The 72089-nt window shown below is 38.5% G+C and overlaps 3 protein-coding genes and 1 pseudogene across 3 annotated transcripts in view; 2 read left to right on the plus strand and 2 right to left on the minus strand.

Moving 5' to 3' along the window:
• Nucleotides 1-1843: 1843 nt before the first annotated feature.
• Nucleotides 1844-5664, minus strand: LOC115806721 (patched domain-containing protein 3-like). Its single transcript, XM_030767587.1, has 4 exons — nucleotides 4969-5664; nucleotides 4419-4546; nucleotides 3896-4041; nucleotides 1844-3546 (listed from the first exon to the last, which is right to left on the minus strand). The coding sequence occupies exons 1-4, from the start codon at nucleotides 5662-5664 to the stop codon at nucleotides 1844-1846; spliced, it is 2673 nt and encodes an 890-aa protein (XP_030623447.1).
• A 4177-nt stretch (nucleotides 5665-9841) lies between these two features.
• Nucleotides 9842-19499, plus strand: LOC115806722 (probable polyketide synthase 16). Its single transcript, XM_030767588.1, has 6 exons — nucleotides 9842-9899; nucleotides 11830-11983; nucleotides 12260-12420; nucleotides 12908-13111; nucleotides 13243-13424; nucleotides 13905-19499. The coding sequence occupies exons 1-6, from the start codon at nucleotides 9842-9844 to the stop codon at nucleotides 19497-19499; spliced, it is 6354 nt and encodes a 2117-aa protein (XP_030623448.1).
• Nucleotides 19500-31920: 12421 nt separating this feature from the next.
• On the minus strand, nucleotides 31921-37562 carry LOC115806727 (patched domain-containing protein 3-like; annotated as a pseudogene).
• A 17155-nt stretch (nucleotides 37563-54717) lies between these two features.
• Nucleotides 54718-72089, plus strand: part of LOC115806728 (highly reducing polyketide synthase PKS6-like) — a 17806-nt gene continuing 434 nt past the window's right edge. Inside the window, exons 1-6 of the mRNA XM_030767592.1 lie at nucleotides 54718-54775; nucleotides 55020-55173; nucleotides 55286-55446; nucleotides 56423-56629; nucleotides 61094-61275; nucleotides 66956-72089. The exon at nucleotides 66956-72089 is cut by the window's right edge and continues 434 nt beyond it. Coding sequence (XP_030623452.1) covers nucleotides 54718-54775; nucleotides 55020-55173; nucleotides 55286-55446; nucleotides 56423-56629; nucleotides 61094-61275; nucleotides 66956-72089 — 5896 coding nt within the window. The remainder of the gene's footprint in view (nucleotides 54776-55019; nucleotides 55174-55285; nucleotides 55447-56422; nucleotides 56630-61093; nucleotides 61276-66955) is intronic.

Below are 72089 nucleotides of genomic sequence, written 5' to 3' on the forward strand. Positions count from 1 at the left end.
AAAACTCTGATGTATTAAAGTGATATTACAGGAATTTTTAATGAGTTTTACAGAACATATTAAACACACATAAGTTACAATATCATCTCTAACATATTTGGCAATTAAAATGCCACATTTCCCACATGGATCTAAAGTGGCAGTTGTTCGGTTTAATTGTTGTTGGGTCAGACTGGTAGTTAAAATGATTATTATCGTCTTCTGAATGTAGAATGTTCTGAATGTCTTTGTGACTGTAATTTGAACATTTCCTACTATCACATCTCAACCTGTGGTAATGTCATTTGTCTTTCATCTGGACACAACTGGAAACCAAAGTGCATGGCACCAAGTACCCTGGATTCTGTGTTACACTGGCAATATAACAGAAATATAAATTAGGTTTACGCAACTTTGTGACAATAATAATTTGTTGACTTAATACAAAGGTGATATTACACATCACTGATGCTGTTCATTCTTTATGCAATTGAAATTTATTCTGATTTACACATAAATGGCAAATGACCTGGTAAGAATAAACAACTGTGCCTAAATGATTAAAGAAAGCCATGTTAAGAGGCATGACAATTAAAATGACAATGCAAGTCAGGGTGTTTTATAATAACACACACATTTTTCATTAACTGGAACATGTGACATGTTGTAAATTCATTGTTACAAAATGTACTCAAAACTTGCATGATTTCTCATATAATACCACCAAAGTAGTTGAATCCAGATGCTTCTGAAGAAAATAAAATGGTTTTTGAGATATTTTCATCTGATTTTGGCTGGCTGTCCATCTCTGTTCATGTCTGATAGCTTGAAAAATAGCTCTGGAATACATGATTTTAATCAGCTGTATTTCACTTAAAACCATTGTCTCAAACATAAAAAATTGTACTGAATTGTTTGGTTGTTTTGAAAGTGATGGGAAAACATTATCTGCAGTTAATTTGACATTGTTAATGATGAGACTGTGGTTTGACATGGTCATAACATGGCATTGAACGTCATACGTTTGAGAATAGTTACCCTGTTTAAAACCAACCAAATAAATAAATCCAAATTAGGAATATTCATGTAAATAGGAAAACTCAGTGGATGCCTTTTTTCGCATTGTCCCTTCTTTTTCTCATAGCTAGCTCCCTCATATTTCTATTCCCTATTGCTTGCACAACTCCAAAACTAGTACATGTCTCTTCCACTACATGTGGAGTCATGGACTGCTTCTTTTCTCTTGAAGGTAGAGGGATTTTCAGGAAGACATTAGTCACATGGAAGGTCATGCTATGCTCCCCAGATCCATCCACCACTAATCTGGTGAACAAGAGGGAGTCGCTGACATTGTTATCACTTCCGATTTGCTGGCTCCCCACCAGCAAACACCACGAATAGTACTTGTCTGGATGCTTGACCAAGCTGGATGCAGCAATACTGGGATACACATCTAGGTCTCTGCAGTGGTGGGTTAGCATCTTTTCCACATGAATGAATCTGAAAGTTAGTCCAGTTATTTACATGTAAAATCTTTAAGATACATAGGACAGAGTTCATTGAGACATTAACATGTTATAAAAACTTCTTTGTATTCTACAAATAGATGGTTTCCTCTCTCTCCTTCAGTAAAGACTGCCCTTCTGATTACAATAAGTTGAAAGAGAGAAAAAGAAAGTGGACATCACTTGATGCTAAACAGTGCAACTTAATGAACATGGCAAGAATATCTCAAACTTGTAAATAAAAAAAGTCATATAAAAGCAAAGCTTAGATGTATGTTGTTGGCTGAAAGCGTTCAAAGTCACTCACAGGGATATTTCTGCAAGGATTTCTTCAATTTTTATTTAATGGGGGGATCATGTCATGGACAGTCAGGATCTGGGATGCTTGTCCCACAGCCAGGATGTAAAGTGTTTGTCCTTGACCAGTCCACTGTCAGTATTTGCCTTGGAATTTCGGACGGAGGTGGAAGAATTTGAGACCTTGGGATATTCTCTTTTTGGACAGTGTTGGTTTGGCCGCACATTCCAAAGAATGTCAGAAATACAGGGATGAACATGATGCCATGAACTGCTCCAAACAGGATGACCAAGAACATGATCTTAAAGAAGGTTCTGAAGATGTAGCTCTGAGCAGCAGATAGAACTACAACCCCTGCAATCGTGGATATGGCTCCTTGTATTATTGGATAGCCCAGGTGGTAGAGTGCATCTATTGCTTTCTTGTTAGCTGAAGGTTCCTCACTTGAAACAAATGCATAAGAGATGTGTGCAGAGAAGTCTACAGAGAAGCCAATACAGATGACCAGATTAATCATAGATATGGAGTCTAAATTCACATCCCACAATGCCATAAAACCAGCCACTCCAACAATGACAGAGGCGATAGCAAAGGTCACCCACAGAGAGCAGAGAGGATGTGGAATCAAGAGTAGGGAGATGATCAGCATAGCAAGAGTGGCAACTACAATATTTTGTATTGTGTTGCTGACAATTACAGCGTACTGGTCATAGTAAATGAATGCAGGGTGGTAAACTAACAAATCAATGGGATTCTGTGACTTTCCACAGTTTTGAGCCGTATCTCTAAATGCATTCAGCATGCTCTCTTCATCAACTGCTGTGCTGATATTCACCGTCTGAATGAATGTTCGGGATGCATAAATTTCATTATTAGTGAAGTTAACATCTTGACTAAAACCTGATGTTTTGAGAAATGAAGATAAATTTCTTTTGAAATCACTTTCATTATCCAAATTCAATTTATTTCTATTACCATACTCCAAGTAAAAATTAAGCCAAAAGACATGCTCGTCTTTTGAAGCCATGGATAGATTGTGAAACTCTTGAAGACAGGTATCAAGACTTGATTGAGCACTTTCATTCCAGTACTGAAATGTTTGGTCTTTGATAACCAACATGACATTAGGGCCATACTCTGAAAAGTATTTATCTTCGTTATCATAATAGCTAGCAACATATGAACCATCAGGAGCCAAGTTCTTTAGATCAATACCTTCCTGCATTTGGAAGCAACCATAAATACTGGCAGCTAAATATCCAAGGTAGAGCAAAATTACAAACACCTTGGTCCAACTATTTGTCAGAAAAGGCCCATAATACTTTTTGAAGAAGCGGTTAAAAGGCATCTCCTCCTCAGTTCCAGTGTTTCGGTCAAAAGCCCCACCAACACAACAAACATTGGTTTTAGAGTCATCTGTGCTCTGTGAATGTTTTTCTTTTGGTTCATCAACCTTCATACAGGTCAGCCAATGCCTGTTGCTCTCCTCTCGCCTGCCGTTTAATGCCAGGAAGGCACCAAAGAATGTGATGTTGTAGATGTAGCAGAAGAGAATAGCTGTACCAGTGTACAGACAAAATGACTGCACAGAACGGAAAGGAGTCATGAGACCAATGTAAAAAGCCAGTACATCAGTCAGAGTGGTGATGGTGATCGAAACACCAGCTTCTTTGTATGTGTCTGCCAGACGTTCCTCAACTTTATCACTAACTTGAGTCTTCTGCCAGCAGGAGATCATGATGAACATATCATCTACACCAATTCCTGAAAAAAGAAATTGAAAATGTTTACACAAGGTTGTATAACAGGCAACATAAATATAAATAAATAAATAGAACAGTAACAGCATTATTATTATTATTATTATTATTATTATTATTATTACTATTATTATTATTATTATTATTATCATTATTATTATTAAATTCTGAAGACATGATTTTAAAATTTTTTTAAGATTTTCCCTACAGTAAACCTAAAAAACTGGCCATAAAATTTAATCGCTGTCTTTCATGTTTACAGTCATCGCTGCTAAGGTTAGGGTGTAAATAACTTTGTAGGCTTCTGTACACATATCAATAATTATGATGGTATGTAAAGCCATTAAGCTTACCCAAAATCAGAAATGGAGCTGTTGCCACAGTCATTGCAAAGGGCATTCCACAGAACAATATCAACCCAAAACTTGAGAGCACTGCAAGGCCAGCTGAGAGGACCCCAAAAGTGGCTGCCCACACTTTATTTCTGACGCAGTCAAGTCTGGGAGAGTACAAACAAGAACAGTACAATGTTGTGACAACAGTCATGTATTACGTTTGGAAAAGTATGTTTATGTGTTAGAATACTGATAACACATATCCCGGTTTTGATTTGAAAAAGTCAGATAATGCTAAGAGTCTATATTTATGTCCATGAATACTGAACTGGAATTTTGATTCTAATAAGAAATGAGTTAGCTGATTGTTGAGAACACAAATTTAACCAAGAAAAAAGAGGCATGTCCTGTTTTCATAACAGAGTCAATCATACAACAAGGAAAACATTTTTTTCAAAACCATCATTGCATAATGATATTTGATTGATGAACTGATACTGATATAATTATATATTAATGTATTGATATGTCACCAACTTACCTTAAACAAGAAAGGATGGAGATGGTGATTGCAAGGAAATATGTGACAGAGAAAAGTGGGATCACAGTTTTTGAGTTGTCCTTTAATTCCTCCTCTCTTGATATTGAAGTGAAGTAAGATACAGACACCTGAAACAATCACATAAAAGACAAGGCTATTCTTAAAAATGTGCAAAGTTTAAAGATTTAAATATGTTTCATGTAATGTACTAAATCCATATTTTAAAACTGGTAAACACACAATCTGTGACCAAAAAAAAGTTATTTCCTAAAATACCACTTTTGAACCATCAGTTTTATAACTGAAAACACACCACTAAAAAAGTTAACAAATGCAGTATCACGGTTCTTTTTGTACTGTTTATTCAATAACAATCAACTGCCATTTCATATCAAGTATCGATTTTACAGTTTAAATGTAAGCTTCAAAACTTAAACATCTTTAAAATTAAAGCTATCAGTTGTTATTGACAAATTCTGTTAAGTTAGACATGACCTAGCCAGTTTGCATATTATTTAAAGAATTCTTTGCAGCATTAACTATCACCTACCATTTTATATGCAGTATCACTGGAGAAATTCTGTAGGAATGCATTTAGCCATGCATCATTTTCAGTCTGATTGTCCGGCCTTAAATAATAAACAAGTTTGACCGCCTTTGCACTTGCAATTTCTGAGCTACCAGCTTTCAACTCAACACCTCCAATCACAGACCCTAAAAAGCTTCCGTTGAAATCTGGGTATGTTAGTGTCTTTCCCTCAATTTTGCTGGCATTGCCATCTACAATATCTATTATAGTATTTGACATGCACTGTCCTTTTACTTGAGCGCAAAGGCTGTTAAAACCCTTGCCTCCTTCTACAATACTTTTCACTCTTTTATCCAGATCTATAACTTCCTTGAACGGCTCTATGGTCAATATGTTGTCCTCCTCTTGTAAGCTTATTGCTATCAAAGAAGCATAAGTGCCTTCTGTTGAGAGTCTAAATTGATAAAAATCATCCTCAGGAAAGTTTTGTTGGACAAACAATCTCTCTTGCTTAGCAGGTCCATTGACAGGAGTGAACTGGTCCTCAACGTTGCTTGCTTCTCTCTCATCCAGAAAATAGAAACCTGCACCAAGGCCAGCGGATACCAGCAAGGGCAAAAACAAAAACCACCAACAGTTTCGTGCTACAAAGCATCCAAGCTTTTTGAAACCTAAAGATAATGGCTTCTCTATACAGTTTGTCCTACAGGGAGGCATTCTGACTCCTGCACTTGTCTATACTGCTTGTGTTCTATGTTGTATCTGCCAATAACTGTCAAACATAATCAGGAAGCTCTTTCTAGATAATTATTAACCAGTTCTTTGGTAACATAATGTATTACACTCAATAATTAACCCAGTTACACAGGAACATGCAGGCATATGCACACACACAAGCACATGGATACATTCACACATTAATGTTTCATTAATCTTTGCATGTATTAACAAATGAGAGTGGCTTACTGGACAGTAAACTTAAAAGTCACCAGTAAAAGTCTACTTTTATTATTACAGTAAATGTGTTCAGTTTTTGAATTGTAATGAAGATTTGATCTTCTTGGTCAGAGTGACAACAGTTATATGGATATTATTTACTTTTATTTATTATTTCAGTGTTCAGCGTTTATATAATGTTATCATACACTGAACAGCGCAGTTAAAGGCTTGACCAAGATGCTCTGTGTATTTTTAAGGTACGTCATTGACTGAAGAGGACAGGTGGCTTAAACTGGTTAAACCTGCCTGTAAAAGAAATCTTCGAATTGCATCAGAATTATTAGCAAGCCAGTGTACCAGCTATATCAAATTTATCATAAAGTTTATGGATAATTGCATATGTATTAATGTGATTTTCTAAGATTAGATTTGTAAATACCAAATCATGAGAGGAACTTGTGAAGAAGTACCAGGGGTCATGAGTATGCCATTTAAGCCATGTGTGCATTTAAAATTGATCATGGCTAATGGTCTTCTCAACTTATATATTATCATACACAGAATTAACAAAAGCTCCAACTGAACAGTAGGTATTTCAGCCACAATGAAACAATTCGTATCAATTTCAATTGCTCTGGTGACATGATAACAGATGAATGGATAAAGCAATAATATTCAGAAACAACTCAAAATCTCAAGGTCATAATTAAGTTACATTTTCAGCTTGTACAGTCATAGCCGAATAACAATGGCCAGACTTCAGACTTTAGTACTTTAGCAGTTAAATACAGCCAGTGATCTCTAAGTCACCACAAATATTTATATATATGGTTGTGATTGTATTTATGGTTGTTACTATCACTTCCTGAGAATTAAAAGGCTATTCAGAATTCTCTGTGGGACATAGATAAAATTCATTGCAGTGACGCATATTTATCGTGTGCTCGTTGACTCATTTTTGATTCTCAAAAACAAAAGCAACTAGGTTTCAGTTCATGTTCCTTTGAAACAACTGAAGCAAATGATCAGCTGCTGTTTGGCTTGAAACATGCAAAAAGGGCACAACAAAGGGAGGGTTTGCAGAATAAACACTAAATGGTACTATTTTAGGGAAATACAGGAAACTGTGGCAAAAGAGAAACAGTCTACCATTTAACAGGACCATAAATTAACTATAAAATAACTTGCAACAATATTTCTGACATTCTTAGTGTCAGCCCTCACATTACCGTAGTTTTTGTATTTGTGAATATCTAGGTGGTTGCTTGAAACTTGCTGAAATTTTAAGTTGGATCCTTAAATTATTGTATTTGGATATATTTTATGCTGAAATGAAGAAATGTTTATCAGTCCATAATAAGCATACAATTTCCATGGAACAATTACTTGGCCAAAGCTTCTTATCAGGGCTTATCTGAGAAGTGGGAAACTGGATGTTTGATTATTGGATGTTTGACCTGGAAACAGAGGAGGAACAAAGCTCCCCTTCAAATCTATCATTAACTTCGACCTGGGAACAACTTGAAATTTATTATAGATTTAAAGGAAAGGTTTGTTCCTCCTCTGTTTCCAGCTCAACAGCCGAACGGTTACACAGTATACGGTTTGTCAATGATAGGCTTGTTAACATTTCAATAACCCTGCATTTCAGCACAAATACATTTATGTTCATATGAGGGGAAAAATGAAAAGGAATAAAACTGAAAGGAAAAAATAACTGTACCAAAGTGACCAAGTAAGGGTAATGGACATTTTCATCTGGGCAATAATTAAATGTTCAACGTCCAAGGCAAACATTTTTTGCAACGTGGCACATTAGATAACAGTGGATATTAGATATTAGATAATAGTGCAATAAGTCTGTAAAATACTGAGCACGACAGTGATAAGGATGGGTGGCAAGGATGCAACTGGAAATTAAAGCCCTTCTCAACTGCACAAAAAAAAGGTAATTTGATATGCTTGGAACAACATAATATTTATGTCCATATTATAGACATCGGTTCCATATGACTGAAATGTGGTATGTCAGGATGAATTATCCTCTTCAGTTGAACTCAGTTTGTATTTGTTAAATCAACACTATTTGTCTTGAGTAAATCAGGTCAAACTGTGTTGATCAAGTTAATGTAACACCAATGAATAATGTAGTATCAGTATTACACCAATTTTGTGTAATTCTTTTCCATTTCTCCAGTATGTTTTTTCGAGGTTTGATTTATGGAGCTGAACTGTGGAAGACATTTCCAGGACCCTGCAATGCACTGAAGTTCATGTTAAACTCCCCAGATACATCCACCAGCAATTATGTGTCCCTGACCATCCAGAGGGACCCTGGAGATCATGGTCTTGACTCTTTTCAGTGTTTTGAATGACTTGAATCTGTTCAGCAAAAGATTTGTTCACTAGTTTGTCACTGACACTTCCATTTTGTCAACTATTAGGCTTATTTGTTTCACCGATGTTACTCTGGTAAAACAATGACAACAACAAATGGATATCTGCTGTGGCAATAATAACCTATAGATAAATTGTGATTCTCAATAGCATTCTTTCCAAAAACATTATTTGCCTTGGTCATTCCCATACATTTTGGGAGGAAAAACCATAGAATAAAACTTCATTTTAAGCCTATCCATAGATGACAGGTTCATCCTTTTGGTAGTAGTGTTTAGAAATGTGAGAAATTTAGTGTTTTTCTGGATCCATCACCTTAAATGGTAAAGGAAAAAATTATCGGTTTGTCTTTGAATTTGCTCTTTTAACAGTAGCTAGTGTTTAAAACATGGAAAGTATAAGAAAATTAGATTTTCCTCCATCATTGTCATGGTATATTGAGCCTGTCTGTCCCCCGTTCCTGTACTACTTGTGCCCACCTTTGTTCAGTGAGTGAGCGGGCCATTGAATTAGACTCTTTCATACGCACCCAAGATGCTCTCGATTAATCCTGTGAACGAGTCCTTTGTTTCACTAACACTGTGATCCTCTAATATCACTGAGTGAGTGACTCCTTGTGTCCATGAACGAGATTCCCTCATTTCGTTCAAGTAAGTATCATTAGTGGGCGAGAACATTCAGTAACTTCCCCCAATAATGACATGCTACTTTGATAAGTACTGCCTTCCCCTTTAAGGTTTTTTGCCTACGCCAGAGTCAGTCCTCTATAACAAATAGCAATTACTCTCCTGTATCCTCATATCCTCTTATATATCTGCACAATATGATTATAAGAAAAATGTAAAATATGGGCTTTGGGGCAGGAAAAAATTTAAAGGTCAAGTCAAATTCTTGAAAAAGACAAGCCTAGCTTCTGCTGATCACTTTTTATATGCTTGTACTTTGTCTGTTTAATTGGGTTTTGTACTTTTTTGGGTAAGTACCGCTCTGAAATTCACCCATGCTGTGGCCAATTTTTCTGCTTTTGCATGCATGAGACAAATTTCCTTCTGGATATCATGAGTTGGACTCTTAGGGACATTCCGAAATTAAAACGAAAAACAGAATTGCACGTAACATTCCTGTCCATTCTCGTAAAAGCTCATAAAAGCCAATGGTTCATGGTTTCCCTGCTGTAAAAGACAAAGATGCATGGTTTTGTTTTTCAGTGAAATGATAACTAAGAACTAATAAGATTTTACCCAACAGTGGTACTCTGGCATTCCATTTCCTCATTGCAAAGACTGAAGAAACTTATCTTATCTCACCAAAGTTATAAAATTTGTTCTCTATTGAGATGCCTTAAGACAGTCTTGACCCAATGAATGTTCAGAGGGAAGTGGCTATATAGCTATATAACAGGCTATATAACAAGAATATGAATGCAGAGTAAAATCAGAGTAATGTGAAAAACAGACAGAGTTACTGGGGGAAAATAAGTTTCAACCGGTCTCAGAGAATCATTACAATGTTAGATTTGTACCTATCATTATAGCATACATCCACAGTACAGAACAACATGGACAAAGAGAGGGATGACATTGCTGTTGTTGGTATTGGGTGCAACTTTCCTGGAGGTAGACTTTATTTACAAACATTATTCTCATCCTAATGATTTTTCATCCTTTTTTTTGGTTTATTTTTAATGACTGATCAATCAATATAGTCTTTAGATGCAAAAATGACATGGAGAAATTTGAAGCATGTGGATAAGAAATGTAATGATGCTAAAAATCCTGTCAGAACCAATTTGAAGATTAAATGTAAGTACTTTCATTACGCAGAGATATATTTACTTTTGATTTGATATTCCCGCTTCAGATGAATTGCAATATGCAATATCGTTGAACTAAAACTATAAGAATCATGGTGATATGATGATCCATTGAATGTTGGCTTGAAACAAAACAAAACAAAACAAAACAAAACAAAACAAAACAAAACAAAACAAAACAAAACAAAACACCAAAAGCCAAATTAGTTTTCAAAGATATCATTTGCATAATTTAAGTTGGTGACCATAGTAAACTCAACAATTCTTCTGCAAGGATATAAGGATATATATCCACCTCCCTACATTTTTTTTTTTTGCTACGCACCACACGGTCATTAGTAATTTTGTGTGCCTGTGTGTTCCACTCTATATCTAATCTTAATTCATCCATTTTTCATCTATCTACCTGAAAACTGCAAAAGTGAGACAATAACACCTTTCTGTATTTTGGCTTCTTTGAATATGGCGTGTAACACTGACGTTTGGATGGAAAGCTCTTACACAACTTTTCTGTCTTTTTTTTTTTTTTTTTACAAACATCACTTGGTTACAGATGTCAAGGTTTATATGCTATGGAGCAAGGTTGTAATAGTTTTCCATTTTCAAATTCGTTTTTATTTTGATGATATGTTTGTATTCACTCTGAATTTCCGTTTAGTTTTAGTTAGTTTCACCAGTGCCTCAGTCTCCCACACAGCTGCACAAATTAGCAGGGAAATTCATTGTCTAACTTTTTGTTAAATGGGACACATCACATACATCAGGCCAGTGCTTTTTACACCCGTTCTTGGAACCGCCACCATGAATAAAGAATATGTATTCAACCTGAGTCAAAACTAAAACGAAACCAACCGGGGGAAGTAGACAGTTCACTAACGATTCAGCACTGGATGACTGTTCCCTAACTGCTGATGAAATGTTGACGAACAGAAAAAAAAAAACAATGCTTCGTCATATCCTTTTCAGAGCAACATTGGTAGTCTTACTTTAATGTAAAACTCTTGCCATAATCTGAAGAGTTTGAGGATTTAGGCTACGTTTCTGTTTTTACGGAAGAGCAAATGTCAGTTAGAATGTTGAATGTTACTGTCTTGACCACAATCCTAATTGTAAACACATAAATGTATTGCAGAGCTCAGATTTCCTAAGCAAAGAAAGTAATTCTGTTACCGACACTGTGGTCATTTGAATTGACGATTTGTTAGTTTTTCCTGATGCCCAAACAGCTCTTTACAGAACGAGTTTGGATGGTCAACAAGTATTGAGGCAAACAAAATAGTTCGTGAAACTCACTGTTGGCAATAAGGTTTTTCTGTGGTACTGTCTGTCACTCGAAATGGAAGTGCACACAAGTAGGTAGTGCATGTAAAGCTCATGAATGCATAGTTTAACGTTTTTTCCCGGAAAATTAAATTGCTTGACTGCAGTACAACAGCAGTGGTCCATCGGATTAATATTGTGTTAATAAGACAAAAAATTAAATCTTGAATAAATCGGAACTACTTCTGGTGACAACGAGGTATCAACAGTTACGTTACGTTTGTCACAGACATGGATTTCAAGGAGCGCTGTAACTTCAAACTGCTTTCAACATTGCTCCTTAGTCCGAGTCTGCAGAAGCTGAACCAAATTTACATCATCTTCCCCAAATGACAAGATGTACATTTTCGTCTTTCTCGAGATGGGCATTTTACTGAGATACAGTTAAGTGTGTCTTCAACTAATTTTCCCAGGTGAAGGACTTAGAAATTTCTGGAAAGTTCTATTTGAGAGGAGGAACTGTGCCATTGATATTCCAGAGGAGAGATTTGATCGCACATACTGGTATGATCCTGATGACAGCAAACCTGGAAAGACACGAACTACCAAGGCAGCTCTAATTGATGGGTAAGGGTTACTTTATGACATAAGAAGATGATCAAAGTCAGTCTGAAACTAAGATTAATCAATTTGCATGAATTAAAAACATTTATTTACACCTGTGAGTCACCTATCTATGAGGTGAATGAAAGCCAACTTTGAATGTAACAGGAAAGCATTAGCGATACAAGCACAAATCCATATAAATGTTCCAGTAGTGTATGGCACAGCAGTACATTTAAAATTATATTTAGCATATTGAGTATATTTATCATTTTCAGCATATGATGGATGTTCCTGCAGGTTTAATGAATTTGACCACAAATTCTTTGGCATAACTGATGCTGAGGCTAACGACATGGATCCCCAGCAAAAGCTTCTGTTACAGTGTACCTACAGAGCACTCGAGGATGCTGGGATACCAATGGAGAAAATCAGTGGAACCAGGACAGGTGTTTACATAGGTAATAGTTCCAATCCAGTGTCATACTATTGTGGTAATAACTGGTTTTGGCAATAAGGTAGGCAACCCTTTTACAGGCTGACCTGTCCACAGGCTCTCTGCCTTTACATATCTAGCAACCAAAAGATAGAAATCATCTCTCTCACTCTTTTTTTATTTTTTTTTTGCTACAAACAAAGAAACAAACAAATGATATATTTTAATCTTAAATAAATATCATTTTATGATAATTTTATGAAACTGTAAAGAATGTAAACAGCATTATTAATTACTTGTACATGCTGCAATCATGGAAAAATTGAAGATTTTCAATAGTTCATTTTCATTCTCCAAACAGTTTTTTAACCTTGCTGTTGTGATTCATATTTTGTCAGTCAGTTTCCGAGTGCTGCCTTAACATTGTTCAGCTATTACTGTCATTGATTTAAATGGACAACTTAAATGTAAGAGAACATAAGATGTGTGTGTGTGTGTGTGTGTGTTTGAAGGTCTCATGAACAGGGATTATGAGATACTTTTGAGCAACTACCCCAACTCAATTAACCACTACTATGGCACTGGGACAGCAATGAGCATAGCAGCCAATAGAATCTCTTTCACCTTCAACCTCACTGGACCCTCAGTTGCTATGGACAGTGCCTGCTCCTCCTCATTAGTGGCTCTCCACCTTGCTTGTCAGGCACTTAGACAAGGTTGGTATTCTCTATACAGCAAAAAGACACTCTGTTTGCTCTATTTCACTCTTTAATCCAATTGTTTTATCATATGATAACATGCTTTCTCTTTTGAACTTTTCAATATTTACACATTTTTTTCATTCCAGGGGATTGTGAAATGGCTCTGTGTGGAGGAGTCAGCTGCATTTTTGACCCCAAAATCTTTGTTACTCTCAGCAAAGCAAAGATGATCTCACCTGAAGGCACCAGTAAACCATTCTCTAACAGAGCTGATGGTTATGGTAGAGGAGAAGGTTGTGGAATTGTTCTTCTGAAACCTCTGAAAAAGGTGAGATGTTCCATATTAGTGGAGGTACAGGCTTTCATGAGATTTTTAGATGCTGAAGTTAAGGGCTAATACACCACACAGCCATCTATAACTTAACAAAACACACAAGTAATTAAGCTATTTAAAGCTGTAAGACTCTGTGTATATGTGTGTGTGTGTGTGTGTGTGTGTGTGTGTGTGTATTGCGTGTGCGTGTGTGTTTGTGCGCAGAGTGCAAATTATACAATGACAATCGGGGGTATCAACTTTTTCTCCAAGTCTATGTAGCATAGAGTATATAAATGTTTTGACCCCCTTGAACTGTTATTTTTACTTCTTTTGGGGGGGTCCAAGTCTTATTTATGGGGGTGAAACCCCCCAATTCCCCATGTAATTCGAACCCTGTTTATGTGCGGGTGTGTGTGTGTGTGTGTGGGTGATGTGCCCGCATGTGCTTATGTGCTAAACTTTCTGATTTTATTTGATTCTCATTTTATATAGGTTTCAAATTCTGACAATGTTTGGGGAATTATCAACAAAACCGCTGTAAACCAAGATGGCCGTACAGTCACTCCAATCACTAAACCATCCACGGTACAGCAAGAGGAGCTACTCAGGAGAATCTACTCTACTGACATTGACCTGTCTCATATCCAGTACATAGAGGCTCATGGAACTGGCACACCAGTAGGAGATCCCATAGAGGCAGGTAGCATCTCTAGAATCCTTGCCAAAGCCAGACCTCCAGGATCAGGACCTCTCTACATTGGTTCTGTTAAGAGTAATATTGGACACACAGAATCTGCAGCAGGTGTTGCAGGGCTGATTAAGGTTCTATTGATGATGAAACATGAAACTATTGCGCCTACAGTCTTCTACTCAGAGGACAGTTCCAGTATAGATGCGAAAGCTCTTAACTTGAAAATACCTACCAAAGCATTGAAATGGGAGAATAAAGGTGAGATTGGAAGAGTTGCAGGCATCAACAACTTTGGGTTTGGAGGCACAAATGCACATGCAATTGTAAGGCAGAGTAAATACACGAACAAACAGATTCCAAGACTTGACATAAAGAAATCAAAGCAAATCTTTGTGCTTTCTGCAGCCTCAGAAAAGTCCCTTGCGATGATGATTCAGGACACAGCAGAGCATATACATTCAGGCAGCATAGCAGATCTACAAACCCTGGCATATACATCAGCATGTAGGAGAAGCCACTTCAAACACAGACACAAGAAAGCGTTCCCAGCTTCATCTCTGACAGATTTAAAAGAGAAGCTCATTTCTGCCCAAGACAAAAAAATAGGTGCATCTAAGCCAGACCCCAAGTTAGTTTTTGTGTTTTGTGGAAATGGCGTTACCTACAGAGGCATGTGCAGACAGCTTCTGAAGGAGGAGCCTCTTTTCAGAGATAAAGTGAAAGAGATTGAGGCTCTTTTTCAGAGCTACAAAAGTACAAACCTTCTTGAAAAACTAGAAAGTGATACTGATGAGAGCGGTGACTTTTCAAAACCAGAGGTTGTGCAACCCCTCCTCTTCACCATTCAGGTTGCCATTACCAGCCTTCTGAATCACTGGGGTGTCAGGCCAGATGCCATACTCGGGCATTCTGTGGGTGAGGTTGCAGCTGCTCATTGTTCTGGTCTGTTGTCTCTTGAGGATGCAGTAAAAGTGATCTATTACAGGAGTCTTCTACAGAGCAAGGTCACAGGGGGAAAGATGTTAGTTGTTAGTAACATGGCTGTGTCTGAGATCTTGAAACTCCTCCCCTCTTACTCAGGAAAGGTCTGCCTAGCTGCCTACAACAGTCCTCAGTCCTGTACCCTTTCAGGAGATGCAGATGCTATTTCTAGTCTGCACAAAAATCTGAGCAACTCGGTCAACAGCCAAAAGCTGTTCCTCCATGTCTTGGATGTTCCTGCAGCCTATCACAGCCATATGATGGATCCCATCCTGCTGAATGTAGAGGAGAGCATAGGCAGCCTACAAGAGCACAATCTGGTCACCGAATTGTTTTCAACCGTCACAGGAAAGAGGTTCTGCCCTCCAGATTTTGTTGATGGCAAATATTGGGCAAAAAATATCAGGGAGCCAGTAGCATTTGAACAGGCAGTGAAATCAGCAGTTGAGGACAAGAAGAATGTGATTTTTGTTGAGATAGGCCCAAGGAGAGCTTTGCACAGGAACATCATAGAAACACTGGGAAATGGTACGACAGTACTGTGCTCAGTCCAACCTGATAAAGATCATGAGGCAATGCTCACTCTTGTCTCAAAATTATTTGAATTTGGTGTCAGTGTAGACTGGGACAAGTTCTATATTGGTTTTGAGGCACCACCTGCAGATCTCCCCAGATATCACTTTGACACAGTAAAGAAACCAATTTCTGTTCAGTATGCACCACAACATTCTGAAAGCAACCATCCAGTGCTCACACAAACAGGAAAAGGTGGCAATGAATTCACCTGTGATTTGTCCTCTGAGTCAATATCTTACATAAGTGACCATAAGAATAATGGTGTTGCTATCATTCCTGGGTCCTTGTATGCTGAACTTGGCCTGGCAGCTTTCATGGCCAGTGCCAAACCCAAGGTGCCACTCAGCACCCTGAAGCTCAATGTCAGTTTTCAAAGTCCGTTTCTGTTTACGCAAAACTCCACTGAGATGAAAGTAAAACTTGAGTCAGCAGGAAATGAGACCACATTCAAAATATACTCAAAAACAGCAACTTTTGCTGCCGGTAGCATAGAGTATCAAAAGGGAAGGCTGGTTGAGGTATCTCATATTTCATTAGAATGTGTATATGAGAGATGCAAATCTATGGTGAGTTCTGATGAACTGTACAAAAGTCTTGATCTCGGAGGATTTCAGTATGGCTCTGTGTTCAGGAACAAATCTGATGTTCGCTATGGCGAGGAGTTCAGGGAAGCCATTTCACTTATAACTGTCCCAGAGGAATTGCTGCCCCAGTTGCATGAGTTTTACATTCACCCTGTAGTTTTGGACTATCTGATGCAGATGACACTGATCACAGTTAATGGATCTGAAGTGAAGCCCAGCTTCCCCTCAGGAATTGGTAGCATGACTGTTGTCGATCACTTACAAGATGAGATGGTTATTTATCTGAAAGCCATTGAGGTAACACCTGAGTATTTTGAGGTGTGTGGTTGCTTCACAGACAAAGAAGGCAGAGTTTTGGTTGAGCTCAAGAATATAATGGTGAAGTATCTTGGGGGCCATTCTAATGTTGTTGAAGAAAACTTCTATCACAATGAGTTCAGTGTAGTCTCTGAGAATATTCGTTCATCCAATGATTGCAGAGCTTTGGTCTTTGCTGATCAGTTAGGAGTTTCCAAAGCTTTACAGAGACACTTAAGCCCTGCATCAAGATACATTTCACCTAAGCATAGCAAGACGCTACTGCAGCATGGCTTTGCAGGATTACTCACAGCACTTAAGATCTCTGATGTCAAGAAAAACTTCCAAGAGATCATCTTCTTGTGGGGCACAGAACAGCTCACCTCACATGAAACAGAAGCAGTTCTTGAGAACGTTGCAAATTGTTGCGAGAATTTCCGCCTGATTGTTGCTGCACTGAAGGCAATGAAGTTTGCAAAATCCATTAGAGTAGTAACTTGTCAGTCTGCAGAGAACACTGTGAACAGCATCAGCCCTGGATTCTCTCTGTGTGGCATGACAAGAGCATGTGCTGCAGAGATATCAAATCTCTCTTTCCAGCTGATAGATATCAGCTCTGTTTCTACAGAGAATATCAAAGCCCTAGCTCAAGTTATAAGCTCATATCCCTGCAGCAAATACCCTGAGGTGGTAGTCAAAGATGGTCAGATTCTTAAACCACGTATCATCTGCACCCCCACTATGACCATGGACAATGCCAAGAGCAACGTCCATTCAAAGAACTGTGAGAATTATATTTTACAGACAGCTGATCCACACAGAATGACAAGCCTATCAGCTCTTCCCTCTTGCAACTTGGCTGACCAAGCTCAGGAGAAAAGTGTTGAAATTCGGCTTGATACAATATGTGTTCACTCTTCAGACTACTTTCCAGTCAGTGTCACAGATTTTAAGTTTGGTCAAACAATGTACTGGAGTAAGCACACGACTCAGAATCACAAGCTACTAGCGCTTGACTTTAGTGGCACTGTCACAGCTGTTGGGAGAGATGTGAGCAAACTTAAAGTAGGAGATCAGATTGTTTCTTGTTACCCTGTGGCTGCTTCTGGCAGCATTACAATTCCAGAGACTGTTTGTTTCAAAACAAAGAGACTTCCTTGGTTGAGGGACAACCCCTGTGCATCATACTGTGCACTAGCTTGGGAGATTTTGCAGAAGGCACTACCCAAGGCAAAACAGCAGAGGAAGTTGGGCATTGTCTCTCCTGTGTCAGATTCAGGTCTACTGAAGGTTTTAATTGTCACTGCCAGCAAATCAGGGTGGGATACTGTCATAGGTCGTGAATTTAGTGGACTTCTCCAGAATGAGAACAATTTTGATGCCTTAGTTTTGCTTCCACCATTTGACAAATCTGTTTTCACAGAGGCTTGCAAGATCTCAGGTGTAAAGGATGTTATCACTGTGTGCAAAAACAAGCCATCCTTCCTCACAGAGAACATTTTCAGTCATTGCAATGACAATGTCCGCACGCACACCATTCAGATGTCCAGCATCCTGGATAAAGGCACCCTTAGAGCACACATGCCATACATTTACAAATGGCTGAAGGGTATGCATTTGAACAGAAGGGTGTTAGATATTCCTTTCACTGTCTGTCAGAAAGGGACCTCTGAAAGCATTGATTTGCTGGCAGTGCAAGAGTCTGAATCATATTTCAGTTCAAGGACCATGTATTTGGTGGTAATGAGCAATGGTGATGAAAAGAAAACATTATCAGAGATCCCATTCATGCGCAACCAGAAGCAAATGTTCAAGAAAAACTCTATGTATATTGTGACTGGCGGACTGTCAGGGTTAGGGTTTGAGACAGTAAAATTCATTGCACAGAGAGGTGGAGGGTACATAATCATTCTCTCCAGAAGTCATCCCAGTCCTGCTATGCAGGAAGAGATCAACAGTTTAACAAATCAGTTTGAGGCTGTCATTGTTAGTTTACAGTGTGATGTCTCAGTCCCTGCCCAGGTAGAGAAGGTTGTTGCTGACATTGGACAGAGGTTCCCTGCCTGTCCAACCAGAGGAGTCTTCCATAGTGCTGTTGTCCTTCATGATGCCTTGATTGAGAATCTCAACAAAGCTCTCTTTGAAAAAGTACTGAGGCCAAAGGTGAATGGAGCTTTGAATCTGCACCGTGCCACTAGGCGCTGCAAGTTGGATTATTTTGTGTGCTATTCTTCCATCACCGCTTTCATTGGCAATGCATCGCAGACAAATTATGCTGCTGCCAACTCTTTTCTTGACATGTTCTGTCATTACCGGAGGCATCTTGGGCTTGCTGGACAGTCCATAAACTGGGGAGCCCTAAATCTCGGTCTCCTCTTAGACAAGGATCATTTCCAAAAGTTCTTGGAATCAAAGGGCATGATGGTGATGGGGGTAAATGAAATTCACCAGAGTCTTGAGAAGTGCCTTCTGCTAAACAAACCTCAGCAGGTTGTTTGCAAGTTCAGTTTCAAAAACTTAAGAAACCATGTTTTGTCTCAAAATAACTCTTTGGCAATGCGCTTGTCAGAGCTGGTGGAGGAAGGTCTGGGAAAGAACAAATTGTCTGATGTAGAACTTGGAAAACATTTGGGGACACCAAGCTCAGTTGCTCCTCCTGCTGAATATATTAAGTCTTTGCTCAGTGAAACACTTGACATCAGAAAAGATGAACTGACAGATGATGTCCCTCTGTCAGGTTTGGGCATTGACTCCATGCTAGCCATGACTCTACAGAACCGCATTTTCCAAGAGAGAGATGTAAATATCCCCATTGTGAAGTTGCTCGATCCGAACAGTACAATGTTAACTTTGGTATCTATTTTGACTGAGGTCACTCAGAAAAATCTTTACCAAGTGAATGACACATCTTTTGATCAAAGAAATGATATAGTCAGTGGCATAACCACAAAACTTTGAAATCTAAGTTCAAACAGATTAAGTTACAGTTGCTTTAATTTCCAGAATACTGTTTGTTAATTTATATTTTCCACTGGTATTTTATCATCACTTAGAGGTATTTTTTCTTTGGCTTAATTGTTATTCATATCCAAAATAGAACAAGTTGTCATCAATATCATAACATTCAGTATGTTCTATCATTTCTCTGTAAATATTTAGAATAGAATAGTAGAACAGAATATTTCCTTTGCACTAGTAAGTGGTAGATAGAAATAGTTTGGAAGAGAATGTAAATAGACTGAAAAAGTTTGAAATACCTTCTGGTGGTGTTGACCATTACTTTTTTTTGTATTGTGAACCAATTATTATTCAGTAGAAAAGCAGCATTTTTAGTCTAGCTTATTCTGAGATTTTACATCATATGCTATGTTTTTTCTAAGTAAGAAAATTTGTGATGAACTAATCAGTCTTCATTGGTATGAGTCAGTAGCTGTCTGTGTTTGACTTCCTGTATGAGCACAACACACAGTTGGTAAGTAGAGGTCTAAATCACAGTGGTGAAGTGATATTACAAAACTTACATCTTAACTGACAATTAGTAAGAAGTATCTTCTCAAACTGCAGGGAGGAAACATATTCCTACATATGGAGATGGAGAATTGTGTATGTGTATGCAATGGAGAATTGTGTATATGAATGATGCTCATGATTAATACACATATAAAATGATGTGATTGCTCCAGATGTCCCTGTAATACTCTGTGAAGTGCTGTAATTAGCTAAAATTATATTTTTACAATAAAGTGTTGTTCTCAACAATCTTGTGGATGTTGCTGATGACATCATTTATGCAGACCACAACTCTCACCTGAACGAACTAGTTTTTAAAAATGAATCATGTTATGCTATGATTGTACAGTTAAATATTTTGCACGTGTAAATATAAAATAGCCAAGACGTGAGAATATACTTAAATATTAACATGACCTGCAATAATATAATTTGCTATGAAAATAAAGAAGAGAAGACAAATACAGGGTAATTTTGGGGATTTTTAAAAATTGTTTTTACAGAAATTGTTTCAAATTACTGAGAGAGCTATGTATGGACAGTCTAAATCTGAAAGCTATTCCAGGAATGTAAAATGGACTTCACATAGATAGAGCCATTCACCAAGATTCCAAGACCAGGCAGACTAACTTGAGTGCTGCTTGGACTGAATACAAGAGAGCATACAACTCAGTGCCTCAGAAATGGGAACTTGAAAGCCTAGGAATATTCAAGGTCAATAAGACTCAGAGAACGTTCATCAAAAACTCAGTGGGGCACTGGATTACAACACTAAATATCAACTCAAAGTCAGCTGCCCAGGTTATCACCAAGTGTGGTATATACCAATGACATGCACTGCTGCTGTTCTGCACAGGCATGAACCTTCTCATGACAGATCATCAGTAAAAGCAGATATAGACATATGTTCAAGATTGCAGCTGCCATCAGCTAGCTTCTATACATGTAGCCATATACTAAGACTGAAAGACACATTGTCTCACTGATCCACCAGACCAGAATTTGTAACAAGGACAGACAGAGTTGAGAGTGTAACAGGGTTAGGAGTGTTTCCCTCAATTTCTCTGTGCGTGTGCTTATATTTTTCCATGCCTCTGTGGATCTGGGGTACAGTGATGGGTGTGACGTGGGTTGGTGACAATGCTTTAACTAATTTAAAGTAATCAGCCTCATAATTGTGTGCATGGCGAATATTTTCTTTTCCGTAGTTTTAGATGTGGTTTGCCTGGTTTGTTTGACAGGAGCTGTGATGCGCCTGGCTCGCTCTGGGCCCAATCTAGGTTTTCTTTCTTTTCGCTATCAGGTATACCACAAATTTTATGTATTTGAGTTGAATGTTTTACTCATTATAATTTTATATTTTTTTTGCACTTTTCATATTTTTTTCTTTCTTTTCACTATCATCGAGAGGAATAAAAGCACAGTAGACCCAGTCCAGTTGTGGCGTTACCTCATTTACTACCAACACAACACTGAAAGAGAGAAAGAGAATGAACCCCTGTTATATGAGCATGCAAGAGATAGCTGAACTACTACAAGGCCAAATAACAGACATATAGGACAGCTAAAAATACTTGGGGATCCTCCATTACCCCATCAGGAACCATGAGGCAGAAAGTAGAAAGACAGCAAGAGACAGTAAGACAGGTCCTAAAGAGTATGCTGAATAGGAAGGACAAGATCAAAGCAAGCCCTGTCAGTCATCAGATTGCAATGAGCTGGCCAAGAGAGGAAATGGAATCTGCTAAAATTGAGACCCTGAAAGCACCCAAAAATGTATGGATCCAAAATCAGCAGATATTGTGTTTCCAAAAACAGCCTGTGTGAAGGCCAGGGTTGGCGCTATAGGGGTGCAAGGGATGCTGACACACCCGGGTCCAGAATTAAGGTGGGCCCAAGGATGATATTATATTGCATGAATCATGGCCTTTACGCAAACTTTCTGTGTCACGTCCGAATTCAGTGCTTTCACGGCCGACTCAGGAAGCAAGAGACGAACTATCCAACTGTGTTTTGTGTCTATATTACCGTCGCTCAATTCGTTAATATCGAATTCTCTTAAAAATATCTGATTGCCATTGGACAGTTTATAATAAATGAAAACCAATCAAATGACCGGCAAGCCACAGTGGATTTCGGCCCGAGGACAGATTAGACTGCAGCGCTCCTACTGATGCAATGCATTTTTGTAATGTTTTGTGACATTAACAATAGAGACTATCGAGTAAAATATCTATCAACAGACATTTTTATACCGTCCGAAAGATACATATTGTCATGTCACACAGCACTACATGGAACATTATTAACCAGTATTTCATTTGGTTCTAACCAGTTGGGGAATGATAATATTAAGGTGGAACGCAACCCGGAAACGTTAAAACACCAAGTCTGCTTGGAGCGAACTGATTGAAAAAAATTGAAGAGGTTTCATGCACAAAAATATTAAAAATATTGCATAAATTACCCTCAGGCTATGTGCACAAGGTGTATATAAACTGTAAATAGATTTTGTGTTTAGACTTGGGTCCCATCCCCAAGTTATCTCGTGTATATGCAAATATTCCCAAATCTGAAACTGGTGCCGGGCATTTTGGATAAGGGAGACTCAACCAATGTCAAAAATTTCATCCGCTTGCTGGACACTGTAGTAAGTGAGATGGAAGAGCGCTTTTCATTTCTGAGTGAGTGCAATCGCCTTTCTGGCGTGTTGGTAGACAATAAAAATGTTGACCATACTGATAACCTGACAGAAGCCTGCGGCAAGTTTGCTGAGTTTTGGGGGGAGATTCATAGCGGGGATCTGGCCAGTGAATGTGCCTTTTTGTCACATCTGATCCCAGCTGATGTAAAGACTCCATCTGAAGTGCTGCAACATTTAGTTGACAGAGACATGCAAACTGCTTTTCCAAACACGGCCATCACAGGCCAAGTGTTTCTAACAATTCCATCTACTGTCGCAAGTGCAGAGCGCTCTCTTAAATTTAAATTGATAAAAGCAAATTAAAATTGATTAAAGCAAACTTGAGATCCACAGTGTCTCAGACTGTTTGCACTGGCTTTACTGTCCATTGAGAACCGCATGGCAAGAGGGTGTGTGCACTATGAGGATGTGTCAAAGCCTGCACCTTGGTTTGGACTTTTGTTTTGAAATGTCTTGTGCTCCTGTTCTGTGTCTGTCTCCGCCCCTCACCTGATCCTGTTTGTTCTATTTATTAACCTCGTTTCACCTTTGTTAATTTCCACCAATTAGGTTTCTTCAGTTTAGTTTAGACCTGTCCAGTTTAGACCTGTCCCTTGTCTATCGTTGTTTGTTTTCATTTGAAGACGCTGTTTGGCTGCACTGTTTATATCCAGTTTTTGTTGCCATTTGCACCTGTTTATTTATCTGCATTTTGTCTTGTGTTTGGGCCCAGCTCCACTGCCCGCCTGATGTAATCGCAAACTCTGTCAAGTTTTAAGGTAGGCCCATATTTTTTCAATATTTGTGTGCATTTGTGCCTCCGTGTGTATGCGGATGGGGGGGCCTTTTGTGTGATCTTGCGCCCGCACCGACCTGACCCTGGTGAAGACCCATCCTTTGGATTCACTTGCAACTGCACAGGTGCCCCACCAACAGAGGACTGTCACTGTAGTGAGATGTAGAGAAGAATACACTGTTCATGGACAGTTGCACTTACTGTGACAACACAGCCTAGCCAGCAGTATCGCTGGTTTCAAGCTTGAAACCAGCAATCCAGCTTTAGTATGCAGCGTAATTTGCCGTGGCCCTTAAGAGTGGCATTGTTAGTATAAGTACTTTCCTTATCCTTAAATGCTGTCTGAACAAATACTGAATATAGTCTTCAGTGTTATGCAGCAGTAAATAAAGGCTCAACAAATACTCATAACGCTCATGAATGAACATGAAGCATGCTAATTTTCTACTGCACATATATTCCTATGAAAAGGGTGTCGTTAAATAATGGTAACATGCAGATGTGAAAGAGACTTGACACCAGGCCAGTAATTTATACCTGACCTGAATAATAAAATATCCATCAGTGTTAGTGCCTAACAAATACCCACTAACTTTCAACTCAGCACCTCCAATCGCAGACCGTAAAAAGCTTCCACTCAATGCTGAGTGCATTAGTTTGATTCCCTCAATTTTGCTGGCACTGCTACTTACAATATGTACAATTCAGTGGCATGCTGTCCTGACTTCTGCTTGCTTAAGCAAAAAAACCCACTGCACGCCACTGCTAAAACTATATTTCACATACACCGTCCTTTTGCTTGGGTGCCAAGTCTTTTAAAATCCTTGTCTCCTGCTACAATACTGCTCACTCTTTTATCCAAAATTTATAATCTTGCCAAAGGCACATGCGGTCGATATATTTTGCTCCTGTATGCTTACTCCTATCAAAGAAACATATGTGCCTTCCTTTGAGAGTCTAAATTGAAAATAAAATCTTTTTCAAGAAAGTTTTTATAACAAAAAAAATCTCATGCTCAGCAGGTCCATCAACAGGAGTGAACTGCTCCTCAGTATTGCTTTTCTCTTCCTCATCCACAAAAACAGAAACCTGCATCAGGACCAGCAGATACCAGCAAGGCAGACAACAAAAAGCAACACAACAGCAACAGTTTCTTGCTTCAAAGCATCCAAGCCTTTTAAAGCCTAAACTTATTGTCTCCTCAACACAGTTTGTCCTACAGTAAGACATTTACATTCCTATATGTATTCATCAACAGCTTTCCTTTTTTTGATGTACACTGTGCTCCATGTTGCAACTGCCAGCAACATCAGCTTCCAAAGAGAAGTGTAATCTGCAAACTTTTCCTGGGTAATTATTACCCGGTTAAAATAAAGTGTATTGGAAATTTGTCACACCTTTTTTTTTTTTAAACTGGGCCTTTTGGGTCACAATGATATCGGTTCACTGGAAATGACCTACATTAGCCATATAATGTCAGGCTTGAGCTCAAAGTGCATATGATGTGATCACACACTGAAGAGCATGTTTAAGGGCTAGGCCAAACTGGTCTGCCTGTTTTTGAAGAGCATCATTAAGCCATTTGTGTAGACTCACTATTTTGGTCTCAAGAGACACTTGAAGAAAAAACAATTGGCTTGATTATGACAGCTTTAACCCACCAAACAACCTTAAATGAAATTTAAAAAAAAATCACAAAAAAAGCATTAGGATTATAAGCAAACCAATGGGGCTACTGCAGCAAATTTATCATAGTTTGTCGTATGACTTGGACAGGATACACTAAACCTAGAATGATTTGGTCATGAAGTTATTAGCAATGTAGGCCGATATTTGATTACAATGACATGGATAATTCTACAACAATGTTTAATACTTAATTAACATTAGAAAATGATTATATAATCATAACCAAATAACAAAGTGTGATTCAGACTTCAGTTGCAAAATGCAGAAGGTAGCTAGTAATCTCTGAGCCAGTCCAAATGTTTTTTTTATATCAATTTATTTGTTGGGTGGTTGCTAATCAGCCATTGTCCAGCGGGTCCTGTGAACTACATAATAGGGTTGATTCAGAATTTCATGTGAAATATGGTCAAATTTAATATGAAGTCAAATTTATTGCAGTGCTGAACATTAAAAAAAGTCAAAGGATAATTTGTCTATACATGAACAGTGCATTTATAAGCAAATAAGTCGAGTGAAGATGTAACAAAATGCTCTCATTTCCAATTAACATCTGTGGTGAATGATTATGTTCGAGGTTTATCTGAAATCATTATTTCTGTCATGGAAAAGCGTAATGCAGCATCAACATTTATAGTGGCATTTATGCTGTTATTACAGCTACATTCAGAAGACAATAATAATCATTTTCACTACCAATCTGAACCATCAACAATTTAACCCAGCAACTGCCACATTAAATCCATGTGGGAAATGTGGCATTTTAATTAACATATATGTTAGAGATGATATTTTAACTTTTTGGATATGTTTTTAAGTTGTTCTTTAAAACTCATAAAGAATCCCTGTAATAATGTTGCTGTAATACATCAGAGTTTTAAACAAACAATAGTAAATATTTAACGTAATTTTATTGCAGTGGGTATATGCCAGATAAGCTACAATGGAAGTATGTCTGGTTATGACAGGTGCTATTAGACTGTAAAATATTCAGTAAGATTACAGTAAGGATTGATACGAAAAGTACATATGACTTTCAAAATATTTAATGATGTTTCATTACTATCAAAGACACAATGATTTGTAATTGATTTTAGATTAAATCTCTGTCCACAGCAATGAACTGGGAATGCTGAAATAGTCATTCTGATCACTGCCAGTTTTCAGCCTGTCACACCTCTTTTGGAAATAAATGTGAAATAAATAAGTCTCTCTCTTCATAATATTTAAAATAATTGTGCATTTCTTATGTCATAACATTTGGTTTTTCTTTTTGACATCAAAATGTGAGGTCATAACGTGTGACACACATTTGGTCTTTTTTTAATCTCCCCTCCAGTGTCCTGGGACATATAGTAACAACTATCATTTTGGCTTCAGCACCCTCATCAATCCATACACCATTTTAAAATGTGAAAGCACAATGCAGAAAGAACTCTGACAAAAGGAGAGATGAAGACTGATGAAAGTAGTTGGAGAATAATCCAAAGTCTGGTCAAACCCTACAGCTCTAAATTTGGTTTAGTACAGCTCTAAAATACATCCATGCTTTGACTTATTTTGTTTTTATCTGCATGAAACAAATTACAGTTTGGGTTTCATAGGACATCCTCCAAGTGATCCTCTGAGCTGAAATGAAAAATAGAATGGAGTACAACATTGCCCCACCTTATCATAAAAGCAAATATTTAATTGTGGATAACCTGGCATGGTGCTTCCAAAGAACTCTGAAAGTAGTCATAAGTTTGACCAAACAAGCAAACCGTGCCCTTTTACTTCCCTACTCAGTAGGGAAATAAAAGGTCAGTGTTTGTTTATAAAGTATACTGAAACAGAATGCTCTTCTTCATCACAGGATAATGATGATGAGGAAGACACATTGTCTGCTGCCACAGAGAGGGATTCAGAAAGGCCTATGGAGGTATACATATTAATATTATGTTTGGTAGCTACTGATAGTTCTCTCCCCATTTAATGTTTTTTTTTTTTTTTACATTTTTCATTATGTGGAGTTTTGAGTTTGAAATGTACATGGAAGTGATGAGAATAAATAATGAATGGAAAAACAATGAGTGGGCATTACCAAGAGGAGGGTCCATCAACCTCCGCAGCACAGATTACCACAGTGAGATGTTCAGTAAATGCCAGGTTAATTCTGAATATAGAACTGTAGAATTTAATGTCATCCTTTCACTAAACTCGCTTTCTGGAATACCCTTCTGTTTTTCAATGCTGAAAACAAACATCCTGACAAACATAAACATTTCAAATAAATTAAAATATGGCACTGTAGATGAATAAACAGGAACCAAGCAACCGACACGAATTATTCGCTCAAAACACCTCTACCCTTGTGTACTCTGGACTTTGCCACACATCTGCAACAGGGAAAAGACAGACACATATATACACATACACTAGCTACCAGTGCTTTGGCGGGCGCCCAACTGACAAAAACAGAAGTGGTGCCCAGCAAACAGGTAGAATCAGAGGGTGACACCCTATTTTCTTTTACTTATTTTACTATGCAACAGCACACATTAATAACAAAAAGGCAAATGTTTCCCTCCAAAATATCAAAAAAGGAATATAACACTCTTCTTTTGTACTTTTGATAAAAGCATTTTACTGCCCTTTGACTGTATATGGGGCCCTCATCATCAGCTTTAAAAGAGCATAATCTGGAAGCCTTTTCCAGATAATTATTAATCAATTGGTCTGGTAGAATAAAGCGTACTTGAAGTTTATCTCAGGTATTTGATATTTCTGTACACTCCCACATGTAAAGGCACACTTGCATACACAGAAACACACAGACTCCTGCACATAATCTAGTGAAAGTTGAATGAATTCTTGAATGCACTGATCAATGACAACAGCATATTGGACACTATTTTCTCCTGCTGAAAGCCACCAGTACACACTGTTTTTAGAATGAAAGTGAATTTCAAGAGGTTTAAAATTGGATCTTCTGCGTCAGAATGAAATTCATTCACTGGAAATTATTTTTTGGTTTGCATCATATCAGACCTGAGTTCAAAGTTCTTATAATGTGATCATACACTGACTAACTTGTTTAAGGGCTAGGCCAAGCTGGTCAGTTTGTTTTTGAAGTCCATCATTTACAAACTTGTGCAGATCCACTACTTTAGTTTCAAGAGAAACTTGAAGGAGATACAGTTGACTTGATGATGACAACTTAAACCCACCAAGCAGGCTTAAATCTAAAAAAATTAAATGTTTTGGGATTATAAGAAATGGGGCTACAGGAGCAAATTTATCACCAAGTTTGTTGTATGAGTTGGGCAGGAATGTACTGAACCTTGAAAGGTTTGACCATCAGGCTGTTAGCAATTTAGGGCTATATTTGTGTAGAATCACATCTACAGCACTGTTTAATAATTAATAATTGATTAGTTAATGAGTATATCTTACAGTTATATAACCATAGCCATACACAAAGGCTGACTCAGACCTTAGCAGATAAATGTAGCCAGTAATATCTGAGCCAGCACAAATGTTTTTATTTATGGTTGCTCTAAAACTCTATCACTATAAAACTCTAGTAAACATCCACAGTTGAGAAAGAAGAAAAGGCAATTGTAATTGTTGGTGCAATTTACATGTAGGTAGGCTGTATTTTCAAACATTTCTATCAATATAACGACTTTTAATGTATTTCTTTGTTGTTGGTGGTGTTTTTTTTTCAGTTGAATAATTTAGTAATTTTTTTATAGACGTGCAGGATAGTGGCCCCCCAGGATTGGAGTTGAGAACCGCTGGTTTAAACCCTATTCCCTGTCTTGTTCTTTGCTTAGTCTTTGATATTCTCAAGGTTTTTGGACTCTAGCCAAGACCTTAGCTTTGTTCTCTATTGTTTGTATTTTTGGATACTTTGTTATCTTGTATTTTGCCTTTCCACTGGATTACTTCTTTGGCATGCCTTTTTTTTTGGATTTATCTTGGAGTGCTTTCACCTGGACTATTGGATCTGATCTGTCAAAGGTATTGTTTTCTTGTCTTCAGTTTTTTGGAACCACCTGCTTTCCTTCTGTTTCGATTATTGTGACCCTTTCTTGAAATCAAGATCTTCTGAGACTGTTGAATTTGCATGACTTTTTAATCTGGAGTAAACTTCTCAATAACTGAATCGGGGCCACTGCTGGCCATTTGGGTGCCCTAAGCCTAATTGCTTTCCACACAGAAATACTTTATGTGGAAGTGCAATCCTCTTCAATAAAATAAACTGAAGAATTACATTTTCATTATCAATGCTACCATTACTGTTAACATAAATAAATAAATATAGATTAATACAAATAAGGAAAACTGAATTGTACAATTACTCACACATCACAAGTTCGTGGGCTTGAGAAATGAGTCTCTCAGTTTTCTGTTGGCTGTCAGGTCTGGAATGAAAATCCCCTCACATAGCTAATGTGTCAGGATAATTACAAAACACAAATAAACACGGATATAGTGGAAATATTTCTGTGGTTATTACTCCACCAAAATAATCAGAGACAGATTTACATTGTGTGTCTGTTGCTAGGTTTGGAATGAAAATCACACGCCATAGCAAACGTGCGTCAGAGACAAATCATAAAACGCAAAACTAAATAAATAATACAAATATTTCTCTTATTTCTACTTGATTAAATTTCATAAAATATATTTACGTTGTGTGTTAAAGAATAGAGCACAAAAGTGGACTTAATCGCTGTTATGTCTAGATTTGTCAATACGAGCCGGGTACGTTTAGCTCAGAGACTTTCCGTGTGCGCTGGCTGTTTTGGCAGACTTTAGAATTTAGTCAGCTTGTTAATTTTGAGACTTAAGTTCGATTTCTGACCCTGACATGTATATAAAGCTAGATACCATGCAAATGAGCAACATACCAATATTGGAAACCTTACTTCATCGTTCGTATCACTGTTAGTCAGGGTTCTGTTTTTGAAATAGGGTCATTCCATATCAACTCACCTAGGCCCTTCAGCTCATGTCATGGATTTTCTTGAAAAAAATTCATGTGAAAACCTCTATTAAATTAATGGGACCTTGCAAAATCCTGTAGCTCTACTCCAAATACTCTTTTAATTATGAATTTTTGAAGTTTGGCTCTCGAATCATTTTTGTGATTCTTTGTGAACCTCACCAATTGCTTATTTTCACTGTATTTGGTTGAAATTTGTATGGAACATCCAAGAAACCCTGAGGCTAATTTGCAACATGTATTCATGTAAATTGTTGTTGCTGAATGTCAGTAATCAAATCAATAAAAATAAATTACCCAAATGAAGAATCTTTAATTTTCAAAAATTAATATCTCCACCAGTTTTCACTTTCTTGCAATCAAATTTTGATTTTATGTACTATTAATATAGTTCTATCACATATAGGAGTTATTTGGTCCTGTATAAAGTGACACAGATCTTGCTAAATATAGCTCCAGAGCTGAAAACCCAACTTTTTAACATAATTTGACTGTATCTTTTCCCAAGAAGGATTATTTTAATTTTCTTGAAACTTTACGGGAAAGTTTTAATATTCATTGCATATATATTAAAAATGTAAAGATGTTACATTACTCCCTCATCATTTAATAATTTTATGAAAATAGCTAATTTTTCATACCTCTCACTGTCTGTAATATTACATTCAGTGGTTTAATTTCATAGGTAGATATTTGTACTACGTTGACTTCAAGGTTTTCTTTTGGAAAGGGCCCGAGGGATTGCAAAGGTTTGATCATACATTCTGGTTTGATCCTAATGAGGGCAACATTAAAACAAATGATTTGGGTGAAATGCCTTTCAGTTCCCTGAAAAACACAGATGAAAAGTTAAAAGGAATGAAGACACAAACCAGGCATTTCTCTTCCCAATTTTCCTCTTTTATTACTGTCACACCCTGGTCCCTCTGTCTCCTCTCTGTTGCCTTTTTTGTTGGGTCATCTCGTTGACTCCCCCTAGTGTCAAGTCAGTGTTCTGTTTCCCCGTTTCTCTTGTTTCCCATCCTCTTTTGGTCAGTTTTTGGTTTAGCCCTGTTTAGCCTTTTAGTTCATTGTGAACACCTGTGTTCAGTTAGTTTGCCTTGTTCTGTTTGGTTTAAATACCCCTTAGTTTCCCCTGTTGTTTTGTTCTGGCATTGTTTGGAGTTTTGTCCACGCCACATTTATTTCTTTGTCTGCCCTGTTCCTGTTCCTGTTCCTGAATTCTGAAGTCTTTGAAACTCTTATGTTTATTTTAAATAAAGAAAACACTGATCTGCATGTGCGTTCAACCTCTTTCAACAAACGTGACAGAATGGCAGAACCAAAAATGGATGCAGCAGATCAGCAAACTAAGCTATATGAGGGGTCAAGTGCAGGGGTTTCTGGAGGTGTGCCCTGTATTGTTCATACATGGGGATCCACGGGGACCGGGAGTAAGCAGACTTCATTATCAGTTTCATGAGGCGGAGGGCGGTGGAACGCTTGATGGTTTCCAAACCATGTTTCATGGAATGTTTCAGGCAAGCCACCTTTGAGCAGTTTCTCACCCAGTTCCTTCTCTCCTTTGACTCCCAGTGCATGGCTTTGGGGGAGAGGTTGAGAATAACTGGGGCTTCTCTGCCACCAGGATGGCTCAGTGGAGGAGTCGGATAACCGGGGTTTGACTCTAGCTTGCCCTCTGCACATTGAACAAAAGATGCCTCCTTGCCTGTCATCCCTCACTCAAGTCCTGTAGCTCAAGAGCTTGGTCCCACTCCTGTTTTTGGTCCCTTGAATCCCCAAGAGCCACTTTCTGAAAGATCTAATAAAGAGAAGCATGGCTCAAGATGTCAGGCCTCTCCGCTGCCGAGCGCCACGGAGGTCCCGTTTGGAGGAGACAGGTTCATCACGTTTATTTCTTTGTCTGCCATGTTCCTGTTCCTGTACCTGAATTCTGTCTTTGAAACTCTTTTATGGTTACTTTTACATTGTCTGTTCCACCACGCTCTTTAAACCAAATGAACATTACTATGTCGGAAAATATGAGACAGGCAATGAAAATGAGAAACTATTGTAACAAAATGTAGTCCAAATTTGTATATATATGTATATGTAATACCACCGAAGTAGTTCAATCCAGGTACTTCTGAAGAAAAATGGTTAATAAGATTTTTTCTCTGTTCATGCCTGATAGCTTGAAAATAGCTCTGGAATACATCACATTAATCAGCTATATTTCACTTAAAACCATTGTCTCAAACATAAAAATTGTACTGAATTGCTTGGCTGTTTTGAAAGTGATGGGAAAACATTATCTGCATTTTGACACTGTTAATGATGAGAGGGCGGTTTGACATGGTCATAACATGGCAATGAACGTCATACGTTTGAGAATAGTTACCCTGTTTAAAACCAAACAAATAAGTAAATCAAAATTAGGAATATTCATGTAAATAGGAAAACTCAGTGGAGCATGCCTTTTTTCGCATTTTCCCTTCACAATATTCATCGCTAGCTCCCTCATATTCCCTATTGATTGCACAACTCCAACACTAGTACATGTCTCTTCCACTACATGTGGAGTCATGGACTGCTTCTTTTCTCTTGAAGGTAGAGGGATTTTCAGGAAGACATTAGTCACATGGAAGGTCATGCTATGCTCCCCAGATCCATCCACCACTAATCTGGTGAACAAGAGGGAGTCGCTCCCCACCAGCAAACCCCACGAATAGTACTTGTCTGGGTGCTTGACCAAGCTGGACGCAGCAATACTGGGATACACACCTAGGTCTCTGCAGTGGTGGGCTAGCATCTTTTCCACATGAATGAATCTGAAAGTTAGTCCAGTTACTTACATGTAGAATCTTTAAGATACATAGGACAGAGTTCATTGAGACATTACCACGTTATAAAAATTTCTTTGTATTATACAAATAGATGGTTTCCTCTCTCTCCTTCAGTAAAGACTACCCTTCTGATTACAATAGGTGGAAAGAGAAAAAGAGAGTGGACATCACTTGATGCTAAAAAGTGCAACCCTTATGAACATGGCAAGAATATCTCAAACTTCTCAATAAAGAAAAGTCATATAAAAGCAAAGCTTAGATGTATGTAGTTGGCTGAAAGCGTTCAAAGTCACTCACAGGGAAATTTCTGCAAGGATTTCTTCAATGTATATTTAATAGGGGGATCATGTCATGGACAGTCAGGATGTGAGGTGCTTGTCCCACAATCAGGATGTAAAGTATTTGTCCTGGACTGGTAGCCTTTCAGGCTTGGCCTTGAAATTGTAAAAGGAAGCTGACCATTTTGAGTGACCTGAGACCTTGGACAATTCCCTTTTTGGACAGTGTAGGTTTTGCTGCAAACTCCAAAAAATGTCAGAAATACAGGGATGAACATGATGCCATGAACTGCTCCAAACAGGATGACCAAGAACATGATCTTAAAGAAGGTTCTGAAGATGTAGCTCTGAGCAGCAGATAAAACCACAACCCCTGCAATTGTGGATATGGCTCCTTGTATTATTGGATAGCCAAGATCATAGAGTGCATCTATTGCTTTCTTGTTAGCTGAGGGTTCTTTACTTGAAACAAATGCATAAGAGATGTGTGCAGAGAAGTCCACAGAGAAGCCAATACAGATGACCAGATTAATCATAGATATGGAGTCTAAATTCACATCCCACAATGCCATAAAACCAGACACTCCAACAATGACAGAAGTGATAGCAAAAGTCACCCACAAAGAGCAGAGAGGGTTTGAAATCAAGAGTAGGGAGATGATCAGCATAGCAAGAGTGGCAACTACAATATTTTGTATTGTGTTGCTGACAATTACAGCGTACTGGTCGTGGTAGATGAATGCAGGGTGGTAAACTAACAAATCAATGGGATTCTGTGACTTTCCACAGTTTTGAGCTGAATCTCTAAATGCATTCAGCATGCCCTCGTCATCAACTGCTGTGCTGATATTCACCGTCTGTATGAAAAATCAAGATGCATAAATTTTATTATCAGTAAAGTTAACATCTTGACTAAAACCTGATGTTTTGAGAAATGATGATAAATTTTCTTTGAAAACATTTTCATCATTCAAACTCATATTAAGACTTTTTCCATAATCCAGGTAAGAATCAAGCCAAGAGATAAACATATTTTCTGAAACCATGGATAGATTGTGAAACTCTTGAATACAGGTATCAAGACTTGATTGAGCACTTTCATTCCAGTACTGAAATGTTTGGTCTTTGATAACCAACATGACATTAGGGCCATACTCTGAAAAGTATTTATCTTCATTATCATAATAGCTAGCAACATATGAACCATCAGGAGCCAAGTTCTTTAGATCAGTACCTTCCTGCATTTGGAAGCAACCATAAATACTGGCAGCTAAATATCCAAGGTAGAGCAAAATTACAAACACCTTGGTCCAACTATTTGTCAGAAAAGGCCCATAATACTTTTTGAAGAAGCGGTTAAAAGGCATCTCCTCCTCAGTTCCAGTGTTTCGGTCAAAAGCCCCACCAACACAACAAACATTGGTTTTAGAGTCATCTGTGCTCTGTGAATGTTTTTCTTTTGGTTTATCAACCTTCATACAGGTCAGCCAATGCCTGTTGCTCTCCTCTCGCCTGCCGTTTAATGCCAGGAAGGCACCAAAGAATGTGATGTTGTAGATGTAGCAGAAGAGAATAGCTGTACCAGTGTACAGACAAAATGACTGCACAGAACGGAAAGGAGTCATGAGACCAATGTAAAAAGCCAGTACATCAGTCAGAGTGGTGATGGTGATCGAAACACCAGCTTCTTTGTATGTCTGTGCCAGACGTTCCTCAACTTTATCACGAACCTTAGTCTTCTGCCAGCAGGAGATCATGACAAACATATCATCTACACCAGTTCCTGGAAAAACATATGAAAATTTTGGTGTATGCAATAACATTTACTAATGATCAAACATTTAATTATAACTTATTATCATAATTATCATGATTGTTATTATTAAAGTGAGACTTGCTGTTAAAGAAACTATTTGGGGTGTAAATTGTTTTGGCATATTTTTTGAATGTGAGTTCATAAAATAAAATTCCACACATATGACAGAATAATTTTTTCCCTCCTTTTGAACAGGAGGTATACACTCAGCAGCCTGTAAATTAGCATTAAAATGTTAATGACCATGAAATTGTATCTGTCTTACAGACATTGTTGTACATAGCTACAGCTTGCTATATAGAGCAGGCAGACATTGAGGCATTCAGTTACTGTTTGATTGAATGTCAAGCACTGGCAAATCAAGTGACCAAGATCAAAGACAGATAGAGCATACCTGATTAGCTGGCTCTCTTTACCTCTATTTTTCATGTTTTAAGACCATGTGTGCTCATGTAAAGATGCAATTAACTTTGCAAGCTTTTGTAGATATATGAATAATCATCAGTCATAGGGCTTACCCAAAATCAGAAATGGAGCTGTTGCCACAGTCATTGCAAAGGGCATTCCCTAGAACAATATCAACCCAAAACTTGAGAGCACTGCAAGGCCAGCAGAGAGGACCCCAAAAGTGGCAGCCCACACCTTATTTCTGACACAGTCTAACCTGGGAGAGTGCAAACAAAATCAGCACCATATATTTTAAAAGAGAGAACAGTATTAGATGCTGTATTAGATTTGGAAAAATATGTTTATGGAGCAGAACAATAATAACATGAAAGGGAATCTCAGTTTTAGTTAAAAAAACCAAAAAGGTAATACCTAGAGTCCTTGTTTATGTCCACAAAGAGAGTAAGTAAATTTAATATATAAAGCGATTTATCTAAAAAAAAAAATCATCATGTAATTTGTATATATGTACATGGTGTGCTCTGCTACATACAGTGAAATTTTGATTTGAGTAAGACATTGGTTTGTTGCTAGTGGAGTAAACCCTTTCATGTCATTTTATCAAGAAAATTTTTTTTTCTAATCGGACAAGTAGTACAACAAGGAAAATGTTCTTCAAAACTGATATAACATTATTATATTTCATTTGTTATTGATATATATGGATACATGAATGTTTTGATAACTTACCTTAACAAGAAAGGATGGAGATGGTGATTGCAAGGAAATATGTGACTGAGAAAAGTGGGATCACAGTTTTTGAGTTACGCTTTAATTCCTCTTCCCTTGAATGTGAAGTGAAAAAAGACACAGAAACCTGAAAGAAAAACATAAACCATAAATGATATCCCTAACAATGTGAATTTCACATTTACATACATTAGTTTTATTTGATTTCTTGAATACAATAGTAAACACATCATCTGTGACAGACGGGTACTGACACCTCTTTTCTTTTACAAAATGAACAATGTTAAAAGTGAAAACCAATATCAGAAAACTAGAAAAGTTAGCCAAAACAGAATCACACTAATGACCTCTGTCTATTAACAATTTTGCCGTAATATTAAGCTTAACGCATCTTAATCACAGTTTAAATGTAGGCTTCAAAGATTAAACATCTTTAAAATTACAGTTATCTGTTGTTATTGTCATATTCTGTTTCAAATGACCTGTACAAATTACTGTGCATTATTTCAAGAATTCTCTCTTGCATTAACAATCACCTACCATTTTATATCCGGCATTGTTGGAGAAATTCTGTATGAATGCATTAAGCCATATATTATTTTCAGTTTGATTGTCTGGGTTTAAATGATAAACAAGTCTGACTGCCCTTGCACTTTCAATTTCTGACCCGCCAGCTTTCAACTCAACACCTCCAACCACAGACCCTAAAAAGCTTCCGTTGAAATCTGGGTATGTTAGTGTGATTTCTTCAATTTTGCTTGCATTACCGTCTATAATATCTAATATCGTATTTGACATACACTGTCCTTTTAACTGAGCGCAAAGGCTTTTAAAATCCTTGCCTCTTGCTACAATGCCTTTCACTCTTTTATCCAAACTTATTATTTCCTCAAATGCGTTTGTGGTCAATATATCATGCTCTTGTAAGCTTACTCCTATCACAGAAGCATATGTGCCTTCTGCTGAGAGTCTAAATTGATAAAAATCATCCTCAGGAAAGTTTTGCTGGACAAACAATCTCTCTTGCTTAGCAGGTCCATTGACAGGAGTGAACTGGTCCTCAACATTGCTTGCTTCTCTCTCATCCAGAAAATAGAAACCTGCACCAAGACCAGCGGATACCAACAAGGGAAACAACAAAAAACCCCAACAATTTCTTGCTACAAAGTGTCCAAGCTTTCTAAAGCCTAACGATAATGGCTTCTCTATACAGTTTGTCCTACAGCAAGACATTTTCATTCCTATACTTCTTTAACGAAAACTACCCCTAATTTGATGTACACTGCTTGTGTTCCATGTTGTAACTGCCAGCGACATCAGCTTTCAGAGAGTAGTGTAAGCTGGAAACCTTTCTTGGGTAATTATTAACCGAATTCTCCGGTAAAATAAACTGCATTGGAAATTTTTCAAACCAGCTCAGTATCTCTGGACACTCCCATACATACAGGCACATCCGCACACACACATGCATGCAGACACATGCACATAATCTAGTCAAAGCTGAATGAGTTTTTGAATCCATTGATAAATGACAACATCTTATTTTAAAGTGCATTGTCCTGCTAAAAGTCATTGGAAAGCTGTAATTTTTAATGTAAAAGTACATTTTAAAAAGTTTTAAAATAGATCTTCTGGGTCAGAATGACATCTGTTCACTGGAAATTATTTGCATTTGGTTTACGTCATATCAGACCTGAGTTCAAAGGTCAGGTAATGTGATCATACGCTGAAGAGCTTGTTTAAAGGCTATGCCAAGCTGGTCAGCTGGTTTCTGAAGCACATCATATAAACTTGTGCAGATTCATCAGACAGCTTATGATGATGACAGCTTAAACCCACCAAACAGGCTTAAATGAAAATAAAAGTACTAGGACTTTAAGCAAGCCAATGTGGAGGCAGAATGAAATTTATCATAAAGCTTGTTATATGAGTTGGAAAAGATAATAATCCCACAGCATTGTTTTATACTTGATACTCAATTAGTCAATTAACATACCTTACTGTTACACAATCATGGCCATAGAATAAAAGCTGATTCAGACTTTAGGAGTGAATTGGGGTCAGTTATCACTGAACCTGCACAAATGTTGTTATTTATGGTTGCTGGGTGGTTCCTACAATAATCAACCACTGCCTATCAGTTCCTGTGACCTACATACAAAGGCTATTCAGAATTTCATGTGAAACGTGGTTAGAATTTAATATTGGCGTCAATGCACATTGCTTAATTGGACTGGACATTGCAGGTACAATTATAATGAAATAAGAAAAGAGGTAACAAAGTACTTCCATGTCTAATAAACATCTGTGGCGATTGATTATGTTCTTGGCTTCTCTTCAAATCATGACTTCTGTCACGTAAAAGCGCAATGCAACATTAGCATTCTCAGCAGGGTTTACTTTGTTTTAACATTTAAAAAGACAAGAGACATTATGCGTGTTGCGCATGTGCTACGCACCAGTCGCTCAGTTGTTCAGTTGGAAAGCACAGAAACTCTCGAAGTGTCCTGCAAATAGAATGAGGATGTAACACATTTTATTATATTTGTTTTACTGTGGACTAACGCAAATTAACAGTAAAAAAGGTGTATGTTTTCAGCCCAATATGTCAGCAAAGGATTGTTACCCTCCTATTCCAGATTTTCGATAAGAGCATCTGATAGACCTATGACTTTATATGCCTGTAGCCATTTTTCAAAATGCAAATTTAACATTCATGGAATCCCAAATCGGTTGGCACTAAACAGATGGGCAGCTCAGTAACGAAGAGCCAGAGCCTCAAAAGAAGCAAATGTGGCAAGAGCCGAGAGGAATTGGGGAGGAGGGATTTATATTTATGTTTAAAATTTGCGGTGTTTACAACGTCGCCCAGGGAAAATTTACCCCCAGGAAATTACTAAAAGGTTTAACTGCCTTAAACCCAAGAAGGTCACACGGGTTCAAACACACTTAAGACCACCCTAGTGGAAATTCCAGTAGAAAAACCAGTAGCCAGTCTATTGGGATGAACTGGTCTCTATTGGTCTCTACTGGTTTCAACTGGTTCCAACGGGGTTTTCAGATTCTATTGGTTTGCCCAGTTAGGAATACCAGTTGATACCATTTGAAACCCGTTCAGACCAATAGAGCCATGGGCAGTGGCTGCTCCACCAGTTCAACCCAGTTGAAACCAATAGGATGTAACTGGTGTTGTCTGCTATTCATTTCAACAGGAAACAATTGGTCTCAACTGCAGACCCAAAACCTGCACTTGGTGAGAAAGTGCTGTAAACTGAGAATGCACTCCAAATATATGATATATAACGGAATGGATAGCTTGATTTATCAATTAGCAGTACACAATTGCATCAAGGAGAATGTTTTTCATGGAAATAGGCCTACATTTTATATGGAACTGTCAAGTCATTTGTTTAATGTTTTAACCGTTAACAGTACACAATTGCATCAAGGAGAATGTTTTTCATGGAAATAGGCCTACATTTCATATGGAAATGTCAAGTCGTTTGTTTAATGTTCTAACCGTTAACAGTACACAATTGCATCAAGAGTATGTTTTTCATGGCAATAGGCCTACATTTCATATGGAAATGTCAAGTCATGTATTTAATGTTCTAGCCGTTAACAGTACACAATTGCCTTAAGGAGAATACGTTTTTCAGGGAAATAGGCCCATATTTCATATGGAAATGTCAGGTCATGTATTTAATGTTTTAACCATTCGTGTTTCTTTCGTATTCAATTTAAAACGCTCATTTTTACAGCTGCATATTGCTTAAAGACAGTTTTCTGCTTTCCTATAGGTCAGTCTTATCCAGCTATGGACTGATCAAAGAAGTGCACACACTGTTTATTTGGACATGATCAATTTTTATTCAAACAATTGTATTGCTCAAACAATCAGTCTTTTTCATGATGATTAGGAAATGTACAGGCATACATTCTGTCACTGAACTCAAGTAGTAAACACTTGCCAACAATGTCACTAGGCAGCACAACACAATTATGTTCTGATCGACTGATGCACATTATGTGGGGGGTGCCTGCAAAGGCTTTGTTTCGATGTACACTGAAAAGTATAACAAGGAGCATAACCTCTGAATGATGTGTAGATGTGTAAATCTTAAGTATTTCACCAAACCGTCCACCAGACAACTGTACAACTGTGTTGTTTGTTTTGATGCACCTTTTGTAGCCGACGCTGTCAAGCCTTTGACCATTGTAGATCAGTCTGTTATGCACTACCACAGCTGTTACTGCCCTACCACTCTTTTGAAAGAGCTCCCTCTCTTCACTGCTGAGTGTATATGGATGGCCCTCTCCTAAAACTGTAGTGCCATGGCGCTCCTCAGCCACTTGTAATCGGGGGTAAGCAGTTAGGTTGACGCAGAATTCCAATATGTCATGGTGGACTGTGAAAATTTCTGAAAATAAGGTTATTGTGTTGCGTAGCACAAATTTGTCCACAATTTGAGTTGCTACACCTCTTGTTCCTTTAACAAGTTTCAAAATCTCTCCATTTGCTGACTCAAAGACAAAAGCAGAATGTGCCCAAAGAGGCCCCCATAGCTTAACACTTTTTGCGAGGTGAAGGAGTGAGTGCACATTTGATGTCATTTGTTCCTCATTATAAAGCTCCTGAACTCCAAACACAAACTCAAGTAAGAAGACATCAGCTTCATTTATATCCTTTGGGAAGATGCTGGACTTTAGCAAGAGATAAATGGCTTGGACTAATTTGGCAAAATGCTTTACGTACTTTGAAGGCAGAATTCCATTCAAACAAGGCAAACAGTAAAAGAGCAACCAAGTACGCCACTCAGAGGCTTTCCAGAATTCACGCTCCTTTACTGATCTGGGTAACCGTGAAATATTTCTCGGCGGGTGAATAGAAAGCAGTCTCGAGTCTATCAATTGTGAGTGACTTGGAGCACCAATGTAAAAATCTCTTCCCACTGAACTAAACCAGAGCTCAGCTATTTGCTTAGTTACACCAAGAAGAGTGCAGTGCATGTAGTCTGGTGTGAAACCCCAGACTATGTTGAAATGTGGTACATTTATAAGTGGTGATGGACCTTTGACACCCTTATAACTGACCCTGCATTGGAGAGCCTTCTCTATGTGCCTCAACTGTAAAGCTGTGTTTGTACCGGACGCAATGTGAAATACGCGGCTTTTGATCGCTTGCCTTCTCGCTACGTCACAGTGAGCGTTTGAATGCACCAATCAGATTACACATGAGGTGCTTGCCCGCGAAAATTTTGTCTGGCGAAAGCCAATCATCTTCGAGTATGGCTAGAAACCACGCCCCATTCCCAGAAATCTCTTCAGGTAGGGTGGAGTTCAAGCTGATCGTGCAATCTGGTGAATTCAAAAATCCGTGTCTTTTCTTTTTGGGCAAGCGATCGAACTCGTTCGAGGACAGTGAAAACACAGCTAGACCTCTCTATGGAGTCAAGGAGGAAACAGTACAAGAGATATTTAGAACCACAGAAATGTGCTTCAGTACCCCGAAGTTCAAAGTGGCGACGAAAGCAACACCCGACAAAGGTAAGAACAAGTGCATTTATGTTAAGTTGCGCAGTGTCATGGCAACCGTTCGTCATCGCTTCCTTACATGTTCTCTGTCCACCACAATGCGAACCTGGCTTTTTCGAATTTATGCACCTCAGCCTTTTTCGAAAAGTAACGTTATCTGCAATTCATGCCGTTTTGGTGTGGAAGACTAAACGGAGAGATAATTATGTCTTTTGATGTACCCGGCTAGTGTAGCAGCATGTCGGCTAGTGTAGCAGCATGTCAAGTTCTGTTCTCGCTCTATTACAACGCGAAAAGCATCGTTTTCTGGAATTCATGCTGTTTTAGTGTAGAAGACTAAACGGAGAGATAATTATGTCTTTTGATGTACCCGGCTAGTGGTACAGCAGCATGTCAAGTTCTGTTCTTGCTCTATTACAACGCGAAAAGCATCGTTTTCTGGAATTCATGCTGTTTTAGTGTAGAAGACTAAACGGAGAGATAATTATGTCTTTTGATGTACCCGGCTAGTGGTACAGCAACATGTCAAGTTCTGTTCTTGCTCTATTACAACGCGAAAAGCATCGTTTTCTGGAATTCATGCTGTTTTAGTGTAGAAGACTAAACGGAGAGATAATTATGTCTTCTATGGTATACCACTATATATATATAGCTGCATGTTAAGTACTTCTGTTGCTGTTCTTTGTTAAACGGTAATATTCTTTCCTTCTCCTGCACAGGGTCATGATGAAGACTTGTGTATCTCTCCTCCACATGGTCATATAGTAAATAAAGTATAAATAGTTTATAGTATAAATACAGTCTACTATAACTATATAGTAAACATCTCGAGAGACGCATTAAAATCTTTCCTTCACAATTAGGATTCTGGTGGCGCTGATGAAGGGGGCATGATCTCCCAGCAAGTGTATGAGGAATTGCTCCAAGAGTACCAGCAACTGAAGAGGAAAAAACAGCGACTGGCAGTGGAGCTCAGTGTTCTTCAACATAAGTAAGTACTTTGCACATAAAGAGTCAATACTGGGACAGTTGTTGCCTTTGATAGATTTTGGTTGTGGCTCCCAGTGGTAAATGTACAAAATATTGTGTTCTCCTCATCTGTAGGATTGTGGTTGTGCAGTTATGGCAGTGGTCTTTACCATTATAGCACAGAGTTAAAATTCTTTTGTCTTTTCTCCATTTTTATGCAACCTTAGATATGCAGAGTTGGAGAAGGCAAAAGAGGAGACACAGCGTGAACTTGACGAACACAAAGAAGAATGTGTCAACTTACGGTCCATCCAGGACAAGATAAGATCACTGCTCCAAGGGGAAGCGTTGGAGGGTGAGCTAACATTTAAATGATGCAATTATAACTGATATGAAACTACCATATTATTTTCATTCCTACTACCATCTTTGTGGTAGTAGGAATGAAAATTGCAACAAAGCATTGTTGCAATTTCACTTTGTTAAAGTGTACTAAGTAAAATTGAAAGGTTTAATTTTTTTCAGTATCCTTTGGTGCACCGGTGCTGCCCAGCCCCTCACGGACAAGTGAAGAGACAATACTGCAATGTCCGGAAGGAAAGGTACATTTCATTACTCTGCTGTAATTAGCGGTACTTTCCCCGGTGTCATTGTGTGACCATAATACTTTCAGAGTAATTGTGACGATTGAACCAAGTAGTATTGCAAATAGGATAAATGCAATTTCCCTAACAAATTTTCTTTATTGTCTTAGACACACATTGGGGGTGGTGCCTACATTCCAGTAGGGACCTGGAGCTGGATTAGGGGAGCTAAAAATGACTCCCGGTTCTGCAAGGACCTAGCTGTAGCCATCTGGGGGTCAGAGGTCCTGCTGAACCGTTCCACTGAGGGCAAGGTCTGCAACCGGCTCAAAGCCCAAGGAGCCGTTGCAAAACCTCCCCTCACGCCAGAAAAATACCAGGCAGTGAAAGGTTGGTATTTTATTTTTGTGGAAGATGCAAGACTTAGGGTTTATCCCTGTGGAAATTACATATATTGTCTCAACTCTGTTTTGTTTTTCTACATGACAGACTCTTTCAAGACATGGCTGCTGGAGAAAGGCGTGTCCGAATCTGAGGTGGCTATGCGCAGCCGTAAAATTGGGCAGTATATCTCAGAAAAAATCATGGACATCAAGAAAGCACAGAAAAATTTTAGCAGTGTGAACCCCACAAAGTGACACTGTCAACACTTGCCACTTGCCACAATCACTTATACATATTTTTATATTCCTATATTTTTCTGTATTTAAATTTTGTATTTATATTTCAATTCCTTGTGTGTAATAAAGGTATGTGTGTTTGTTATACATTTACTTGTTGCCTCTTTCAATATTTTCCGTTAAACTGTTATTACCAAGGTGTATGTATTTTACAGTATACAGAGGTGTGTGTGTTGTGGGAGTGGTGGACATAAACGGTTAAAACATGAATCGAATGCAGTTATGCAGTTATGTATTCACTATAATTCCAGGTTCCACCCGTTGCCTTTAAGAACCAACATTAACATTTCAGACACCATTGGTAACCCAGTATACTGAGTTATATACGTTATAACGGCCGCTAGAACCAATAGACCATTTGAAACCAGTTCAGCCAATACAGACCATCTGAGACAAGTTCAACCATTTTAGACCAGTAGCTTCTATCAGTTTTTTCCCAACTGGAACCAGACCAATACATTCCAGTAGAAATTTCTATTGGTTTTTAAATGATTTTCTACTGGTGTTCTACTGGGCATTCCAGTAGGAACCAGTTGAAAGTGTTTCAATTCCCCTATAAAAACCAATAGGAACCAGTTGAATTGCTATTGGTTTTCTACTGGTTTTCAGTTGGTTTTCTACTGGTTTTCAATTGGTTTTCTATTGGTTTTCTACTGGGATTTTCTACTGATTTTCTACTGGAATTTCCACTAGGGCAGAGACATGATTCCACGCAATATAAATATTTTATTCACAATTTTAATTCAGTTACCCTCTCTGTAATCTTTTTGGCCTTGTCACTGTTTCGAGGAAATTTCTCTCTCCTTTTTAAAAGTATATCCTCCCACGTGTGTTGCTTCAGAGCAGCCTTTGCCTGTGTTACCTGAGTGAACTCACCTGTATTCTGCTAAGTGTTTATTTTTTAGGTGCCGTATGAAAGTGATAGTAGCCTATTGAACGCAGCTCTGTGTTACTACCGCCTCGCAAAATGTTCGCATTGAAAACATTACAAGTGGCTGTTGGACGGCTTTCATTTCCAAATTTAAAACCTATCCACACTGCAGACATTTTAGCCACGTCCTGGCACAAATCATGCTCTCCATTTATGAGACCTATGTGACAGCTGACGTAAGACAAATAATCGGGCTTAGGGTCGTGTTGAAGCCGACATCGATCAGCTAAAAACTGACTTGATCGGCCCTGATACCGATCTTTGAGATTGGATCAGGACATCCCTAATAGATCACAAAACAGTTACATTATACTGATCTGCCAGCCTTGAGCCTTTGAATAAACCTGATTTTATTTTTTATCTTTAATGTTCATTATTGTTCATCACGGGAAAATTTTGAAATGACAAGAGGTATGCTGAAATCCTGTCAGCTTGCTTTTAGGCTCAGTTTTCCCAATAAGCTAAGATTATTTAGTTTTTATATACTTTGCAGCAGAAATTAAAAAAAAAAACATGTTTTGCAAGATTTCTCAGAGCTAATAGGCTTACGATTTTGATGGGAATATATCATTCACAAAATTATAGCAATAAACTAAAATTTTATCACAAAGTGTGTCCTATTAAAACACTATATGGTATGAAAAATTGGACAGAATTTAATAGAAAGTACTGCAAGTTTCATGATGGTGCTTCACTGAGTAATGCCCCTCACCTGATTTTGTTCATCTTATTTATTAGCCTTGTTTCACCCTGTTGAGTATAACCAGAGGTGGACAAAGTAAACAACTCCATTACTTGAGTAAAAGTATAGATACTCCTGGTCAAATATTACTCCAATACAAGTAAAAGTTGTTCAGTTCAATTTTTACTTGAGTTAAAGTACTGGTGTACTTGTTTTTAAAAATACTTAAGTATTCAAAAGTACATTTTCTTTTTAATGTCATCGCATCGTTGTATTGTTGCAACAATGCATTTACAGAGTCTAATGACTCTGAAACAACCTACTGAATGCACTGACTTGCTTGTAGAACCTGTAGAATAAAAAGCTTGTGGAATATGCTACAAAGCCTATAGAAACACAGTTGAACCAAATGCTTCCTCTATAAAAGACAGTGTATAGCTTCAGTTAAACAGGCACTAGGTTAACTCAGATTGGCCTTAAAATGATAAACACGTCATAATGTTGTAGGCTAGGTTAATTTTACTTCTACTACATAGCATTGTCTGAAATGTGAAACAGCTGGATGACCATCGTCACCGCTTGATTCCCGCGCCCCTCGTCTTATTGGGACCGGGTCCTACGTGAATCCGCTGACCTTACAAATATTACTGTGTTTACCTGACAAGATTAAAACATATTTCTGAAAGTATTTTTGTCAGTAACGTTAACTCTGCATTTTCGCTAGCTAACTATTAGTATGCGTCAGCAGTGGATTCACACAGGACCCGGTGTTATGCCCCAAATGGTTTTCAAGCCAACTGGTTTCCGTACGTGTTCACACACTGTGTTAACAGTAGAAGTTGTGGTCTGCCTCTGTCATCAATTTCGTCACACATTCACAAACATATAAATTGCAATTTTCAAGTCACATCTCATATCTACTGTGGCAAATGATTGTAAGTGTTAGGCGAACACAGCGCGCGAACGCATACGGGAAGCAATTAGCTTGGAAACTAGTTGATTTCAAAAATCTCAGACATGGACTTAAGATATGGCCATGGCTACTCTGATGAGAAACCTTTATCTTTATCATCTTTATCTTCCATTGTAGTAGCCATCAGTAAAACCGCCAAGTTCAGTTGTTAAAAAAAATGCAGCACGCACTTGACTGACAGCATTGGAGCAGTTTACTGTGATTGGTTTTTCCCCTGTGATGAACACAATATGGCCTATCGCATTTTAGGAAAGAAAATTCGTCCGCTGACTTCAAAGCTATGCGTTAAAGTCACAAGTAACAAGAACCTTCATAGAAATGTAGTGGAGTGAAAAGTACAATATTTGTATTTCAAATGTAGTGGAGTAAAAGTCATAAGTTTCCAAAAAAAAATAACACTCAAGTAAAGTACAGATACTCGAAAAATGTACTTTAGTACACTACTCAAGTAAATGTACTTCGTTACTGTCCAGCCCTGAGTATAACTAATCATGTTTCCCCTGATTGGTTAACCCTTGTGTATTTAAGCCCTTGTGTTTAACCTGTCTTTGTCTATTGTTTGCATTTGGATACGCTTGGTTTACCTGTACCGTTTGTCACTGGTCTTGGTTCCTGTTTTTCACCTGTTTATTTACCCTTTTTTTAAGTAAAGTCCTCCTTTTTGTTAATCATTTTCAACCGAGTCGTGCATTTGGGTCCAGCTCCACTGCAGCCATGACACATGGTTAAATTATGTTCATTCAAAAAATTTTTTTTTGATAGCATAATGCAGTTAGGAAGAACAGAATTAGAAGACGTAAGTCATAGCTGTCTGTTAATATGGCAGAGATAGGTTTAATTATAGTTTCTCACACTGGTGAAATGATCTGAGAATACTGTGTTATTTATGACAATGTGATGAGAGCAGAGCAATGTTTAAAAATCTTGCTCCTCCCCACAATGAGGAAATACTGGTCCTTGTTTTCATTTCTCTGGGATTCCAGCCATTTTCATGTCCTATTTCACCTTACTTTGAGGATGCTAAAAAGGTGAACATTAGTATTCTGAGCCCATGAGGAGACAAGAAGCAATGCTTCAAGTTGACTATGTTCAGAATTCTCAAGTGTTACCTTTCATCAGTTATTTGTAATATATAGCAATATATATTACATCCCGCGCATCATAGTTTGAGAAACACTGATCTAGATTATCAGGTTGAACCAGAACATTAAGAGCTGTTGACCGATGCTCCATCTTGTAAGCTCTGTGTTCCCTTTGATGTAGTGGCTCACAAATACAAATAAGGTCAGAGATACCCCAGACCTCACAGCTCTCACTTATCTGTCCAGCTACAAAGACGAAATCCCCCTCATGTTAAAAAAAGGGGCATTACTGCAAGGACCGGACAGTGACATCTGGCATCATCAGCCCAGGTTTAACGCCCCTCAGTATGCAGACAGTTCACCTGTATGTCATCCAGAGTCTTCAATTTACAATTTAGTTATTTGGCAGACGCTTTTTACCAAAGCGACTTACAATCAGTGCATCAGTCGGATTTCTAATACCTTGTGAGCAGAGATCACAATAAAACTGAGCGTCAAATTGCCCCTTCGCATTGAGTCTTCAGTTATGACGGATATGCCAAAGTATCTGGAACACAAAGAACTTGTGAGCACCAGCCTATTACACTTTGATGACCGTCCATGCCTAAAGAGCATGGAGGTCAGGGCACTACAGTGCAGCCATTTCACTTACTTAAAGAAAGAAGAAGAAAGTGCCAGGAAGAAGACAAGAATGGGGTGTGCCGTGAGAGAAGGAAAGGTGAACAACTTTAACCCTGACTGGCTGAGGAATTTCGAGTGGCTAGAATATGAGCAATGTAGCAGTCTGATGTTCTGCATGTTTTCCAGGATGCCCCCATATCACTTGCAGGCTCTTCTCTCTTTGTCCCTGAACATATGAAGTGGGGTGCGATAGCAAAACACAACACATTCCTGTGGCATTCACACTGCAGCGATACATTCATTAACCGGTTACAACCCAACAGTCCACGGACCATACAAGCCGCTGTTAGCGGACAAGTGGCCCTGACAGGAAGCTGTTTGGCAATTGAAAATCAAATGTAACATCGCCTATCTGATTGCCAAGGAAGAGTTGTAATTCACTAAAGTTGGACCACTGATTACCCTCCACCACAAAAACGGCATTGGTATCAAACCTACCTACGACAACCACGTACAGTGTGAGGAGATGATTGGACAGATTGCTGAGGAGATGAGGGACACTCTTGCTGAGGAGATGCAGACCATAAAACTGAATGTAAAATATGATAAAAACTTAAAATGAAACATAAAAAATGAACATAAAAACACAATGAACTGAGAATAAAGTAATAGTCTTTATATTCCAGTTTCCTGTAAATTCTGTCAGTCATTCTTAATCTTTCCAGTTGGTGCATTGGTATGTTTAATTGCATAATAGTAATGCATTATATTTAAGTCCTTAAAAACAGAAAGTTATGACTGTGTGCCCAAATTTTTGTCTGTGGTCCTTCATTTTTTAACTTGGGTGCACAACTGCTCCTTGAAAAAAAGTAAGCTTAAAGACCTGGAGGTCATCTCTCCTCAATATGATAACTTGGACCTTACTGCTAGTGAAGAGATGGGCTTGCTGTCAAAATGGCTTGGTAGAGTGACATCAGAATATGTCAGGCATTTTAGGGCAGTTAATATAGGCAACCCGGAAGCAGCTCTAAAAATGACCTGGGCTTGATGAATGTTACAGCACTCCCAAGGCCATAGAAAGTACTCTTTTAAGAAGCTGGACAGCTTTAAATACAACTACAAGTTGAGAACTAGGGGATCTTTTAATGGAGCTACTATCAGCAAAAGGAAGATGCCTATCTACCAGGCTTGGCATACTTGGACACCGCCTGCAGCATAAGCCCCATTGTGGAAAATCTGCCATACAGCTTGCAGGAGAAATGGACTTCTCAGCGATCATAGTATAAGAGGAGCAACATGCCTCTTACCCCTCCTTTTCTTTCTTCACCCATTTCATCTGTCACCAAGCTAAAACAAGAAATGACCCCAGCTATGCACTTCCAGGCAACAGCTCTCCTCAGAGTGAAAAACCTCCCTTAAAGTGCATAAACTTCAGAACTCAGTGCATAGTACTAATGTCTCCCCTGCTGCAGCTCAGAACGAAACAGCATCTAAAGATGATCTACCTAAACACTGCCCCATCCATAACAAGCCCCACCCACTAAGGAAATGCTGTGGCTTCAGATTGAAAACAATTGAGGAACAGTAATCCTCCCTGAAAGAGCAAGGGATCTACTTCAAGTGCTGCTCATCATCTTTGCATCTTGCCTGCAGCAACTGAAGTGCGATGAGTGCAACACTGACAGTCATCTTACAGTTCTACATTCTGGTCCACCTCCATGGGCACCCAAGGCCTTAAACTCCCCATCGGAGAATGGCAGGGAGGAGGAAAAAGAGGATACTTTGTAAACACCTGCTGTGAACTCTCTGTGCACTGAGGTTTGTGGCAGCAACCTTACTGCAAAGTCCTGCTCCAAGGTATACCTTGTCAAAGACAAGGTCTATCCTAAAGGGCACCATGAGAACGCTGTAAGGATGCATGCTATGCTCGATGACCAGAGCAATAGATCATTAGCCAGGTCAGGGTGTTTGGATCTGTTTGGCATCTACGATGATACATTCCTCTACACTTTGAAGACATGTGCCGGCATGAGAGAGAGTTCAGGCAGAAGAGCAACTGGCTATCAGATTGAAGTACTGACCCAGATAACAAGCACAGCTGGCCTGATTTCAGCTGAAGGTCAGCACTATTGGCTGAGGTCCAGGTCAGGTGAAGCACTGTGTCTCTTGAATGAGTCTGACATGCTGACATGCTTGAATGAGCTTTCATGCGACAGATGTAATACAGTGTCTGGCCCAATACCAACGGAACTGACATAGATCAGTATCATGCTGTTTCATGGCAAATTTAACGTGGTATACGGACATGATACAGTACACAGCCCGATTCGGTTAAGCAACTATTGGCCCACTACCTATGGAAAGGCCATAGGCTGACTATCATTAGCGATATGAAACCAGGACGGCGTGAAACTGTCTCTATTTTGGACACCACCTGGTAAGTGACACTTGATTTTACTTATTTATCAATGTAAATTATTAGTGTAAATGATCACAGAAGCCTAAGCAATCAACCAGCATATAATATGGTAATGGTATAATATGCAAAAAGTATGAATGGCACAAACAAAACGTTGGACTGATAGTTTAAACATGCCTGCATGGTCTGGATTCTTGCCTGCATGGTCCGGAAAGTTAAGTTAAACGTTAACTTCTAGTGTCACTACCAGCACAGCTAGCTAGCTGGTAAGTTATAATGTTGAAGTATGGCACATTTGAGGGGCGATACATCTAACTGTTAGAAGGACAAAATGATCAATGCTTTTCATACCTTTTATAAGGTATATTCAAATGGTGGAGTCAGCCACTTCCGACACTCATTGAATGCAATAATATACCAGACAGTCATGAAGAAATCCCAACACCCGAGGCCACACTCCATCACCCCCACCTCAAGAGCCTTTGTGTTTCTCTGCTTTAGTATTAGCATATTCAGTAGCTGCTATGCTGCACGCTTGAAGCATCAGCGCCTCGGTATCCAACGTCCCTGTAACTCCCTGATTTTCCTCGCTCCTAGATATATCCCGGAATTACGAAATCTGGAAGTCCGGTCTGCAACACACATGCGCAGTTGATTTTGAGAGCTGCCCGATTTTGCCAGAAGTACAAAAGTCCAGGGCTGCGTCCAAAACCGCATACTAACGTACTAAATAGTACGTCAAAACAGTACGCCACCATTAGTAGTACGTCCAAATACATAGTATGCATAGAGTAGTATGTGAATAGTACCCGGATGACATACTACTTCCGTTGGAAAAACGAAGTATGCGAGCACTGGACACTTTTCAATCCCATAAGGCCATATGGAAAAAAGGGGCGTTTCTGATGCGGTGTTTAAATGTACAGCTGTTTCTGTTTACAGGTAGTCGTCATTAAACCGCGATTATAAAGCTCACGCGCAAAATGTGGCGCATTTTGATTACCTCATTAGTGCGTCCAAATTCTAGCATACTTTCTTGTCTAAAATCTTTTAGTACGTACTGCGCACTACGTACTTCAATGCAAGTTTAGTGTGCAGTACGTTAGTATGCAGTTTTGGACGCAGCCCAGAACTCCAGACTGTAATACACATGTGCTGTATCCGAAGCGTGCGCACATTATATGATGTGATCCAGCAGCGCCAGATCGCTACTGCTCATGCGTAAACATTTTACGGCACAGAGAACACGTATTGTTTTCAGATGGAGTGTTAGCATATACTGATAATGTTACTGAAGTACTGTTTTTCCCCCCAAAGATTTTCTGAGGGCTTTGCATATTAGCATAGCATAGTTTAGTTTAGTTTAGCATAGTTTATTGTGCATAAGCTTAGCATATTAGTATAGCATAGCATAGTAAACAATAGCATAGTTATGAATGACCTAATAAAATATTGTAAATCGGACAGGGAACGCAGAATATGATGTGATGTGATGTCGTAAAACACCGTGGAAATTGGGTAGTGCAGTAAAATATTATTGTGTGTTGCAGACCGGACTTCCGGATTTCGTAATTCCAGGGAAAATCTGGGAGCGGGGAAAATCGGGCAGTTACGGTTCCTATTCCTGTTATTCCTGCTTTTGATGCCTATGAATCAAATGTGGGAAAAGTGTGCTTTTCAGACAATCATCACAACAATAAAAGAATTAGAACACTTTTTCAACAAGATACTGTTACTGTACTTCATGTGGTCTCATACTGGAATGGTAATTTTGATGGTATTCTTTGGAAAAGAGTTTGTTCCTTACCATATAAATATCTTTTAAGGAATAAGGTGAGAGAGGTATTATTTAGGCTGCTGCATAAATACTACCCGGTCAAACTTTTTCTTTCTTCCAGACTTAAAAAGGACATTGACCAGCTGCTCTTTTTGTAACTCCACTCCTGAGACAATTGTGGATTTGTTTTGGTCGTGTTTCTATACTGAAAAATTCTGGTCAGATGTTCTTGTCTTTATCTAAACTTTGTTTAATGAGTTTTACTTACCCTTTGAAGATATTCTTTTTGGGATCTTTGATTACAAGAAGGAGGCGGATGACAAATATTTAATAATAAATTTTATTTTTATATTTGCCAAATTTTACATTCATAAATGTAAATTTAGTAACTGTAGACCCCTCTTCCCCGTTTTCAAAATTGACATTTCAAAGTATTTAGACAGTATTAAGTTTTCAAAAAATACTAAGGCTGTTAAATTATTGCATCTGTTTGAATCTTTTGATATAGATTGTTAGTTAAGTCTGCTATGCTCCTTTGCTCGTGAGTTATTTATTTATTTTTTTGTGTATTTCCCTTTTCTTATAATAGTATGTTTCTATTTACCATTGTTCTTGTGTCCCTTGTCCATGTTCTGTATTTGTATTTCTGTTCATCAAATGAGGATGGGAGTCGCGTTCAAACTCCTACTGCTTCATTGGGCGGCAACTTTATGTATGAATACGAGTGAAACAATACAAAACAAAACAAAAAAATAAACCTAACCCAGAAACAAAGGAATACAACAAGACAGATCCAAAAATAAACGCCATAGTATAAACTCGACATAGCTACTACGCATCTGACTGTCGTATAATGCTTCAAGTGGTCATTATCAAGAAACATTGGGTTGGCCAATTCAATTCAATGAGACTTTTTCTGCAGCATTCTGAGGAAACATCATAATTCTTGATAATGACTGAATTATCGCTTAAAAAACTAATACCCGCAGCCACTGGCAACGGGTTTTGTGCTTCTGATTCACATCTTTCATATCATTCCGCAAGCAGTCCGTTCACTTGTCATAATGGTAGCCTAACACACCTTCAACTTTAAAGTTCTATTTGCTGAAGGACAATTTTTCTCAGCGGAAGCCACGAAACAGCAATAAAAGTTCTAATGAAATATTGTGTGAAGTTTCTTTTTTCATTTTGGCAAGAAACCGTATAATAAGCAGGATAATGTAGAGTCCGCCGGTCATTACTGAAAAATAAATCCCTTCAGAGGGACACAAGACTCTTGCGCTGCGCGTCGGGGTCCTGTTCGTCCTGTCTGGATTTATGTTTCGATATGACCGGCGGACTATACACTCTCCCTTACTTATGTCTCTTCGAAGTGTTGCACAAGCCAATACCCCAAACCTCCCTATGCTTCCCCTTTTCTCTTTGCAAAATTATTCCCCAAACACTATAATACTGAAATGAATTCTTTCACCTTACTTCATAGTAAAAACTCATCAAATAAATCTGAATCATGGTTGTATAGCCTACCAGTCACAAGAGTAAGTGTAATTATAATAAGTCGTCACAAGTGTCATCACAAGTATCGATTGTAGCTTAAACAGCCTTCATAGTACTGTTTGCTGTCATGCCGTAATTAAAGACAAGACATTTAAATATTATTTTATTGTAGCAAATTGAGACGGATTGCAACATGTAGGCTACATTTCTTGCAGCACTTTAATGATTGTACAATGGTTATCAGAAGATCAAAATGAACACACATAGCTTTCTTAGGCTTTTACTGTACATATCGTCTTGAAACTTGCATGCATTCTTTCTCCGCGGTCTCGAGTTCATGGCTGCTATAACTTCTGCGAACCACCAGATGTCACTGTGCGTTCTGTCGTCTGTCTTGATGCTTCGAAGCTACGGATCTTGTTTTTTTTTTTTTGGCACAATCAAGAAGAGAGGGCTTTGTCCGCCCACCCCTAGGGTTTGGCTTGCTGCTGAATTGTGTACCTATGCAGACACGCAAGCAGAGCAGCACAGTGAACATTGGTATTCTGAACCCAGGAGGGAACAAGAACCAGTGCATCAAGTTGACTATGTTCAGAATTCTCCAGTATTACCTTTCATGAGTTATTTGAAATATATATAGCATTATTACTTGCCACATGTCATTGCTTTGACATGCCTCTATAATACCCAGTGTTTGTCAGTATGGAAGAAGTGGATCGCGACATTGCAGTTGTTGGTATTGGGTGCAGCTTTCCAGGAGGTATGTATTGCTAAATACCTTTACATAGTCTTGAAGCTTCAGATTAATTTACTTAATCATACTATAAAGATCTGACTATGGCAGTGCTTGTCTCATATTCTTCCAAAATACATACACACCCAAAATCTTTTACAGTTTAATTTTAAGTCTCGAATTTGTGCCAATTTATGTGCTTTATACATGTGTGATCTTGTACTGTATGATAGCCTGTAAAAGTACATTATTTTGTAAATCATCAATTCAGGTGAGGGTCTAGACAATTTCTGGAAGGTTCTTGTGGAGGGAAGGAATTGTGCTGTAAAAATTCCAGAGGAGAGATTTGACTCAAAATACTGGTATGACCCTGATGACAACAAACCTGGAAAAGCAAGGACCTCAAAGGCTGCCTTAATTGATGGGTAAAGACCTGAACAATTGTCTTTAATATGATATATACATTCATGCATGCATAAATGCATTTTCTTTTTTAATTCTATTTATTTATTCATATTTTCTTTTTTTACTGTGTAGGTTCAATGAATTTGATCAAAAGTTCTTTGGCATCATGGATGCTGAGGCAACACAAATGGACCCTCAGCACAAAATTTTGTTACAGTGTACTTACAGAGCTTTGGAGAATGCAGGACTCCCTTTAGAGAAGGCTAATGGAACCAGCACAGGAGTGTTCTTAGGTAATTTCACCACTTTTTTTATGCTTCTGTTGCGGCTCTTCCAAAATCACAACAAATGTATATTATATTTGCATTATAAGACCAAAACAAAAAAATTATGTCATGGGCTGAAGTTCTGGACGCATTTGCGGATTAGCTCAGAATTTATTAGAATGAAACAAGGTGAAACAAAGTACTTGGGAATTTATGGGTTTCAGGATTCAAACTTCAGGTTAACACAACACATTGATAGCATAATTCCACACAACTGAAGAAGGGAAAACTAGGAGTATTTAAACTGAACAGAACAAGACTAAACTAACCAAAAACAGGTGGAACTAGTGAACTGCTAAGAATTATGTATAAATTTAACATAAAACTTCCACCAGAGGGGGAAAGAGGAAACCAAGACGTGACAAGTGACTTATTGTTAATATCTGATAAACCATTAAATATTACAAAGCTCTACACTATTTGCAGCCTTGAACATGCAGTTTAAACATTCACATATTGATGGTGATTGTGTCTGATGAATTTGCCTGGTCATTTTCTGATGCAGTATGTTACCTTTTTCCAGCAACGTACATTTTTAATGAATACCCTTGTTGAGAGGTGGCATTTTGATTTTTATTCTAAGTTCAGATTCTGTCTCTCTGAGGCATAGGTTCTTATCTGCCACAAAAAAGCTACTATAATGCAGAGCCCAGGAAATTATTCAGGACAGCAGCGAATCACCTGTAAATTTAGATCTATGTAAACTTAACAGTTTTCTTCATAGAACATGTTGGAACCACCCAAACTTTTAACTCTTTACAAGATAAAACTGAAGGTTTATATTGAATCATGAATATTCACAGAAGTACGACAGTAGCATGAAAACTGTATGTGACAAAATTCAAATATGAAACATTTTTAAATACTGTACTATCATTTATCACTATTAGTTTCATTACTCAAAACACAGCAAAAAAATAAAGCATTCATTTTCTTTGTTTAGGTTTGATGAACAGAGACTTTGAGCTTCACTCAATGAATGCAAATCCAATTGCTATCAATCACTGGACTGGAACTGGATCTGCCATGAGTATAGCTGCCAACCGGATATCTTACATTTTCAACTTTACTGGACCATCCTTGGCCATTGACAGTGCATGTTCCTCCTCTCTTGTTGCCCTACACTTAGCATGTCAGGCCATTAAACAGGGTAATGTTCATATGTTCTTTATTTTTTGTTTTTTTGCAGTCACACTCTTAGTTTTTTCATGTATCACGAAATTGGGGTGGGGGTTACATCTATCTATCGATCTATCTATCTATCTATCTATCTATTAGGGGTGGAGCCAAATCCGAATACGGTATTTGGCAAAGCACAAATTGTAATTTTTACAAATATTTATTTCGTACAAATATTTTAAAAATTATTTGTTTTCGGGAAGAAAAAAAATGGCAAATAGCTGGTGTTCTTCATTACGACGGAGTATTAGGGCCACATTGAGGGAAACAAATTCTGAGATTTCGAGAATAAGGTTGAAATATTATGACAATAAAGACATAATCTTCTGAAGATTATGATCAGAGGAGGATCAGAAGAGCGGAATACCCGACCGCCTTTAGAGATGAAAATTGCTCTGGCTACGATTCTCAGTTTCTGTCTACAACTGTGACTCTTATTTAATGAAAGTGCATGGACTTTATAAACGAGTACATTCTTCTCCTGAATAACGAGTTTTATAGTAGGCTATTGGGCTGCGTTCTCACCGATTACAATGCCTTAACAATGAAAGCAATAACTTGGGGCTAAGCAGCGAAGGCTCCCATTGTGTTTCTATCTTTTCTTCATCATCTTTTTCTTTTTCTTCTTCTAGCTAGGGTGTTTTTGGCAGCCCCTAGTTCTGTATGGTAAAAAGTTGTGAAATTTGGCACACTGATTGGGGACGGTCCCCTGATTATCCTTACCTTCTTACTGTGAGGTTTCATGTCTGCAGCTTGAACTCTCTAGCGCCACCAACAGGTCAAAGTTGAAGTAGATTTATGCACATGACTTTTGCACTGTAAGTCTGATTTTGAAAAATGAGGTATCGTTGGATTCCTTGGGTCAAGTCAAGTTCAACGCACCCACTGGCAGCAATTTCGCCATATTGGATTTTCCACTATGTTGGATTTTTTCAAAAAGTGGTGATTTTTCACTAGTCCTTGGACAAACTATGTCCGATCTTCACCAAATTTGGCACAGACAATGTTCAGACCAAGGCTCACTAAAGTTATCAAAAGGATTTTTGATTTTTGAAAGTGTTTGTCCATCACAGCAAATCGAAATCGGCGGCAAAGTCGTCAAACAGGAAGTGAGCTCATATTTCAGCAACGCTTTGGCGTATTGACACCAAGCTTGGTGCACTGACTCAAGACTCTTTCCAAAGGGAGTCCAGAAGAAATTGCCTCATTTTACCACTTGGGGGCACTATGCTAAAACAAACAAACAAACAAACAAACTTTTTGCTCATTACTCTTCCTATCCCTGGTCGGTAAGGGCCAACGCCAAAATCTTCAGACAAAAGTCAGTACGCTCTTCCGCCATTTTCGATGCACAATATATTGTAAACAAAACACCGCGATTTTCGCAGTGTACTTTCTGTGTCATGTCCTGCCTCCTGCACGGTGTACCCAGGTGCCATCATCATGATGCATCATTTAAAAAGTGAGCTTTGTTTTCAACTAACTGTGACGTGACTATCCGTGTCAAAATAAGCCATTACATACGCACGTGTTTAAAATGACTGAACAACAAAAACATGAAGGGATTTATGGTATCTTGTTATGCAGAGAAACAGTTTCTGTTCATACTGTAGAGACACATACTGTATAATGTATGATTCGTCATGTTAGTCATTTAATCTAACATGTTTGATCAACTTTGCATGCTGGGAAGTATGGAGGAAGCTCGTGACCTCTAGTTAGTTTAGAGTTGTTTATTGGTTTCAGTGTGGATTAGAAACTCAGTGTTAGTTTTAAAATGATTTTCTTTTCAATGTTGAGTATACATGTATACAGGTTATACATGTTTATTGCTGGGTTTATGAAAACCATAAACCAATATTACATTTAAATGCTCATAATTATTATAATAGTTTACTGAATAACACTTATATTAACATTTTAATATCCTAAAATTAGGAGTGAAAAAAACAAAAAAACAAACAGGATTGTGGTATGCTTCCACTGCAGCGAATTTCACTTTTTGAGATGGCGAATTCTCAACTTTGTGCAAATGAGAACCATGTGAGTACCACTCTGTTCAGCGTGTGATGTGTTTGGTACGTGATGTTCTCTAGAGAGGTGGGAGTAACAAAAAAGTCCGACCAAAATGGCAGAGGCTAAAGACTACATGTAGTATTAAAACATGTATATGATTAAAAGATGTATGGGCAACCATTGTGTCTACATCAACATGGGTTGTTGTTTACATGTTACATGAAATTAGTTGGGGCCAGAGCAGTAGAAAAAACTCTCTCATTGATTCTGGTCAGGGCAGATAGACCAGTGCAGACCTTTAAGCACTCGAACATTTGAGCGAGGTGACTTGCTTGCTGTTTTTGGGACCATGCCCCCAGAATGAAATTTCGCAGGGCAAAACTCGTGAGGTGTTTCGCTCTTTGGAAGCCTACAGTTATGCTTATTTCCACTGTTATTTGAATACAAATACAAATACAAACAACTGTGCTGCCTCAACAAATACAGATACAAATAGAAATACCGGGCTCTCTGCACATCCCTATATATAGGGTCATTCCGTGTCAAATCAGGTAACGTTGTTGCAGCACCGTCTCAGATTTTGTTCAAACCTTGTCTATATCATGAATGGATCCCAAAACCAAGGCCTATAAAATATTTCTGTTCAAATTCTATGTTTTCATATTTTTCAACCCTTGATATTTTGTCATTTTTATAGCCTCAGAAATGCCTGATCTAGGAAGCCATGTTTGGGCATTAATAATTTGACAAGTATTGTTCCTAGCCTCATCATGGAAGACAAGCATGTTTTCTGTATGCCAAAACCATTAAAAGCCTGTACTGCCATTTTATTTTTGTAAGGCCCTAGATCTGGAAAAAGTGCAGAATTCCTAAACGAGGGTGACATTTAGAGTGCTGCAAACCCACATTTTTGCACCAATATCATATCAATCATTATTTTTTCTTCAAATACAATCTTTTATTAATTTTGTGCCAATATCTTAGGTCTCTACCACCAATGGACATGAAGATATTATGAATAAAACAAGGCATGGTAGCATATTTTGGTCATTTTCATAGGACCAAAATGGTATGTCGGGTAGCTAGAAGGAACATAAAAATGTACATGGAAACTGCTTGATGTATAGTTATTAAGGGTGCAAAGTGCCAATGTCCTTCCATTTTTCCTTCATACAAAAATAGACACAGATTTGAGAGATATTTTACCTATGGCAGAAACACATCCATTTCAGGATTACATTTTTTTGCCTCAATATCTCCATGAATCAGTGAATAATGGAACATAGGGATACCACTTATCAAGAAAACACCAAGCATGTACCCAATTCAGTCCTGTTGTTCAAGTTATATGTTATCACATGTTATTACATCACATGTAATTTCTAGTACATAATTTGTTACAGTGCACATCATTTTCAATGAAGTTATTTGATTTTTTTTTTTTATTGAATGTCTTATCCTTTCTTAAATATGGGATGTAAAACTTAACCACACCATTGAATATAGCATCTATCAGACTTAATGCCTTTTTCCATAATGAGGCCCTGATAGTCAAGAATACAGCTTGCATTAATGACCTATTGTAAAATGAGGCTCTAGAAAACATGTTTTTCTTTACTCCAATCAATATTTCAGAGGCTGGGACACATATTAGGGACAATAAGCTTCTTCATTATGGACATTTTTTTTCCTACAAGTAAAACAATGCCTTTAACTATGCACAATTATCTGTGAAGGGAACATGGACTAAAATGTTCAACTAGATGCAGCTGAACTGAAATACAAAATAACTCATCCGTTCATTCATTCATTTTCTAAGCCGCTTATCCTAAGTAGGGTCGGGGGGGGGGGGGGGGGGGGGGGGGGGGGCTGGAGCCTATCCCAGTGTTCACTGGGCAAAAGGCAAGGAAACATCCTTGACATGTCACCAGTACATCGCAGGGCAGACACACAAACAAACACATTCACACACACATGTAGACACGGGGAGAACATGCAAACTCCACACAGAAAGGACCCTGGCCACCCAGCCGGAAATCGAGCACAGAACCTTCTTGCTGTGAGGTGACTGCGCTGCCCACAAAAATAACTGAATGTATATAAAAAAAGCTTGCAAGCAAAGACTGATGTTTGTGTTTACAAGCTCAGTTTTGATAGAGGATTTTCAAATCAGCCCTGCTTCTATGCTTACATAGCCTTTCCAGCAATTTATTGGCAAATTTGTTACATTTCTTTCTTTTCCCAAAGAACTCAAAAACAATACATGAACCATAATACTAATGAATACATAGTGAAATAACTAATGACATATATGAAATATACAAAATGCATACATATGTAAAAAAACATCAAAATAACAGTTTGGAAATTGTTAAGAGCAACTGTACACTTAAACTATACCTCTGTCTACTCTCAACAGGTGATTGTGAGATGGCTCTTTGTGCTGGTGTTAGCTGTATTCTTGAACCTCAAATATTCGTTGCTCTCAGCAAAGCAAAGATGATTTCTCCTGAGGGCACCAGCAAACCGTTTTCCAGAAGAGCTGATGGCTATGGCAGAGGAGAAGGTTGTGGTGTTGTTCTTCTGAAACCACTTAAGCAGGTAGTCTTTTTTTGCTCTTTTGAAAGAAAAGTGTCCTGCAGGGAGATGGAGGATGCAGTTTATGGTGATAAAACATAAATAAGGTTAAAGAGGAAGGAAAAGCAAATCAATAAATATCACTTATTGAACGTAATTTTGAATGTTTTCACAATGGCTTGGAGTAACTTAAAGCCAAAAAGTTCACAGTGGAAAGTTATTAAATAGATTAATTTAAAAAGGTCTTCATTAAAAGTACTCTGTTCAGTTTCTCTGTATAGTATCAATGCATGCTTAAGGGACACCTTTTACATTAAACATGTATGGTCACTTGAAACAGAGAGAAATAATTGAGAAGATGGGCTTAGGGGGCAAATGAGTATTCAGTTCTCATTGCTTTAATTAGTTTAATAAATTCAGTACCATATTATGTCAAGGTTGATACAGTGGGGGAAATAAGTATTCAACACATCACCAATTTTTTAATTCAACATATTTCCATTGCAGTTATTCACATGACATTTAGACCAGACATTGATATTAACTCAATAAAACTACACAGCTAAAGAAATTGTAACACTCCAATCCATAAATAAAGTTATGTGCAATAAAGGGGAATGATACAGGAAAGAAGTATTGAACACGCTAACTGAAATTTATTTAATACTTGATGGAGAAGCCTTTGTTTCCAATGACAGCTTCAAGACACCATTGTTTTTTTTATGAGAATAAGACATTTAATAGCATATCATTTTCATTCATTCATTTTTTAAATAATTAATATATAGAACAAGCTTATAGATAATGCATTTATAAGTGCATGGAGAGAAAAGAGAACAGACACTGATCGTACATTCACTTTTCATGTCAACACCACATGAAGCAGATGAATGATTTTTTTTCCGAAGTGACAGCAAAGGCCACTAAAAACACTGCGGCCACTGTGCCTAAACAGGCAAATATGAACAATGCAGTTTTACTGAAGTGAACTCGACTGACCTGCTATACTCTAGTCTGAACTCAAGCCTTCCTCCTGGTCCACATGGATTTAAACTGGGTGCTTGCTTGTGCCGCTGGCTGATAAACATTATCAGTATTACTTATTTGTCTTTCATCCTCCACCGCATCAGTCCCTCTTTTTTCACCTTGTTTATCAATGCCATCACAATTATTACACTTTTTAAAGAAACTTTGGACACTCAGCTGTTGTGACATTTTGCAATACTATTTAGCAATTTAACCTATCAGTGCTAACGCCAGCTACATAATGAGGTCATGAACATGAGATCAAAGACAAGACTAGACAATAGCTAATTAATATGCACACTCAGGTGGACGGGGTGTGAATTACTTAAAGCTATGGTAGATCGCCCTCAGCGTTCTAATCTGTCAAAATGACGAACGGCCTCCAGATTTTTCCGCCATTGTTAAAAAGTATTCAATCAATGACAGAAAATATTCGGTTAATGCCAGCTCAGGTGGGGAGTCTCTTTAGCCGTATGTTTTGGATCCTGCTGAAAGGTCCACCTGTGTCTCATGCTTATCATCCTGGTGGATGGCAACAGATTCTTCTCAAGAATTTCCCGGTACATGGCACTGTTAATCTTCCCTTCTGTATTTTGGATTCCACCAGTAACATGTGAAGAGAAACAGCCCCCTACCATGATGCTTCTGCCTCCAAACTTCACTGTATGTATGGTATTTTTAGAATCATAGGCAGAGCCATTTCTCCTCCAAACATGGCATGTCATATTGTTGCCGAGAAGTTAGAATTTTGTCTCGTCCGACCTGACTACATATTCTCAGTAACCTACAGGCTTCTCCAAATGTTCTGTAGCAAACTTCAAACGAGCTTCAACGTGCCTTTTCTTCAGTAATGGAGTCTTCTGGGGTGATTGCGAATGGAGACCATGGCAGTGGAGTGCATTGCCTATTGTTCTCTTTGTGTGAACTACTCTGCTCAAGTGGTCCTTGGCTATTGGGCTACTCTTCTGACTAACTTTCTGACTGCCCAGTGGTGCTTATAGGAATATTTAGGAGTTGAGAAATGACCAGTGCCATTACTATGCTGCTCAACAATCTTGTTGTGAAGGTCTTGGAAGAGCTCTTTGCCTCTAGCTGTTATGAGATATTTCTTGCAGGAAAGCTTGGCGACAAATGATGTTTACTTGCATTCAGAGGTGGGAAAACCTTTTTCAAAGCGTGGAAGTAGGGCTAATTACCCACCAACGTGTACTAACTCAGCTGATTGTAATTAGCACATTTGAGCTTATTAGTGGCATAAGCTGGGGTTTAGTGCTTCTTCTTACCATGTTCAATACTTTTTTCCTGTGTCACTCCACTTCATTGCAAGTTTTTTTTATGGATTGGAATGTTACAGTTTCTTTAGCATTGTAGTTTTATTGAATTAATACAAATGTCTAGTCTAAATTTCAGGTGAATAGCTGCAGTATAAATATGTTGAATTAAAAAACTGTTGATGTGAATACTTATTTCCCCCACTGTATTTTGTTTAAATAGCAAGCGGATGAAATCATGGTCTGATACTTCAGTATTCCTTTGGATTTTCACGAGAGTCACTTTACCTACATCAGTTTTATTTCTTTGATCCTTTTAGCATATTATGCATTGGAGATATACATTAATTGCACTCTGCTTGGCTGATTAAAGGGCTTCACAGTTTAATTTAATAGTCAGAAAAATGTTCAACCATCAGCACATGGCATCATCTTAGATTGGATTTTCCTCAGGTGCACTATGCACTAGGATTGCAAATTTAAAGGGATCTTCTTGATCAACAGTAGCTAACATTAATGAACAATTAACTGATTATTCATTAACACCCCCACACACGCATGATATTGACATCAAATGCGCAAGTAATACATTTCTCAGTAAAGGACTTTATTGAACAAATAGGCCTACCTTTTCAATTCCGCTATTAAGTACATTAACAACAGTAGTGGCCGGTGGCTAATTTCATGGAGGAGGCAGACTGCGCAACATGCATGCATGCATGTGCACATGCACAGACACAGACACACACATACACACACACATGGTCTAGTTCTTGTAAGAGCTTGCACACACACACACATGCATGGTCTAGTTCTTGTAAGAGCATCCCACTACAGGATCTAAATAAGTGAAGGCTCAATCAGCTGACCTCAGGAAAATGGCCTGCTTGTTCAAAGGAACACATGCACAGCTCTCACGCGCAGACTCAACTCAACACAAATATCATCTGACCTCTGCACCTAGGATACCATTGTCAATTAAAGCCAAAAATAGCCAACACACAAAGACAAGCATAAGATTATGCATCATAATGAAAGCACTGGCCATTAAACTGAGCATTACAATCTGAACATATGAAAGACTGAAAAATAATGCATCTGGCCACAGCAAGCCAATGTGATTATGGATAATGTTCAGTTTAGGAGCTGGTCTTCTGTTATTTTTTATTCGTAGCTTGTGTTCAAATTTTAATTTCCAAAAGTTATTGGCAAGTAGGTATTGCAGTATTTCCCCCTCTGTTATTTGGCGTTCCTTTGAACTAGCTTTATCAGGCTACTCAATTTATATCACAACAGTGAAATTAAAAAAAGTTGAATTGTGATTGGTCAAAAAGTAAGGCCAGCCTCCACTGAGCTTTTTCTAATGATGTTGGAGTTACAGAATTTTCCTTGACAATTCTGAATTTTCCTTGACAATTCTGATTGGTTATTTTTTTTCTCAAGGGAGGCAAGCAGTTTTCATTGTATTAGGCCTCCCTTGATGGCTGGTTAGATCTCACACAGTAAGGCCAACTAGAGCCCAACGATAAATTGGCGTGCCGATTATTATTGGCTGATATGAGCTACTTGCAGATAAATCAGTATCGGCGTTTATAACGGCCGATAAATGACAATTAAAAAAGAAATAGAGAGACGGAAGATGGATCCTTCAACCATGTTATGACATTCATGTGAGCCATGCCTGGTTTTGCTGCAGCAACGTGAAAGCCGGTACAGTCAATGAAACATCAAAATTACGTTTAACGTTATTGAATTTTAGTGGTGTAGGCTAAGCTGTTTACAAGCTTGATTGTAGGTTTATTTATGAAACAGTGTGGCAGTTCTAGCAAGTAAACAAACAACGGTTCCATCATTTCTCCCTTGTCACTTCTAAAATTCTCTGTTAAGATAGCTTACAGCAGCTTATACTAATGCCATGTTTATCAATGGAAGACCGCTAACATTGATGAGCAGTTAAATTATAGCATTCAACTAGTTCTGCCTAGATGAAGCAATGGTAAACATATCTGTGACTCGCATGCCTGTAGTTACAGTCGGTGCATTGTAAATGATTAAGCCAGAGGTGACACGTAAATAAACATGAGCTGAACAAGTATCTAACATGGCTTGGTGGCCAAACAAAGTTATCTAGTTTCTCTTTCAAACGTGTAGTGTGAAATCCCTAAGTCGCAAGTCCTCAATATGACATGACTACAGTCATTTAGTATTAGATGCATTCAGCAGTAATGTTTTCTCTAGGTCACTGTATCAGTTTACTTCATTATTTATCATATCTACTAATCTATTTATCATATCTACTTTTGTTAAAAGTACTGTTTATGACAACAAAACAAGTTTATTTTTAAACTGCATTATGTCATGTTATCTCGGTAAGGACTCTTAAATAACTACACATAACAAATGTTAGAGAAAATCTTTGTTCATGTTATGTGTTTCTGAAAAAAATGGAATATCAGCTGAAATATCATTATCAGCTACTTAAATCATCAAATATCGAAATTGGTATCAGTCTGAAAAATCCTGTATTGGTCAGGCTCTAACCACACAACGAAATCTGGCAATAACCTGGATGAAATTGCAATATTTTTATTGAACAAGTACACAGAGAATCTCAAACTAAATGGTGCTTTACTGTCATCACGTATAACGTTGTTCTTTTTTTCTTCTCAAATTTCAGAGGAGGCATTGCCTCCCTTGCCTCCTCTGATGAGCCACCACTGATTAACAATGATCGCGTTTGCACAAGTCAGGCATAATGTAGCAATAGGCGATATCGTGCTTGTGAAGATTAGCCTCCAGATGAGATGCAATATCCTGGCTTGACAAAGTTCATTTGTCCACGGAAACCTTCACTGACAGCTGTACTCAGTGGCATCATATCTTTAACAATTATATCGCATACTAGTCTTGTGACTTCGATAGCTTGCCTATCATTGCAGTTCCTCCTAGCCAATGCAACAGTAATGGTTGGTGTAAATCCACTGGAACTTTCGCCTGTCAGTAAGGTTGTATATCGGCCTTTTAAATGATACACAAAAGGACTTGTGGTATTAAACCTAAGCACAGTGTCACAGTGGTTACAATGAACGTTTTCATTTGTTGCATTAAATGTTCCCACACCACACTCCTCTTTGACTGCTTCATCATAGTAGGCCCACAGACCATAAAAAGAGTAGGCCAACTCGCTGTTACGAAAATGCGCAAGACTTGCAATTTATTCATTTAATTTGAAACTCTTGATCAACTAAATATTTATAGGCAAATTTTTAATCGTCGATTAATCGTTAACAACTCTACTATGCACCCAAATCTATCCTATATGTAAGCTTGAATAGTGAGAGAGGTTTATTGTTTCCAGTTGTGGCAACTGAATTACATTCTATTCTAAAATCCTTTTCCTATTACAGGCTTTAAGAGACTTCGATCATGTGTGGGGAATTATCAGCAAAACTGCCTTAAATCAAGACGGCCACTCAGTCACTCCAATAACAAAGCCATCAATGGTACAGCAAGAGGAGCTACTGAGCAGAATTTACCCTACAAAGACTGACCGTGTAAATGTCCAGTATATAGAAGCCCATGGAACTGGAACTCCTGTAGGAGATCCCATAGAAGCAGGTAGCATCTCTAGAATCCTTGCCAAAGCCAGACCTCCAGGATCAGGACCCCTCTACATTGGTTCTGTTAAGAGTAATTTTGGACACACAGAATCTGCCGCAGGAATGGCAGGACTGATTAAGATACTGTTGATGATGAAACATGAAACCATTGTCCCTACAGTCTTCTATTCAGAGGACAGTTCTAGTATAGATGCTAAAGCTCTTAACTTGAAAATCCCCACCAAAGCAGTGAAATGGAAGAATAAAGGTAGTATTGTCAGAGTTGCAGGGATCAATAACTTTGGGTTTGGAGGTACAAATGCACACGCCATTGTAAGACAACATAAGTACATGCAGGATCCAAAATCTTGCAAACAGAAATCAAAGCAATTCTTTGTGCTTTCTGCAGCCTCAGAAAAGTCCCTTGTGATGATGATTCAGGACACAGCAGAGCATATACATTCAGGCAGCACGGCAGACCTACAAACCCTGGCATATACATCAGCATGTAGGAGAAGCCACTTCAAACACAGATACAGGAAAGCATTCCTAACCTCATCTCTGACAGATTTAAAAGAAAAGCTTACTTCTGTTCTGAACAAAAAAATAGGTGCATCTAAGCCAGACCCAAAGTTAGTTTTTGTGTTTTGTGGAAATGGTGTTACCTACAGAGGAATGTGCAGACAGCTTCTGAAGGAGGAACCTCTTTTCAGAGATAAAGTGAAAGAGATTGAGGCTCTTTTTCAGAGCTACAAAAGCACAAACCTACTTGAAAAACTAGAAAGTGATTCTGATGAGAGCGATGACTTTTCAAAACCAGAGGTTATCCAACCTCTCCTCTTCACTATTCAGGTTGCTATTACCAGCCTTCTGAATCACTGGGGTGTCAGGCCAGATGCCATTCTCGGGCATTCTGTGGGTGAGGTTGCAGCTGCTCATTGTTCTGGTCTGTTGTCTCTTGAGGATGCAGTAAAAGTGATCTATCGCAGGAGTCTTCTGCAGAGCAGGGTCACAGGGGGAAAGATGTTAGTTGTTAGTAACATGGCTGTGTCTGAAGTCTTGAAACTCCTCCCCTCTTACTCAGGAAATATCTGCTTAGCTGCTTACAACAGTCCCCAGTCCTGTACCCTTTCAGGAGATGCAGATGCTATTTTTAGTCTGCACAGAAAGCTGAGCAACTCGGTCAACAGTCAAAAGCTGTTCCTCCATGTCTTGGATGTTCCTGCAGCCTATCACAGCCATATGATGGATCCCATCCTGTTGAATGTAGAGGAGAGCATAGGCAGCCTACAAGAGAACAATCTGGTCACCGAATTGCTTTCAACCGTCACAGGAAAGAGGTTCTGCCCTCCAGATTTTGTTGATGGCAAATATTGGGCAAAAAATATCAGGGAGCCAGTAGCATTTGAACAGGCAGTGAAATCAGCAGTTGAGGACAAGAAGAATGTGATTTTTGTTGAGATAGGCCCAAGGAGAGCCTTGCATAGGAACATCATAGAAACACTGGGAAAAGACACAACAGTATTGAGCTCAGTCCAACCTGATAAAGATTATGAGGCAATGCTCACTCTTGTCTCAAAATTATTTGAATTTGGTGTCAGTGTAGACTGGGACAAGTTCTATATTGGTTTTGAGGCACCACCAGCAGATCTCCCCAGATATCACTTTGACACAGTAAAGAAACCAATTTCTGTTCAGTATGCACCACAACATGCTGAAAGCAACCATCCAGTGCTCACACAAACAGGAAAAGGTGGCAATGAATTCACCTGTGATTTGTCCTCTGAGTCAATATCTTACATAAGTGACCATAAGAATAATGGTGTTGCCATCATTCCTGGGTTCTTGTATGCTGAACTTGGCCTGGCAGCTTTCATGGCCAGTGCCAAACCCAAGGTGCCACTCAGCACCCTGAAGCTCAGTGTGAGATTCCAAAGTCCATTTCTGTTCACGCAAAACTCCACTGAGATGAAAGTAAAACTTGAGTCAGCAGGAAATGAGACCACATTCAAAATATACTCAAACACAGCAACTTTTGCTGCCGGTACCATAGAGTATCAAAAGGGAAGGCTGGTCGAGGTATCTCATATCTCATTGGAATGTGTATATGAGAGATGCAAATCTGTGGTGAGTTCTGATGAACTGTACAAAAATCTCGATCTTGGAGGTTTTCAGTATGGCTCTGTGTTCAGGAACAAGTCAGATGTTCATTATGGCGAGGAGTTCAGGGAAGCCATTTCACATATAACTGTCCCTGAGGAGTTGCTGCCCCAGTTGCATGAGTTTTACATTCACCCTGTAGTTTTGGACTATCTGATGCAGATGACACTGATCACAGTTAATGGATCTCAGGTGAAGCCCAGCTTCCCCTCAGGAATTGGTAGCATGACTGTTGTCGATCACTTACAAGATGAGATGGTTATTTATCTGAAAGCCATTGAGGTAACACCTGAGTATTTTGAGGTGTGTGGTTGCTTCACAGACAAAGAAGGCAGAGTTTTGGTTGAGCTCAAGCATATAATGGTGAAGTATCTTGGGGGCCATTCTAATGTTGTTGAAGAAAACTTCTATCACAATGAGTTCAGTGTAGTCTCTGAGAATATTCGTTCATCCAATGATTGCAGAGCTTTGGTCTTTGCTGATCAGTTAGGAGTTTCCAAAGCTTTACAGAGACACTTAAGCCCTGCATCAAGATACATTTCACCTAAGCATAGCAAGACGCTACTGCAGCATGGCTTTGCAGGATTTCTCACAGCACTTAATATTTCTGATGTCAAGAAAAACTTCCAAGAGATCATCTTCTTGTGGGGCACAGAACAGCTCACCTCACATGAAACGGAAGCCATTATAGAGAATTTTACAAGTTGTTGTGAGAATTTCCGTATGATTACTGCAGCACTGAGGGCAATGAATTTTGCAAACTCCATTAGAGTAGTGACTTGTCAGTCTGCAGAGAACACTGTAAACTGCATCAGTCCTGGATTCTCTCTGTGTGGCATGACAAGAGCGTGTGCTGCAGAGATGTCAAATCTCTCTTTCCAGCTGATAGATATCAGCTCTGTTTCTACAGAGAATATCAAAGCCCTGGCTCAAGTCATCAGTTCATACCCTCCCAGAAAATACCCTGAGTTGGTAGTCAAAGATGGTCAGATTCTTAAACCGTGCATCAGCCGCACCCCAAATCTGTCCATTGTCAGTGCCGAAAGCAGTGTACATTCGCAACCCTGTATGAATTTTGTTTTACAGACAGCTGATCCACACAGAGTGAAAAACTTATCAGCTCTTCCCTCTCGTGTTTTGGCTAACCAGTTTCAAGGGAAAAGCGTCGAAATTCAGCTTAATACAATATGCATTCACTCTTCAGACTACTTTCCAGTCAGTGTCACAGATTTTATGTTTGGTAAGACCATGTACTGGAACAAGCACACGACTCAGAACCACAAGCTTCTGGCACTTGACTTTAGTGGCACTGTCACAGCGGTGGGGAAAGATGTGAGAAATCTTAAAGTGGGAGATCATGTTGTCTCTTGTTACCCTGTGACTGCTTCTAGCAATATTACAATTCCAGAGACTGTTTGTTTCAAAACAAAGCGACTTCCATGGTTGAGGGACGGCCCATGTGCATCATACTGTGCACTAGCTTGGGAGATTTTGCAGAAGGCACTACCCAAGGCAAAACAGCAGAGGAAGATGGGCATTGTCTCTCCTGTGTCAGATTCAAGTCTACTGAAGGTTTTAATCCTCACCGCTAGCAAATCAGGGTGGAATATCATGGTAGGTCCTGAATTTAGAGGACTGCAGAATGAGAACAAGTTTGATGCCTTAGTCTTGCTTCCACCATTTGACAAATCTGTTTTCACAGAAGCTTGCAAGATGACAGGTGTAAAGGATGTTATCACTGTGTGCAAAAACAAGCCATCCTTCCTCACAGAGAACATTTTCAGTCATTGCAATGACAATGTCCGCACGCACACCATTCAGATGTCCAGCATCTTGGATAAAGGCACCCTTAGAGCACACATGCCATACATTTACAAATGGCTAAAGGGAATGTATTTGGATAAAAAGGCTTTAGATATTGCTTTCACTGTCTATCAGAAAGGGACTTTTGAAAGCATTGACTCACCGGCAGTGCAAGAGTCTGAATCGTATTTCAGCTCAAGGACCATGTCTTTGGTGGTTATGAGCAATGGTGATGAAAAGAAAGCATTATCAGAGATCCCATTCATGCACAACCAGAAGCAAATGTTCAAGAAAAACTCTGTGTATATTGTGACTGGCGGACTGTCAGGGTTAGGGTTTGAGACAGTAAAATTCATTGCACAGAGAGGTGGAGGGTACATAATCATTCTCTCCAGAAGAAGTCCCAGTCCTGCTATGCAGGGGGAGATCAACAGTTTAAAAAATCAGTTTGACACTGTCATTGTAAGTTTACAATGTGATGTCTCAGTCCCTGCCCAGGTAGAGAAGGTTGTTGCAGACATTGGACAGAGGTTCCCCACCTGTCCAGTTAGGGGAATCTTCCACAGTGCAGTTGTCCTTCATGATGCACTAATTGAGAATCTCAACAAAGCTCTCTTTGAGAAAGTACTGAGGCCAAAGGTGAATGGAGCTTTGAATCTTCATTGTGCTACTAGGCACTGCAAACTGGATTATTTTGTGTGCTATTCTTCCATCTGCTCTTTCATTGGCAATGCATCGCAGACAAATTATGCGGCTGCCAACTCTTTTCTTGACATGTTCTGTCATTACCGAAGACATCTTGGGCTTGCTGGACAGTCCATAAACTGGGGAGCCCTAAATCTCGGTCTCCTCTTGGACAAGGATCATTTCCAAAAGTTCTTGGAATCAAAGGGCTTGAAGGTCATGGGGGTAAATGAAATTCACCAGAGTCTGGAGAAGTGCCTTCTGTTAAATAAACCTCAGCAGGTTGTTTGCAAGT

The sequence above is a fragment of the Chanos chanos genome, chromosome 3, assembly GCF_902362185.1.
Source record: "Chanos chanos chromosome 3, fChaCha1.1, whole genome shotgun sequence".
Taxonomy (NCBI): Eukaryota; Metazoa; Chordata; class Actinopteri; order Gonorynchiformes; family Chanidae; genus Chanos; species Chanos chanos.

Excerpts from the sequence above, each read along its gene's own strand:
- LOC115806721 (XM_030767587.1), bottom strand. The coding sequence starts at position 5,664 with ATGCCTCCCTGTAGGACAAACTGTATAGAGAAGCCATTATCTTTAGGT. Across the intron at positions 4,547-4,968 it reads GTGATACTGCATATAAAATG|GTGTCTGTATCTTACTTCAC; the intron begins GTAGGTGATAGT and ends TGATTGTTTCAG. Across the intron at positions 3,547-3,895 it reads AGCTCCATTTCTGATTTTGG|GAATTGGTGTAGATGATATG; the intron begins GTAAGCTTAATG and ends TTCTTTTTTCAG.
- LOC115806722 (XM_030767588.1), top strand. The coding sequence starts at position 9,842 with ATGGACAAAGAGAGGGATGACATTGCTGTTGTTGGTATTGGGTGCAAC. Across the intron at positions 9,900-11,829 it reads TGGGTGCAACTTTCCTGGAG|GTGAAGGACTTAGAAATTTC; the intron begins GTAGACTTTATT and ends TAATTTTCCCAG. Across the intron at positions 13,425-13,904 it reads TTCTGAAACCTCTGAAAAAG|GTTTCAAATTCTGACAATGT; the intron begins GTGAGATGTTCC and ends CATTTTATATAG.